General features: G+C 35.1%; 1 protein-coding gene across 1 annotated transcript; it reads left to right on the plus strand.

Moving 5' to 3' along the window:
- Window positions 1–9,787: 9,787 nt before the first annotated feature.
- LOC149572877 (glucan endo-1,3-beta-glucosidase 8-like) lies at window positions 9,788–51,339 on the plus strand. Its single transcript, XM_089813952.1, has 2 exons — window positions 9,788–10,273; window positions 49,656–51,339. The coding sequence occupies exons 1-2, from the start codon at window positions 9,936–9,938 to the stop codon at window positions 50,761–50,763; spliced, it is 1,446 nt and encodes a 481-aa protein (XP_089670078.1). The 5' UTR covers window positions 9,788–9,935; the 3' UTR covers window positions 50,764–51,339.
- The last annotated feature ends 20,750 nt before the right edge of the window (window positions 51,340–72,089 follow it).

Genomic DNA, 72,089 nt, shown 5'->3' on the forward strand with positions numbered 1-72,089 from the left:
TGTCCTATCATTAAGCCCTTTTTTATTAGAAATTTTGGAATATGTTGAATTAGGAACTTCTTGGATTGGTGGAGGAAATAAAAAAAATTGGAGTCATTCTCAAATATTTTAACAACACCTTTGTGTCCCTCATAGAAAAGCAGGAGAAATCTTCACCTTTTCATGAATTTTCCCCTAATTTACAAAATGATTTACAATATCATTTCAAAGGAAAAAGCTAATAGACTAAATCTCATCCTCAATAAGTTAATCTTACTAGAGAAAAGCAGATTCATGTCCAACAAAAACATTATGGATGGAATTATTGTTGCTCACAAAAATCCATTCTACTTGATCCAACAAAATAGGTACATGATGATTAAATTGGACAACATGAAGAAATATGGTAGGGTAGATAGGGGATTTATAATACAAGTCTTGAGGAAATTTAGACTTGATTAAGGTTGGATCAAACAGGTCAGTAACATGATTTTGGGTTACAAGGGTTCAATTTTAGTAAATGAAAACCTACAAGGATTTTGATACATCTAGGGGTATTTAACAGGTTGATCCAATATCCCCTTTCGTATTTATCCTTCTAGTAGAAGTATTGGTAGGTCCATTACTAGAAAGAGAGTTAATGGGCAGTGGAAAGGTGTGTATCACAAGGGGTTTAAATTCCACTAGACATTCTCAGTTCATGGATGACACTTGCTTCTTTAGTTGGGACACCGTGGTAGAGGCTCTAGTAATGAAAAATATTCTAGATGTATACAGTAGGGCATCTAGACAATGTGTGAATTGGAGCAAGTTAGGGGTTTTCTTTTTCAATATAGAAGCTAGCTCTCCAATCCATAGCTAGAATTTTTGGGGTACGAATTGGAAAATTTCCTAGCAAGTTCCTTGACACACATATCTTTGTAGGAATAGGTAGATATGAGGATTGGAAATAATTAATTGATGGTTATTGTTCTTGGATGGATGGTTGGAAGGGTTGATGGCTCATGCTTGTTTGTCATTTACTCATGCTCAAAACTATGATTTCAGAGATGCAAATTTTTTGAATGTCCTGCTTCAAGATTATGAGTAAGGTCATTAGAGTAATTCAACAAAGGATGCACAATTTTTTGTGTAATGGAAACCAAAGTATTAAAAAAATTGCCCTCATGGCATGGGAGATAGTTTGTCAACTAAAAGGTGGAGGAGGTGTTGGTTTGAGAGATTGGAAGTTACTCAACACAACAATGGGTGTGAAGTTGATTTGGTAGATGTACTCACAACTAGAGCAAAGGTGGGTCAAAATTTTGAGAGTGAAATATTTGGATAAAATAGAATATGAAAGGATCCTCACTATTTCCAATCCACCAAGAATTTCAATCCTTTGGAACTTCGTAATTAGCTATAGGAGTCTTAATATTGACCACATCACATGGTAGATTGGAGATGGCTCCCAGGATAATTTCTAGTGTGATTCATGGGATAATCACCAAAATTGTGATTCATGGGATAATGTCCTTTGTAGTTTCTCCAAAAAAATTTCCAAGGTCTTCTCTAGATTTCAGACCTTTTTGTTCTTCTCCAACAGTTTTCTCAATGATGATATAAGTCCTTTCTGATTATCATCATCATTTGATGTAATGGATAGCTGTGTTATCATAGAAGACTTTCCTTTCTTAGGTGTAGGCAACAGAATGTCAGCCTCATACTAGAACTCAACTTTATCAAATTATGTTGTAACATGCTTGAGATGAGGTTGGAATGTCGATTCATGCATCCCAGCCTTCCAGTTGTGCTTTATTCTTTCATCTCTTTCTTTCTCTGCTCCCCTCCTTGTTTCTTTTTTCTTTTTTCTTCTTCTTCTTCTTTTCTTCTTCTTCCTTCTTCTTCTTTTCTTCTTCTTTCTCCTTCTTCTTTTCCTCATCTTCTTTTCTCTTCCTTTCTTCTTCCTTCTTCCTTTTCTCCTCTTCCTTCTTCTTTTTATCCTTTCCATTCTTTCTTTTCTCTTCTTCCTCACTCTTTCTTTTCCCCTCTTCTTTATCTGCTTCCTCTTCTGAACTAGAGTAGCTAGTGATATTGTCACAATGCTTGTGCCATAATCCTTAAAATGAACTTCCTTATCATCAATTGTTATCTATGTAATACCCACTTGCATGGTATCAATACCTATTGTAATTCACAGTGATGATCCTGACATCACAGTGTCTTTGGCTACCTCTACTACTAATGTAGGTGCACTTTTCTCCTCTGACATATGGATTGCTATCCTAAGTCCTTGCTCTATTTAAATTCATTGGGTATAAAGGTTATGAATTTAATTATTTCTTTCTTTGTCTCCTCATTTACTTCCTCATAATTGCCACCCATCAACAAAATTGTTCCTCTTTTGTTCCTCAATAAAGGCTCAATACCCTTCATTGTCTTTTTTATATCCTCATCATTGTTAACATCACAGAGTTTCCTTATCTAACTTTCCTTATTCCTCTATCCTCTTCTACTACTCTTCTTCTTCTGTTAATTAACCTATTATACAAGTCTTGTGGTATATCTTTCTGAATATCCTCAAATCTTTTATTTTCCAAAATCATATATCTAACAATTACATTTCATCCATGTTACTATGCAAATGCTAATACTTTTGCAACTGTATAAAGTTTTTATTCTCAATAATCTGAATATTCAAAATTTCTACCTTTGGTTTCCAAGGTTTCTTACCTGAGGTTGTCTTGCCTTCAGTCACAACCTTCTCAATAGGTCTATCCTCTGATTCTTCTAATTCTTCATCTAACTCAATCATTTGAAAAGTTTTCCTTCTTTTGCCTTGTCCACTAGATAGTTGCTTGGTTCTCTTCTTGGAAGGTGACGTTGCTACCTCTTGCTTCACCTTAGTGAATCTTTCAGATTTCCTTTTGCTTGGAGAGTTATTGATTGTTCACCAATTATTTTTACCTCCGCTTCATCCTTCTTCTTTCAAACATATTGTATAACAATAGGTTGTACTTGTTCTACTATGCATGAGGTGCATTTGGTATATGTGTGGAGGGTCCTACTACAATTACTCCTACCACTTCTACAACTACCAAGGGTGTAGCTACCAAAACTTCATTTTGTCCACTTTCTCTCATTTCTATAGCAATCCCCAATGCCCCTTAATATTCCTCTCTTCTCATACCTATTTCCTTAAGAATAACATCAATCTTCTTCTCAACTTTCTTCTTTATATCTTTGTTGTAAAGTTCACTATAAACTTCTTTGACTTTCTCTTCATATGTCCCCCATCTAGGACATTCCTCATCTCTCTCTGACTCCAAGATAACCTTTGCATAGGCTTCTACTATTTCTTCATTCATCTCATAGCCCATGAGGTCTATGAACTTCACTCTAGGCTCTACTACTTCCATACATGTGACATATGTTTCAACCATTAAACATGTCATTCTTATATTTTTCTACTAGAGTATGTGGAATTCTAAATCTCCACTTCATTTTAGATTGGAAACCATTCATCATTCTTGATATGTCTATTTTTATTCTTTTCTTTGATTGTTTCCTATAATACCGAGTTATCAATCTCATAGTGCACTGATCACTAACCCATCCTCGATTTGTCATACTAGGGAATTGTCTGATCACTTAGAAGAATAGGTGTGTTACTAAGGACTCAAATCTAAACACCATATTCTTTGTCTTCTTCAATTTCTCAATATTGTCCAATAGTTGTTGCTTCACAATCTCACATATATTTACTCTTTCCTTCTTCTTTGTCATCAAGTATGTTGCATGGATAAATCCAACAAGTACTGAGTTTACTCTAGAATTGTGGTTCATTTGGTAGCCAATGATCTTATTGATAGCCTTAACATATGTTTACATTATTAGGTCAATCCTCATATTTCTTCCATCTAATTTTGTCTTTAGGGTTGTTTCAACCAACTTTTTCACATTCTTCCCATTAACTGGGTTGCTACCTTCCTTGCTCAAACCAGTGAACTTATGGATCATGTTGTTATCAATCATTATAGGGATATCTCCTACCTAGATAATTCCTTCATGAATTTTGTTTAAGATGATTCTACTCCACTCATGATTGTCAAAGTCCATGTAGAACATATGCTTAACAATGTTCAAATCATTCAGGTGTGCAAATTCTTTCTTTAGTGATAGGTCATCATTACACACTAGGTCTAGGTCTTTGTGTATATCATTGTTCCCAATACTCTCAAACTTGAAACTTGTGAAATGTTCCTAGAGGATCATCTTCTAATGACACGTGAGGGTGATTGTTGAATTTATACCTTGGCCTTTCACTCACATCACAAACTATAGGTTTCTCTATTTTACTGATTCAAAAAGCTTCAAAACACAACTATAAATTCAGAAAATACTTGAATTCCGTGTAAATAGGGCTTCTTTCAATTCACACTTGAGAATACTTCAATTCACCTTCAATTCATTGTCAGTTTTCTCTTTATTTCTTAACTCTTCACACGATCAATTGATACACATAATCTTGCTCACATGGCTTATATCTCATCAAAATGATCTCCGCATTAATTGCACAACTGCTCAATTTGTAGAAAGTTGTTTCTATTTACCAATCGACTTGTTTTTTTTCGTATAACTTTATGCGATCTCCAAACCATCTGCGCACTTAACTATAGCTTCTACACACCATCTTCCACCTCATATTAACTTCACAACTCTTAACTCAATCTCTAACTTCAGTTACTTCTCTCTGGTGCTCAATCTTTAATAAAAAGGTGCTTAATTCAAATAGGATGAATCACATACAATAGCTAACTTCAATATTTCATCAAGTGCATCAAAATAATGTTCTTCTAATACTACATGTAAACTTGATGGATCTTTTGCTTTGACAAATATCTCTTTGAATTCCTCCACATGTTCTCTCAGTTCATCTTTCTGACTGTCATTGTTGCTATCATTCCTTCTGGAATTTTTGTTATTGTTCTTTCTAAAATTTGGATTCTTGTTGATGTTACTTATGTCCATTTTGCATAATCTTTCTATATGACCAAAATTGTTACATAGTTGACATACTGGTATACTTCTTCTTTGATTAGGTCCATTCTATTTAATTGGTGCTCTACGATTTTTTGGTGATGTTTCCAAAGCTATTACACTTGTAAAAGACATTATGATTCCTTTCTCCATTAGGTATTTATTCTCCATTATATGTCCTTTCATTAGACCTCCTTCTTTTATTATCTGTAAGGTTAGCATCTCTAAACATTCTATTATTGCTATTATTACTATCAAATCGAGGTTTCTTACAATCAACTGCTTTATGACCAAAACCATGACAATTATAACAATACAAATTTGTGATAGGTTTGAATGACTTACCTGTATAGTTTCTCTTCATGTGTCCAACTTCATTACATATGAAGCGTCTACCTTTGAATTCATACCTTACCTCTTTGGGTGACTCAACTTGCTCATTTTTCTTAGGTTCATCACTTTTCTCATGTTGATTTGCTTGTTCAACTTCTTTTGGTGCATCTTTAGACAATTGACTTGATTCAATCTCATTTCGATCACTCTTCTTTGGTTTAAGATGTTCAATAACTAGATCTGGTTCCTTTCTTGCTTCAGATTTCTTTGCTGACTTTTCTCCAATAAAATATCCAAGACTAGTCTTATTATAGGAAGGTCTCTAAAAATATAGTTGCTCCTCAATTTTCTCACTACTGTAATATAAGTTTTCTAATTGTTGCTTGGTCTAGGTTAACTCTCCTTTCACAATAGTAATGTACTTCTCAAGTTCTACAAGCTCTATCTTGATGGATTCAAGTTTAGATGTCACTTTAGTAAGATGGGATCTTAGATCTGCATTTTTCAGATTTTAGATATGACTCAACTTTGGTGTCATCTTTCTTCAAACCTAATTTTAATTCAATGATCTTAAACTCATGTTTTAGAATCTCATTTTGTTTCTTCAACTTAGATGCTTCATTATTGTCTTTAGTTTGGTCATTGGGTTCCTTTTTAGATTTGAAATGACCAATCTTGTCTTTCAATTTTCCAATGTAATCTTTTGCATCTTTATATCTTTCTTTCAGGTTATCTCTTTCTTTAGTAAGAAGATCAATCTTCTGAAGAGCTTCTTCAAGATTCTTCTGCAACTATTCCATATGCATAGGGATCTTACTCAAGTTGTTAAGCCTCTCAAGAGTAATTGGGCTCTGATACCAATTCTTAAAAATATGGAATACTGAGAGGGGGGGGGGGGGGGGGGGGGTGAATCAATATTTTACAAACTTTAGCACAATACTAGATATTGTTAATTGCCTTATAACTTGCATATGACAGCAAACTAACAATGTTGAACGATAAACATAACCATGCACAAGAGAACTCATAACACCATATTTTGTTAACTATAGAAATCCTAGCCAAGGGAAAACCTCAATGGGGATGGTACCCACAAAATGATCCACTAAACAAAAGTATGCGGTTTAGGATGTTGACCCTGTTAGGAGTTTATTACATAGATATAGTGTCTTAGCCCTTGTTAGAGGACTAGACCCTATTAAAAGCCTCAACCCTATTAGGAGTTGATATATATAATTACAAAATGTATGCAAGATGAGCACACTGCCTAAACATGTAATTATACAATTTAGTTCTTTATACAAAAGAGATAGATATAAAAACCTCTTTACCATGCTAATATCTTCAACATGTAATCTTTCCTTTGCTGCTCTTCGCATACCTCTGATCATACATCAGAATTCACATCATATATAGTTCACATATGAATTCACATATCACTTACAACTTCCACATAACTTCGCATATCATCATCTTTCCTTTATACCTTTACTTTTTACAAAACTATCCAGTCAGTCATCATGCATTCACATGCTTGGTAAAAAAAAACAAAAATTCTTGATCTCTTAGGGTTAACATCTAGGATGTCATTCCTAATCAATAAAGTAATTATTTCATAAATAAAATAATTCCTTAACCCAAAATTCACACTTCTTTGTTATGCTCTATTCTATTTTATACACTACCTTTATTGGTGTTTAATTCATAACTCATTCTGTATTGTCCATACTAACTTGCACACTTACATACGTCATCCTAACACCATGTACTATTTGTACCCAACTACGCACATGCCAATAATGGCTCTATCATCTGTGCTCATCAAAATTGTCTTTGTTTTGTTGGATAATTATCTATACTAAGATAATTTTCCATGTGTAATTGTGAAATCTTCATCTATACATAGTATGTTCTTTACACAAAATATATGTTGCCATAAATTACAACTCTAATACTATTCCAACTTACCTTACTTAGCCATATTACCAACAAGAGGATGGATGAGACTTTCACCATATAGGGTGTGGTCAAAGGAGGAATAAAATTTAGACACTTTCCTTGCTAGAGCTAAAATGAAATGACAATAGAAATAAAATGGAAAGGGGTTACCCCCAAAATATCCATAGATTACCTAAGACGAGGAAATATAGGCAAAGTTTAGGCAAAACAATAGATATCACTTGAACCTATTCACAATATATCAAATACAAAAATGTGATAACAAAGACCCGAGCTTTGCAGATGCTACTGTCCCACCATGATTTTATCTCCTTCCATATTAGTCTTTAAAGACCTTAGACTTCATGTGAAATCTCAAAAAGATTATGTGCTTTTTATTTTGCAACTAGAATTTTGTTGTTGTTTGTGAGTGACATTTGGTATCTTCTCCTTCTACAACGTAGTGCCTTACAAACCTTTATTCCTGCAAAATATATATTTGACGAATACCAAAATTCTTAGACACACAAATTGTTTGCATGCCTAGTAGTTGGAGGAGGCAGATTATTTGTCTTCTAAAATTCACTCAACTGTCTTTCCTTTCCAATCATGGTATCTAGGTGAGGACAAAGCAATGTTTAGTGAGATGTGCAAAGGGGGCATCTTAAATCTACAATCTAATAATGCAAATCTAAAAATGTCTCCTATATTTTTGCTAATGTGCCAACAATAAGGATATTGACAAAAATGACAACCCCAACACATTTTGCAACATCGGTAACCCCAACACTTTGACAATCACCCATTCTTTTGCATAGAAATCGGTGAAGCCTTTGCTTTAGCCAAAGAAAATGTACCATTGACTATTTTACATAGGTAAAAACTAAAGCTCGATCATCTTTCCTTAAGAAACATTGATGATAAATCTAGCAAAAGAAAAATAAAACAATGTTACTAACCTTGAATAAGATGATTAATCAGTGTTTATGTTTTTACCCTTGACAAAAGTTTTCTACCAAAAGAAGGAACTAAAAATAAAAGCCGATAGACATTCTACTTAATATTAACAATTATTTTTGAGCTTAAATTTGACAACCATTTGCATGTCAAAATTTCAATATTTGTTATAAACATAATATATTTTACATAATAATTTCATAAATGTTACATTAAAAAAAAATTAAAAAAATGATTTGCTAAAATTATAAGAATAAATTATAAGTATTTTATAATTGATATCTATACTAATTATACAACTAAACATACACTCCTTTGTATCTATTATTCTTTTCCAACCAATTTTTAAAATTTTTGTAATCCAAAGTTCACAATGATCAAAACAAGCTATTTAAATTAATTTGTAAGCATGTATTTTAGCCTCTAACAAACTTAACGGGAACTTATTTTCCTCTCAGACAGTCAAGTACACTTTTCAAACCAACAGCTGCATGTGATTTGTACACCTGATGTCTGGAGCCTCAAATAAATAAATTGTGTTTTCTTCGTTCTATGAGCTCCAGTGGGCCCTCATGCCCACTCCACCATATTCCTGAAACGGCAAGCAAGTCCACAGTAAAGACAAGAGAATGAAAAGCTTAAATATGAAAACTGGATTCACAACGTCAAGGAAAATTAACCAGCTTTTTAGCCATCTGTTCTAAGGAGTGAAATGTCACCGTCTAACTGGTACTTTCCATCACTCTCTCTTCAGCTATACTCCATGAAATGAAGAAGGGTTTATGGCTTCACATTTCTTTCGATGGTTTTAACAAAAACTCCCCCACGTCAGGTGATTATAATTTTAGTTTTTTAAATTAATAATATGATATAAATGATTCATCCCACGTACATCTTGTGGAGCTTTATTCAAATTTTTTTCTTCCAAATATTAACAAATTACATAAAATAATAAATAATAAAAATAAATATCTACACATACCAACAAAAAGAGTTCTAGATAAAGGCTTAAACATTCAATTATAGTAAATAAGGATATTTTACAGCTCAATTGCACTACTTCCTCTAGAGACTCTTAAAACCAGAGCAAGAATAAGAAAACATGAAAAGTGGATAGTGGACGAATCAGAATAAGTTCCAATCCCACATAAACAAGGCAAGGATTGCACCCAAAAAATTCTAAAATATGGCTAAATTAATTTAAAAATGAAGGGCAACAGTAGTTAACAGCGCCGTTTAAGGTTGGTGGACGGCAAACCGAGCAGGAATCGAGGTGCATAGAGATGGGGGTAAGAGGACTGAGCAGGCCAGTGAAAGGATTTTGAAGTGAAAAAAGCAGATGGGCATATGGCTTTCCTCAGCAAATGCCTCAAAATCCATTCTTTTTGCTTTTCTTGATCGAATCTGCAGTTGAATCACTCTTTTCCTGATGCCTTCGACATTCACATCTTTAGTCTTGCTCTATGGGCATTCAGAAATCCGCCGTATTATACCTTTATTCTTAGCTTCTGCTGCTCCTAATCTATGTACTCAAATCCAGCTCACAGAAAAAAACTCCGTCTTTTTTCCTCGCGGCGATATAATAGTCCAGCAAGAGCAAGGGGCAGAGCGACATCGATCAGTTGAGTAGCAGGCACTTTGCCGGATTGTGTAGTGTGGGTGAAGTCACTCGAGGTCTCGGGTTCGAATCTCTGGCCTGGAATAGGAAGATGGAGCGGTGGGTGTGGGTTGTTATGTGGTTGTGTTTGAGCGGTGGGTGGAAATGGAGACCTGCAAAGGGATTAGGAATGAATTGGGGGACGCGGGCGACACACCCGTTGCCGCCAGACATAGTGGTGGGGCTGCTGAAGGACAATGGAATAACGAAGGTGAAGCTGTTCGATGCAGAGAAGCATGCAGTCAAGGCCCTGGCCAACACAGGGATTGAGGTCATGGTGGGCATTCCCAACGATCAGCTTCAGGTAATGGCCACCAGTTTTAAGGCTGCTGTCAACTGGGTCGAAAGCAACGTAACCGAATTCAAATTGGATGGCGGTGTCAATATCAGGCAAGTTTTCCCTTTCCCTTACTCAGCTTTCTCCACTCTTTAAATTGGATGATGGCGTCGGTTTCAGGCAAGTTTTCCCATTACTTAAATGTATTGCTTTTTTGACTTTCTCTACCCGTTAAAGTTTACACACACTTTGTGGGCTGCAATAAACGTCTAGCCAGAGATAAACCTCTTGCATAGCTCCAAGCCTACAAGCACTTTGGTTTTAGGTCCAAGTTATTCCTTTTTGGAGTCCAAGGGGCGAGCCTGTGTTCTTTTGATGGCTATCGATTTCTAAGAGATTGGCTTTTGGGTTTCATTAGCCCCTTGTGTTCGACAGGCTTTTAATTTGACTGTCGCCTTTGTCTGTGGGCCTTATTTCTGAGGCTATTTTCTCTTGAAAAATCCTGTCATGTGCATTGGGTTGTTAGACAATAGATGCTAATGTGTACGTTTTTCATATTTATCATCTTTGCATATATTATTAAGTTGAGCTTGCAACGCCGTTGTCAAGTGCGGGATCACAGAGTTCTTTAGCCTGCCATGTCTTTATAGTAACCCGCAAAATGCAGCAGTAAAATATATATGATTTTAAAGCTCTGATTTGGAAGTTGAAATTGAAGCTTGATCTTCATTGCAGACCAACTTTTGAAACTTTTTGGGAAAATTTGGAGTCAATACCTTTGCCATGGCTAGGCTTGAGGACAAGAAGTTCCCACGTCAGAGTGCATTGTGCTCTGAGAGGGAAGCCAAGAGAAGCATAATGGACTCACATTAATTATGGAATTTGCACAAAATGTTATCTAATTGAAATCAGTCCACGTGACCTATAAGTTTTTGAAGAAACAACTGACAGCCAACTGGAAATTTGTGAGTTAACACCATTTATTTGTGATATTGCTACCAGAATTTAACTGTGTAGTTTTTGAGTCAAACTCATTGACTCATGTTTCATGAGTATTGACTCGCATGAGTCCATCTCTCATGACAATAAATGGAACACTTAGCACTTATTGGATCCAGGTGATGCTCACAGAGGTGAAGCACCGGGACTTTCCAGGAGGTCACCCATCCCAGTACTACTCCACCTTGAGCGCTTACTACAGAGTTTCCTCTATGGTTAAACCCACTCTGCATGCAACCCATTTACAAAACCTTCACCAAGTGTTGTGCCTTATGAACCATTCATTTGAAAGCTCCTTAAGCTCATCAATTGATAAGTAAGAGATATCTTTCCACAGCAAGTCAAATTATGATATTGCTATCGGGATTTAATTGTGTAGTGTTGACCATTTATTTGGTCAACAGTGTCTCAAAATTTTTTCTGGCCATTTCTCTAAATGCAAACTCCAGAGCATTGATGTTGCAAATTCACTCCTATAAGGTCCGAGCTAAGCTGTGTTGTTGCCTTTGAGAAATAACCTAATTGCAAACTTCCATTTTGGAGCAACAGTTACATAAATCATGATTGATTAATGTAAATTGTAAATGGTCATTGATTTGCTTCAATTTGCTTCAAACTACATCTGGATGCAACAGTTACATAAATCATAATTGATTAAATTTTCTCTTCAACTCATCAACAACCTTGCTTTGTAATGTCTCCCATTTATAATTTGTGTAGTTTTCTGATTTCTCTAGAAAACAGACCACTGGAATAGTAACTAAAACTTGTAATACAAATGCTGATGCAATTAACAAGTTAAAAAACATCACAAAAAAGTTAAGAGCCTCAAAATTTAACTTTTATTCACACTAAGATCTAACTTAAAAATCAATATGACAACAGTAACAACATTGAACTTATTTCATTGCACGATGAGAAAAACAATGACAACACTGATATGCATCTTATATGACTGATGTAACCTTCCATAATGTTTGGAAAACATTTTTTATGATTGATATAGTCTTCTGATGATGGATACAAACACTTATATGATTGATGTAAGCTTTCTGAATGCTGGAACAACACCTTATATGAATGGAAAAATCTTCTGAATACTAGTATGGCACCTTATATGACTCATATTACCTTCCAGAATGCTGGAAAAACACCCTTTATGACTGATATAGCCTACTGATCATTGAAAGAATACCTTGTATGATTGATACAACACCGAGGGTTGTTATTGGTGGCTGGGAATGACGTAAACAAACTGTATAATGGATCTTAGGATTGGGATTTACTGATCTTACAGAAGTCAAAACAATCTAGATCCAACACTTTTTGATGCACAATAACTCCCCTAAGTTCTAACAAACTATGTAGAAACTTTAAAATACGATGAACAGTACTGTAGTGACACTATAGCAGCAAGATATAATCTAAGTTGCTTGTTCAGGTGTGAGTGTGGGTACATGTATCGGAACATAGTATAGAAGTACACCACCTTTTTTTCCAGAGCCCTCTTTGCTTGCTTAGTGGTTTGCTTATACCTGCTCTCCCTAGCAATGTCTCGTTCTCCCAAAGACACTTGCCATTTGTGGAGTTGGGTGGAAGTCGTAAAGTGTTTTTTTCGGTCCTTTGTAAGTGTCCTATTGTCCCTACAAGTTAGACGGTCAGCTTGAAGTTTATAATTTGCAATATGCTGTTATATGATTTATGATTTTTTTGTTCATATTTAAAGTTTGCCTTCTTTGTTATGCATCTAAAGTTTAAACATTCAGCACATATATTATGCCTCATGACTCATATTTTCACATTTCTTGTTTGAAATCTCAATGTCCTAACTCATATTTTAGATTTTTTAGAAAATATCAAAACTATATTAAAAATAAATTAGGCATACCACATACCCCAGTCCCCTGTTTTCAAAGACAGCTGTACCCTTACCCAAAGTACCCATGTACACCCATACCCATGCAACCTTGCTGACAACCTAACACCAAGTGAATCAAAAAATTTAAAATCTAGAATTTATGTGCTGAAGCATATTGGCGATCCCTAAATTCAACCACACTGAAAGGCTAGGAGGAGAAATCAATGATGCCAAAGGAAATATTGTCTTCAAGAAAGAAAGAACTCACATTTGTTTGAATGATTAAGTAGTTTTTTTTTGAAAATAATAATTCTTTTAATAATGTTTATAAGGAAATAATATGATATAATTTTCTCTCTTAATTATTTCCTTGAAGTTATAAACAGAGTGTCCTTTGTCACTTGCATTTTTGTACCTTGGGGTTTGACGACACTTCATTTATTTACTTATTACAGATTTTCTAATAATTAAATATATTTCACCTTTATTTTAGAACTCAAAATTTAGTATTTGATAACTTAGTTTATTTGTTTAACTAACTTCCCCCTCCAGCCACCCTGTTAACCTATGGAAAAATTTGTGCTGATTAGGCTTAGAGTCATCAACAAACTTATGTTGGAGAAAAAGACATGACATAGTTGATGTAATCCAAGTCAATTACATTCTTGGTTGCCTTGTCCTTCACATTTTTGACATGAAGGCAAATGTTGACTGGAAAAAACGAAGTCATTGAAGCACTTTCGGGTCAATTGTGTTGTATTTCTTTGTGTGAATGGCAAAAACTGCTATAGGGTTGGCACAAAAATGCATATGGCTTTGAAGATCTGGTGACTTTGCGCCATAACCATACCACCACAAATTTGATTCCTGAATTACAATGGCCATATAATATAATTGTCTTCATCTTACAGATCTAAATGATATATGAACTAGACTCTTTTGGTAAACATTTCAATCTGAGTTTGAAAGGAAAATGAGAGGAAGCAAGACAACAATTGATAACACAAGGATTTTTATCTTGGAGAATCCAAATATCAAGAGAAGTCTCTAGCAAAATTGAGTCTACCATCTTCAATGGATTATACAATCTTAGTTCTCTTGGGCTCACAACCATATTGAAATAATAATTATGAGTTCCTATGATCACTTACAACAGCTCTCTAACCAACACTCTTTCAGTTCTTGTTCTACTATAATAGTCTACGTGTTTACCTGGAACTCCTGAATCCTTCTGGTATCCATGTTAACTCCCTCTTATCTGATATGAAAATTGGCTTATAGTTCAGATTGGGTTGATAATGTTAGTTTCTTTATGGTCAGAAATGTAAGCAATCAACTGAAACAATATGTAAGAAAAAGAACACAAAGTTTATCCAGGTAAAACCCTCCTACTTGAGGGGGAAAACCCAGCCACACCAAAAAGATCACTTTATTGAATAATTATAGGAGAATTTTACAATGCGCACAAAGTGAACAACAAAATAATTACTCCTCTTAGTCTGCAGATACTTAACCATCAATACATGGCATCCTCTAATGAATAATATTGAATCCCGCCATAGATATACTTACAAAAAATACTCCTGTAATAGCAATAGATGGTACACACTGTAATAATAACAACAAACACTAGCTAATCTCAGAATGAGAACCCACGATAATCAACACTCATAACATCCCCGATAGAAACTGAATAATCATGGATGATAGACACTGAATCATTACCCACAATAGACGCGAAATACAAGGAGAATCCTTTCAAATATCACTACAATACCTTATACAAGCAACCAAATCTTGATTGGATGCATGCTGTAAAACTCAAAACACAAGCGTTGAAAACTTAATCTTGTGTTGTTGATTTAAGACATTGCTGTTCTAAAAGGCGCTGATTCCTCCACATCTTTTACTGACCGACCCTTCATTGCTTGAGAATAAAAAATAAAAATTCAAACCATTCAATGCCTAAAGCCAATGATGGGAAAGGAAAAAATAACCACTGCAATATTGTAACAAACTATTTTACCTAGGCTGGAAATAGAAAACATTTTCTAAGATTATAACTGGCTTTCATAACAGAAAGACATAAAGGTAGTTATATTCGTTACTTCATTTAGAAAGGAAACCATCAAATGAACTCATTGTACAAGAATAAGTAACAGAAGTAAAGTAACAACCTTTGTTTGGTTTAAATGAAAGGAAACTATTATAATTTCCATTACTAACTTCGACTAGTACATTGATAAGACATCATGAAGAAATACATTTATATATACATCTCAAGGAATAACATTAAATTAAGATAAGTAACGTACAAAGGATCAAGAGTCATACATGTATCAAAAAACTGTCCAGGAGTTGTGCAAGCCTTGACATTTGGTGAAGAGGAGAAGCATTGACATAGGCTTAACCTCCCAACCGTGGACCTTAACTTATGCCCACACAATCTCATACGAGAAAGGTCCTCCCTACCTTGGGGTTAGGCTTGGGACACCATGGTCTTGCCATCCGAGCATCTTGGTGTTAGAGTGTCGGCTAAGCAATAGACAAGGTAGTGGATATCCTCTATCAACCTTCCCTCTGTCAGTTAGCTCTTCGACCTCTAGTGATCAATTGCCGCAAGCATGCCACTAAGCTACCTTGGCCAAGGGTTTAGATAGGCATTATGAAAGCCCAATCACCCACTGCTTGACTTGACAACCATGAGCTGACTCGATATATGTAGTTTTAATTATTCATTTACTCTTGTTACTGCTATTCTCTTGTTCTTGCAAGAGTGCTCCTCCCCACCCATTCATGCTTAACCCTCCTGGTCTTGGGTGTATCCTGGGAGATTGTTGTGTATATAAAACATTTCTACGTATCACTTAGAATTACTTCTTCAAATCTGAGACTTATCTCAACGGCATATGTCTAACACCATTGTACAAGTCAGATTGATGCCTTTGGAAGAATATGTTAGAGCTAGCTCCATAAACAATGTATATAGTATGTATTTTAGAAATGTGTTTGCAAAAATCACCATGGTGTAAAATAGATCATGGTTGAGTGGGTCTGTAAGATTACTAGCACCCGATATACATGAAAATAAATGAGATGAACTAGTTCTTATGCTTTCTGATTCAATATACTAAGCTTCTGGTTATGGTAAGTATTACCTCATCCATGATTGAGGATGCATATTAACATTACAAACATTCAATATCATCATAGACAAACGTCTTGAAACAACCAGAAAAGACAAATATTATATGACAATAACTTGAGTACATGGTTGCATGAACTGAGAATGGTAATTGTGTTTGGAATCACGGCTTGTAATCATGAGCTTCAACACAAGAATGAGTTCTGTAATGATAGTAATGGTGTGGCTTTTCTTCTGGCTTGAGGTGTCATGATGTGTAACAAAATGATATATTATCGAAGGTATTAGCAGATGGAGGGTGAAATACTCTGCTAAATAAAACTTAGAGCCACCAACGATTAAAAAAATGTTACCTTCTTTCTATTTTTGCGACCATGGAGTAATCATCGAAATGTAACACTATATATTGTCACTATGATATTTTAACACCTATAATTGTGCCTTCATGGATAAATGTACACACACACACACATATACACATGTGTGTGCATAAATTAATATATTGATAAAAAGAATCTCATGATTTAAATTACACACGCATGTGTGTGTATACACACACACATGTATAGGTGTATGTACAATTGTAGGCGATGCCAATAGCATGATGCCAATATATATTTGATATAAATTTTGAGAAAGTATAATCTTCATGTTTTAAATTTGGCTCTTTATCGATGAGCATTTGCCACCTTCATATTGGCATTATTCCTTTTTAAATTTTAGAAGTGTGTAGGAGTTATTGGTGACCAATGGTTGTGTATGCACCATCATCCTTTTCTTGTAAGTGAATGAGTGTGCAGGTGGTCTATATTAGTGCTCCCCGCTATGCCGAAGAACGACTCTTTTTTTTCTATTGTTGATAGCTCTGAGTTTTATTTAGCACCGTATTTCATTCTCTGGCTTCTATTACCTTCAGTGATATATCATTTTGTGACACATTACAACGCCTCAAGCTGTAGGAAAGGCCACACCATTACTATCAATACAAAACTCATTCTTGTGTTGAAGCTCATGATTACAAGTCGTGGTTCCGAACGCAATTACCATTCTCATGTCGTGCAACCATACACTCAAGTTATTTTCATATGATATCTGTCTTTTTTGGTTGTTTCAAAACGTTTGTCTACGATGATATAAAATGTTTGTAATGTTAATATGCATCTTTGATCATGGATGAAGTAATACTTGCCATAACCGGAAGCTTAGTATATTGAATCAAAAAGTATAAGAACTAGTTCATCTCATTTATTTCCATGCATATCGGGTGTTGGTAATCTTATAGACCTGCTCAGCCATGATTTGTTTGACACCATTGTGGCTGTTCGCAAATACATTTCTAAAATACATACTGTATATATTGTTTATGGAGCTAGCTCTGATATATTTCTCCAAGGGCATTGATCTGACTTGTACAGTGGTATTGACCATATGCCATTGAAATAAGGCTCAGATTTGAAGAAGTAATTTTGATTGATAAGTAGAAATGTTTCATATACACAAAAATCTCCCAGGATACACCCAAGACCACAAGGAGTCAAGCATGAATGGGTGGGGAGGAGAAAGACTCTTGCAAGAACAAGTGAATGTCAGTAACAAGAGTAAATGAATAATTAGAATTGCATATTGTTGATGTCAGTTTTGTACCACTAGATAACATATAGCAATTAAATGCTTGATATAGAATACCAAACACTCAGTCCCTCTCTTGAAAAGTAAATACTCATTAAGAACATGAGAAAACTCCAAGGTTCCTTGCACTTGTGGATACTAACTCAGTTATATTAATGTGATTTGCTGGTTAATGATGTAGGAGGGCTTAGCAAATGGACAGGGATCAAATCTGATGAAAGCTTACCAGTGGCGCTACCTCCATAGATGCAATGATTCAAGGGAAAAAGACTAGATTACCATGCAAGGCTTTCTAACAAGCCGCTAGGATGCTAGTGGCCTAGTTTATGGATCCCTATCAAACATCCTCTAATAGCACCATATAACTATCCACCCATTCTTACTCTTGCTTAACAACTTTTTTGAAATGAAATCTACTTTAACAACTTCAATGGAATTTAACTCTAACTATTGGAAGTAGAAACCATGCAATATCACCAAGTGTTCTTAATCACCATGCAAGACACAACAATGACAAGAGAAGGAATTTTGGTATTATCTTAAGCATCAATTTTCTTCAACCCTTTACAAATGAGAGCAAATGGCCTTATATAGGGGCCAAAATTACAACCAACGGTAGAGACTAAGAGGCAACATCAACGATCCAGGTCAAATCCCAGAAACCCTAATTAGGGTTGCCACCCCATCGGCCAATGAGAAGACGCCACATCATCAATGGACCAATGAAAAAAAGGAAAAGTGGCAACCAATAAGAAGGCACCAAAATGGTAGCCAATCATAATCAGACACCTATCCTACCCAAGAAGAAAGGAGAATTTGCCACTTGGGCTTACATTAAATGATCCTCTAATATAATTCTACCCCTTTTCTTTCATCTTCTTAGCCAGGGCAATGAACTTGGCTAGCCTGTCATTGACTTCCTTCATGGGAGGGCAAGGCGTGTGCTTCATCTTGAGCTCAGCTGAATTCATCATGCTGCTCGTTGCTTGCAGGATCTTCTTGTGATCCTTCTCATATTCTTTCGTGTATCCGATAAAGGCACTAAGGGAGGCAAGGGTGCCTAAATGTTTCTTCTTGATGGCAACCTTCCCCAACTCATCCAATCTCGACCCAAACTCTGTCTCATTGACATTCTCCTCTTTGATATCTTCAAAATTAAGTGCAGCCCGAACATCGCTCCTCATGGTTGAAATGGAAGTGTCAACGCTTGGGCTGTGCTATGCAATCTTATTCTGTATCTCCTCAAGTATCCTTAATCTAATGATCAAGGCAACATACCAAGACTCCAATGTACTCATTCCTCCTCCATCCACCAACTTGGTTCTTTCCAAATATCTCTTCGGTAGCCCAATAAATGCTCGTAGCCTGGGAATGGCTAAGTCCTTGATTGGAAGGAAATCCTTCTACTCCCCTTCAAATGTTCTGAATTTGTCCCTAGTAACCACCAATGACCTAAATGTCGAGATAAAGGAAGGCAAGAAATTTCACCCATCTTGAATTATATCACTGATCCAATCTTTGATTTCGTGCAGTTGAGCCGATATCTCTTCTATGTTGCTCACACTGTCTTGTGGAAGGGCTACTTGATGCAATTGTTGGATAGGCTGGCAATCTCTCCTATACTTGTTTTCGGCCTCCAACTTTAGAATCCTCTCGTTTGCCTTCCTCAACCTTTCTCTAATTGAAACCATGCCTTCCTAAATATCCTCACACTCCATGCCATCCGTGATTCTTCCCAAGTTATGCTTTATTGTCTCATACTCCTGGGCTACAATCTCATCCAGTGTTTTGCTAACCTTTGGTATAGCAATCTGAACTTTTCGGTGACCCTCATCATCGCTCTTGATTATGTTTGCCACCGTTTTTGCAATTTGTTTCTATTTCACACTATTTTCCTTTTCCACTAACCCTTGAATGTCTTAAACTATTCGGATAGTCACCACCTCACCTCTTGGCATAAGCATTTGCCTTAACCATAGTGGTGCAGTGCATCTCCCCAAATTTGGATTCGGTTCGACTAGCAAAGCATCACTAACGGCCTCAGGTTCCTGGCTTACTTCCTCAATATCAATTGGCCAATCCTCTTCTTCACTAGTGACTGTCATACCATCTCCTTGTTGGTTCTCCGAGAGAGGAGAGTATTCGGTACTGTCACTGTAACTACTTGATTTCGAATCAGAGCTCACCTCTATCGAGACTCTTTGTCCACTTGTATTAACCTCTCATCTCCTAGCCTTAATTATGCTCTCCCTTAATGGTGCTGCATTCTGTTTGTTTGCTTGGAGGCTCTTGATGTTCTTTACTTTTCTCAACCTCCAAATTTCTCTTCTTGCCCTTAACTACTCTTTGTTGCTAGCTACTGCCCCCACCTTTCTATCCGACTGACTCTGCTGAACCTTCTTCCTCCGGTTTCATCATCTCATAGGTAAGGCGTGCCTTCCAACTTTGTAATTTTCTTAACTTCTCATTGTACCATGACTCAGTGTGTAGATCAACTGTCCTTGTAACTGCCTTTAAGGAAGGATCTTGATGATCATCCCATTCTATTGGGCCCAATTCTGTTCCATCCACTCTATCATAATCTTCCCTTAGCACATTTTCATCATCTTCCAATTAATCGGGAATATTAAGGCCTCTCTCTTTGATTGCCCTCATCACGCCTATTGACAATCTTGAGAAAGCTAGCTTTCTCACATGAAAGTCATCCTGTGCATTGGCCCAAAAATCTTCTATAGTAGGAATATGTTTGAATGTGTCTTTGTGAGATGCCTTGATAAGACCATTAGGATTGAATCCCTGTCTTGCTCTATACCATCCTAGATGATACCATTTTAACTCCTCCACAGTTGCAAAGGTGACAAGATTGGGGCAAGTATCATTGCCTATTCCAAATGAGAAGGTAATCTTTGTCTCACCTTTAAGTTTCATCACTTTGTCATAATGCTCAAGTTGCCTAGCCAACTCCATCAAAACTATCTTGTTGGGTGGGTACCTTGGAAGTCCCTTGGGACAAAGTATACTTCTTGCTACTCTAATATATGTGAATTTTGGAAATTGGATGAACCAACTCCTATACTTCTTAACTTTTGCTTCTGCTTTTGATGAGAGCCTCCTAGCAGGTGTCCCTTGTAATATCCTTACCATCCTCATAGCAAAGGCGTGTCATAAAACATTTTATAATCTTTGGTGTTGTGCAAATGAAGCTGTGGATAACACTCATGCGCCAAACATTGCCCTGGCCCATTGCTAATCACTCCTAAGGCTTTAAGTTCAGGATTTTTATATAGTCTCACAATCAGATAGAAAAGATAGGATCCCATGTAGAGTTGCTTTTGAATTTGTATTGTCCTTAGTTGCAACTCTAAATTTTCACTTGTAATCCTAGCCCAATCAAATCTTCTCTTTCCATTTTCAATTTCATCAATAGAATAATACATCCAATTCTCGAATTGCATACCTTGAGCCACACCCATGATCCGGCTGAGGAGCACAATAAGGTCACCATACTCTGATTTGAAATCTGACTTGGTGAGCTTTGATGACTTAGTAACTCCCTTCTTGGCTTCGTGTAACCAATTCTGCCTTAGATGAATGAAGTAAGCATCCTGATTATCCTTAAAGAACTTGGTTGTTTGATCCATCATTACCACTGCCATGCCTTTATGCTAGGGAATATTGAATACTTCTTCGACCACTTGTCCGTTGATGTTAGCCAACACTCTCTTCCCTTCATTGAGAATGATGGACTTGATCATAATATCAAACTGAGATGCACACTCCATTACTAATTCCGGACAAGGCAAGGTAGGGGGGAAGCCGCCACATGTATAATTCCGCTCTTGTAGGTCTTTTTCGCCATGGGGGATTGTCTTTCGTTCAATCTATTCTTCAACCGTACTATGTTCACCGTGCCGATATTGGTATCACTTATTTGCCTCACTTTTGAGAAGGTGGTCTTAGATATCATGTCTTCTTTGTCTTTTTTGGTATTCGTTCGCTTTAGGTTCTTTCTCGCACTAACATCCACCATCCTAAACATTTATTTCTGCCCCCTTGTTTTAAATGATATGGACTACACTTATCAATCTCCAACCTTCTTTCTATTGATGGAATCTAGCTTATTTTTGCCTTTCCAAATCCTATCTCTACACTTATCAATCTCCAAATTTCAATCCTAGGGGTGGGACTACCACTTATTTCTGCCTCTTTGTTACCTTAGGATGGACTACACTCATATCTCCCAACTTCAATTCTAGGGTGGTCTAGTTTATTTTTGCCTCTTCAAGTGTCCTATCATGAAATCTACACTTATATCTCCCAACTTCAGCTTATCAATGGAAATGATGAAGTGGTGGATGAATAGTGCAAGAAGACGATAAGGGAAACAAACCAAGCAAGAATAAGGAATAAAATCCACCTTTAAAACCAATCTTCACTTGTAAAAATGAATGAGAATCTTACCTTAAATCTACCTTCTACCAATAATCGGGCCTCTTCAAATTCAGATCTGATCTCAGAAATTTCAATCCTCCTCCAAAATGTGATGCTGTAGCAAATGAATTGTTTGCAAAAATTGGCCCTTGTCACCAAATTTTGACCTCCTTGCCAAAATCACCCAACTTGAAAGAAAATCACTGCTCTGGGGCAGAAAAGCCTGCTCGAAATCAGAATTTTGACCTCCTAACTTCGCCCACAATTGCAAAAAGATAAGACCTCAAATTGCCTTGCTTCTTCAGCAAATAAAATCACCATAGCTGGAGGAAAATTTCGATGCCCTAGGAGAAAAATCAGACCCCAAAATCGCTGCCAATCTTGCAAAAATTTGATCCTCTCCTCACAAATTTGCCCATGGGCAAAAATCGACCAACCAAGGAGGAAGAAATCATTGCCAAGGAGAAAAAATTAGATATCCAAAAATTGCTGCCAAGGACAAATTCGCTCCTTTGGAAGACAATCACTCAACCAAGCAAAGAGGAGTGGAAAGAATGACGAAATAAGAGGGGGTGAAGCCCTTTCTTATATCCTCCTGTTGATCTCTATAGTGGGCCAACCTGCGTAGAGGGAAACAAAATTTAAGTTAGACCTCCAAAAATGACGCAGTTTTAAATAAAACGTGGAAATAACTAAACCTTATAGTGAAATTGGCCCATTTAATTGCTAGCTTGATCTGGAATTGCAAAATAGAAACAAGGTGAGTCTAGGAGATGTCAAGGTTTTCATTTAAAAACCTTTTGGCAATTAGAATATCATTAAAATCGAATCTAGCAAGCCATAATCAATTTTCAATTCCAAATTACCAATTTCCTTTAACATTTCTAAAATCCTCTTTCAACCAAATTAATGATATTTTGCAATTTTAATCCAATTTCAATTTTGCAATACAATTTCAATTTTTTTAACAAAATAAATCATTTTCTTGACAATCGAAATTCAAACTTCAAATTTAATTTCACTACCAAAATTTCTTTTCACCAAAAAAATTTCAAGATCTTCCAAAATGACTAAATCTAAAATTCATTTTAAAAATGCTCAAGCTTATTCAATTATATCAAAATTTCAAAAATCCATTGAAGTCCAAAATTTGCAAATGTTTCCTGCTAGATATTATTTTAACCATCGAAAAATGTTGTTGTGGAAAATTGTTTGGCCTAAGGACAAAAATTACATGTTTTAGAAAATCAAATTTCGCACCGGGTGAAAATAAATCGAATCCCCTCCTAGCCCGAAGGCGTCCAAGGTGTAAAATTGTTAATTCAAAAAACCTCTGAACAACTCCAAATTTTGCTAAGGCAATCGAAAAATTCCAAAAATCCGTAAAAATTGCCAAGGCTTGCTTGAAAAAGGGGGTCCCCAAAATTTTGGGCCGATGGTGTGAAAACCTCACAACACATACATTGAGTCAACTCATAGTTGTCCAAAATATATATTCTGGTTATCAATTCGAGCGGTGGGTGATAGGGCTTTCATAATGTCCATCTAAATCCTTGGCCAAGGTAGGTTAATGGCAAGCTTTTTGCAATTGATCACTAGAGGTCAGAGTGCTAGCTAACAGAAGGGAGGTTGATGGAGGATATTCACTGCCTTGTTTGCTACTTAGCCGACACTCTAACACCAGGATGCTTGGGTGGCAGGACCATGGTGCTCCAAGCCTAACCCCGGGTTAGGGAGGGCCTTTCTCGTATGAGATTGTGTGGGGATAAGTTAAGGTCCGCACTTGGGAGGTTAAGCCCATGTCAATGCTTCTCCTCTTCACCATATGCACAACACCTTGATAGTTATTTGATATATGTATGACTCTTGATCCTTTGTACGTTCCTTATCTTAATTTAATGTTATTCCTTGAGATGTATCTATAAATGTGTTTCTTCATTATGTCTTATCAATGTACTGGTAGAAGTTAGTAATGAAATTTATAATAGTTTCCTTCCATTTAAACCAGATACAGGTTGTTACTTTACTTTGGTTACTTATTCTTGTAGAATGAATTCGTTTGATGGTTTCCTTTCTAAATGAAGTAACGAATATAACTACCTTTATGTCTTTCTGTTATGAAAGCCAGTTATAATCTTAGAAAATGTTTTCTATTTCCAGCCTAGGTAAATGGTATGTTACAAATATGCAAGATGATCAGGTGAGAATAGCAACCAACTATAATTAATTTCATATTAAACACATAGAATGAAGAACATCAACCAGACATTTTGATGGCTTATTCAGACAAAGATAATGATCACAGTATGCAAGCTACCTTCTGAAGCTACACATCTTCAACTGATATCACAGACATGCACATGCTCCCTGTGCAGCAATCTGGAGGTCACTTGCAGTGACTTTATATAGGTATTTTGTATTGGTACAAGTAGAGAAGGAAGATGCATTTAATGACATTGGGGGTAGTTGCTAAACATGCCATAGGTTTTTATTTTCTAGGTGTGATGTTGGTCTTGTGCAACGCAATCAGGGGGGAAATATTCTGTTGCAGTCATTATGTTGAGTGATTCATATTGTTGTTAGCAGTGTTGACAATTTGAGAGTGGTGGAAAGAATGGACAAAAAAACATGGCTGAATTTGGTTTTGTAGGTATCTCGGTGGTGATAGTGCTGAGAGTTGTTTTAGTAGAGCTAATTGAGGTATTCATTGCTGTGCATCAGCAGGGTTATCAATCCTGTGATTATGGATCAAATATATTAGAGTGGCAAGTTTTTGGTAGTTGAACAAGCTTGTGGAAAGTTAATGCCACTAAATGGTCAAGTGGCAAAGGGGGTCTAGTTACATCTGAACTTGAGATTGGAGCAAAGTAGTGGACTAGGGCTGTAAGAACAGTGGCAAGAGATGAAGAAGCTAATTCCATTTCACTAGACTAGAGGAAGATGTGACGAGAATCTCCAATATGGTAGGGAAGATAGTCTCAATAGAAAACATTATATGAGCATTAGTTGAGAATGTTGAAATGCTTTAGCATGAGGAAGGAGGTAAATTGGTAAAGACTTGATCAGAATAGAGAAATGCATCAAGCCAAGATTGATATTGAAGTTAATGAGAAAAAATGAATAGTTGGATCTTCCATATGGAGGCATATTTTTTGCTTCATTGTTGTCCCGATTGTGTAGAAATCATTTTCAAGCTTCCAGTATTAACCCCTCCACCCCTCCCCCTGCTGCCTAAATTTAGAAAAGTAGTTCCGGTTTTTTAAGTGGGAAGACGTGAAGAAACTCCTTTAGAAGTAGGTAGCAGTTTTATCACATTTGTTATCAAGAACAGTGTTATCTGATGGCACAACTTTCAGCAGCATCAAGGATAGATACATAGGAGTGTATGATTGAGTTCTAGAAGATGGCAGTATAGTTGGGTGGAGATGTCGTGGACAAAGATGTGTTTATTAAAGTATATTGGCTATGAACACAGGTTCTAATGGCTAAGCCTTGAGATTCTATGAGATAGGTACTCAGGCCCACTATGTGGAACTGAACAAGAATAATGCACCTTCATTTAAGAACAACAATAGAGATACAGGGAGCAGAAAGTAGATAAAAAACAAAGTGATCGAGACAAAAAAAGTTGATGAAACATGTTGATACAATTATCCAGAAGGACAAGGGCAAAAGCAAATCCAAATCGCAGGGTACTCACTGTGGTAAGGAAGGACACATGGTGAAATGTATGAGAGTTCAGCTAGATTCGAGGAGATCTCAATTCAAATGAATGATCTGCATTATGTGCAAGGATATGTTTATGGTGGATGAAATCCCCAAAGCAAAAGAAGAGATGGCAAAGTTTTTCTATATCAAAATCTAAATAAGTGACGAAAAGGTAGATGCTTTTTGTGATACCTTTTTTTTGTCAATTTAATTTTCTAGAATATTGTAAAAAGATAGGGCTGCTAGTGATGTATATATCCCACAACCTGATGCTTAGGGTTGGCTTAAGATGGAGTGAAAATTGTTGGAGTATTACATTAATTAGATTAGTGTAATAATTAGGAGCAGGGAAGTTATTCCCGTAGACAGTTTTTGTGTGGGAAAATAAGGCTTTATAAGCCAAATGAATGTAATGAAAAGATCATCTAATTGAAACCGATTTAATCAATGCATTTATTTTTCTGCTATGATTCTCTCAATTGGTATCAGAGCAACTTCATTTCTGTGCCTGTGATGGAGATTTGTCTCTTGTGGTGTTGGAACAGTTGGAGGAAGAAGAGCGTTGGTCATCGTCTTGCTCTAAGGAGAGTCAGAAACCAATTTAATCAATGCATTTATTTTTCTGCTACGATTCTCTCAACTGGTATCAGAGCAACTTCATTTCTGTGCCTGTGATGGAGATCTGTCTCTTGTGGTGTTGGAACAGTTGGAGGAAGAAGAGAGTTGGTCATCGTCTTGCTCTAAGGAGAGTTAGTACTCCAGTGCTAGAAGCCCCATTGGAAGAATAGTCTTCTCAAAGATTCATTGTCACGTAACCATGAAACTTTTTATCCTGGAATGGGCCACGCTGGGATGCATTAGTAGTTTTTTTAACTCTGGAAATGAATGTTGTCTATTCTTGATTTCACTGCTATCATTTCTATCTATATATGTTTTTCTGTGGAAATGGTGATATCGATGCAGTAAATGCTGATATCGTTTGTGGAAGAGGTACCGGTTTGTAAGGAGCATCTTTGTTATGCATTTTGGAAGGGATCTCGGTTTGACAACTGATGGAGCGATTGCAGTCTGTAAGAGAACAAGTTGGCAGAGGTCTATGTTGGCAGCGATTTGGTTTGTCTATTTTGCCAGTGAGTTTTGCACAACGTCACGAAAGTCTGGTTTATCTACCTTTCTAGTAAAGTGTGTGTGACAGTTGATGTGATTCCTGCTGAGACTCTGAGTTGGAAGGAGGGTGCATGCAACAGTTGGATGGAAGGTTTTAGGCATACACAACAGTTGATGAATCATGTTCGATTCCCTGTGAGAAAGAAGTTGAATTTAAAACTGTATGCCAAGTGTGGAAATGACATGTGATAACAAAGGGTCAAATCTTGATAGGTTTGAATGCAAGGATTGGGATTATCTTTTACTGTTCTGTCAACTATTTGTGGATCAGTGATCAAAGACTTTTGGTGATTATTGATTGGATTGGAATGGTGAGTGAATGGAATTCATGTCAACGGAAAGAGTTTTTGAGATTTCTCAGGCTGAGCAGTTGACTTTGTATCTCCATCTCCCCATTACATGCATTTGTTGTGAGTAAAATAGGACACACCGTTTGAGTGCTACTCCTTGCATGATATATGACTTGGTGCTTAGAACTTATTGTTGAGATTTATGAGCTTTGACAGAGTAAAGGTGCAAGCCTAGCTTTGAAGCATGTTGAAGATGCTGACTTTAATATTCTCTCTGATTAATTGAAGTTTCTTGAAAGTAGAAAAAAACGAAACTATTTTATGTTTTCCTAAGGTGCAAACTCTGACGTCCTATTGAAAGTGCAAACTCTAATGTTGTCATCTATGGATACGAGATATAATATTTTTGTGTCTTGGACTTTTGATGTGCTCATAACATCATTTATCTCTTATTGTTTCAATATGGCCTACATATGTCAAAGATATATGGACATGTCAAAGATTATATTTACTTTGTCATATGCAAGGAAGATTTGAAAAATCCACATCCTTGTATCATTGGAGAATCCAATACATAGAATGTAAAGAAAATGATAGCAGGTTAGAGGCAATGGAGGTAGGACGATACATGTCATCTTGAGCTAGCTTCTCGCTCAGAGATGATGATTGCATGAGAAGCAACTATTTGTGTCCCTATAAAGCATTGACTTGGCAGATTTGTCCTTGAAGAGAAGAGGGGGCTTGACTTATTTGTGTCCCTGAAGAGAAGAGGGGGGCTTGGCAGCATGATTGTCTTTCCAAGGAGCAAATGGGGCAAGATTTGAATATGATTTGTCAAGCACTTGAGGAGGCATTAGACACACTCATAGGAGATGTGGACTTTCAGAGGAAAGATGTCTCATGTGTTGACATATTGGGCATGATTGTTTCTCCGACAATTTAGGAGGCGTTAGACATACTCGAAGGAGATGTGTACTTTTGGAGGAAAAACGTCTTATGTGCAACACTGGAGGAGGCATTAGACACAGACAGAGGAGATGCGAAATTTCTGAGTAAATGTGTCTTATTGTGCAGTGGAGGTGGGAACACGCATATTATGAAAACAACTTTAGGATTTGCACTCAAGGGATCCATTGATTTGATTGGTTCATCGTTTCTTGAGTTAGTGAGGAGGATTGGTGAAGGCACTTCATCAAAGTCTCCAAAGGGTTTGTTTAAAACCCTTACAAGTTCCACTCTTGTTCAATTAATGTAATAAGGGGGAGAATGTTGGAGTTTAACATTAATTAGATTAGTTTAATAATTAGTTGTAGGGAAGTTAGTCCCGTAGGCAGTTTTTGTGTGGGAAAATAAGGCTTTATAAGCCTCATGAATGTAATGAAAAGATCATCCGATTGAAACCCAATTAAATCAATGCATTTTTTTGTCTGCTACGATTCTCTTAAAACTCATCGCGAGGAAACAAGTTGGATTTGAGTTTCTAATTGGATCTGAATACAAGCACAAATTGCTGATAGATGTAGTTCCATAGGAGATATGCAGTAATATTTGGCAGTCCATGTTTGTATCGTAGTTATGTTACATAAAGGAGGAGGTCTAATCAATATAGGCTGGTTACAAATGAAATTCTGTATACATTAAGTACAAATGAAATTCTATATACATTAAGCATAGTAAAGAGGAAGATTCAAACTACTATGGTGATCACCACAAAGTCCAAGTGGCAAATTTTCTTTGTTAATGTTGAGGCAATGTAGAAGAAATAACTTAGTTACCGGATTCATGCCCTAGAGGCTGGATCTGGATTCAGATCCGAATCCGGATCCGTGGCTGGATTCATCTGGATTTATTTATTTATTTTTTTGAATTTTTTTTAGTTTTTAGAATTTTGTTTTTTTCGATTATTTTCTTATAATCATTATGGATTTGATCCATAGACTCGTACTAGAATCATAGATTCATGCTATGAATTGATTTAGAATCATAGATTCATACTTTGAAATGATTTAGTTTTATAATTATGTATATTTCTCTCATTTTTTAGTATATATAATGCATATATATATATACATGAATCCTCCACAATCATAATTGGGAAAAAAATTACGAATCCACGGATCTGATTCACTTGCCCGAATCGGATTCATTTCACGAATTGATAACTAAGAGAAATAGGGCTACATGGATGGTATACTCACTAGTAGTAACAAGGTTTGATTAATTTGGTGAGTAGGTTCTATTTGTAGAAGCCAAGGGGTTGTCGCCAAAGAGAGCACTTAAATATGAGATTTAATTGTTATTTTAAAGGTGATTGTCCTTCACTTGGGGTTGTATAAAAAGTATAAGTAATGCTCAATAAGTCAAGACTAGCTCAAGATCTTGTTGTGGGAAGTAATTAGACATGATACCTTTGCATGTAGTTCTCCCAATGCATTGTGTCAAAGAAAGATGGGATCCAGTGGATGTGCGTTAAGGATTGAATAAGATTGCACAGAATTGATATCTGCTATCCAAATTGATAATCTGTTGGAACAATTCTTGTATGCCAAATGTTCTACAAAGTGGGACCTTAATTTTGGATTTCAAAAGTGTGGGTCAAAGGAAGAGGATGCGTGGAAGAGTGCTTTAAAGACACATAAGGCATTGATGAGTGACTAGTACATTGTTCGAATTGTGCAATGCACCAGGCATTTTTAAGCATCTTATGAAAGAAGTATCGAGACAATTAATTGACCTTTATAATTTATTTACATGACATATCTATGGTGAGTACACTCTATGAAGTGAATTTGTCTCATTTTGAGAAGGTATTTGAAATTTTAAGGGAACACAAATTGTTGTTGACTGATAAGAAGTGCTAGTATGCCAAAAAAAAATTGTTGTACATTGGTCATGTATTGGGTGATGAGGAGAAAAAGGGTAGATCTTTCCAAGGTTGAGGCCATTGTTAATGGCCAAAATTCACAATCATGAGTGGGACTTGGAGCTTTCTAGGCACAACACAATACCTCAACAAGTTTGTGAAGAACTCTTATGCTTTTGCCATTGAATGTAAGTCATTGGTAGAGGAAGAAAGTTCCCATTGTTACCTGAAGACCCATCTTCCACACTTAAGACATGTCTCTTTTACTGGAGACGTCTTTGAAAATTTCCCGAAGCATAGGGCTCTTTTGGCCACCCTCTCCTATTGTCTTCAAAGTCTCCTGACCAGAAATTGACATCTCCCATCAAAAAACTTAGGGCAAAACACGTTATAAGGTGAAAAAGTAAGACAAATAAAAAACATAAGCCTACATAAGATTTCATGCTGATATTTTGGATGGTACAATAATCTATGCTAAGTTATAATGCTCAAATCTACTAAAGTGTATACATTTTGAGATGGACGAAAACAGTTGTATGACTGGTTTCCTATCATTGTGGTGTTCTAAAGAGAATTTGCCTTTAGTATTTAGTGTTCTTGTATGGTTGATTTGGTATTCTTGCTTTCCATGTTCTATGTTACAATATTTTTTGGAAATTATTAAATATATTAAAAAAGTGGCATCACCCAGTATGTCTGCCTCCGATTGTGTCTCCTATCTATGAAAATTAACCATGTTGGTATCCAGACTAGTCTCTAGTGTCTCTAAGTTCCCTCATCTGCTAGTAATTATGAAAGTTTCACTAGGGCAATAAACATCAACAAGCTTTAGAGGAGTTGAAGAAGAAAATAAGTACAAAACCTGTCCTAGCTTTACCCTACTTGCAAGTAACACTTGAGGTAGAGACGAATGCTAATTGATTATGCTACAGATGTAGTGCTTTTGCAAGAAGGATGGCCAATATGTGATCACTTGGAAATGTTTAGAAGGGGTCCATTTTGAATTATGGCACCTACAATATGGAACTTATACATTGGTTTAGCAAAGAAGTGGAAACATATCTCATGTGAAAGGAGACTATAGTACACATAGATCATAAGCTCTTGCAATAATGGTAGGCACAAACAAAATTAGTATTGCAGTAGTTGAGATATTACAAATGGATGGGAATTTTGTGACAGTTTCTTCTTGTGGTCAAGTATAAGCATGATGTGATAAATACTGTTGCTGATATATTGTCAAGAATGCCTTGTTTATTTATTGCAAGTAGCTTCTTGTGCTGGAGTCATTTTCTTGTGAAGTGCATGTTGAAGATCATGTTCATGTCGCTGATTTTATATAGGTATACCGGACCATAGAAAGTGGGAAATGTGCATAGGTTGAGCTTCATCATGGTTACTACCTTCAGAGACTCGTAGACAAGGTGGGTAAACTGTTTGTGCCAAAGATTTGAAGAGTTTTCTGATGAGGAAAACACAAACATTGCATGAGGTTAGGCAATTTGGTGTGAATAAGATTTTAAGTGACCTCCAATGTTATGTTTTTGGCCATGTCTTTGGGTTGTTGCAAAATTTGTTTGTAGTTGTCGATTATATAATGTTTGTCAATTGGATTTTGGGGCTGTATCAGCCTTTGCCTATGCCTAAGAGGCCTCGAGAAAGCATCTCCATGGATTTTATTGATGGTCTATTCAGGACCAAACAAATGAATGACTATATCTTCGTGATCGTTGATCTTTTTGGTAAAATATGTGTATTACGTGCTATAGCTTGTAAAAAGATATTGATGGGTTATGATGTAGTGCGACTCTTCCTAAAATATGTGGGTACATTTCAGGCACCAAAAATTGTCATATTTAACAATGACTATAAATTTTTAAGAATGTTTTGGTGCACATTAAATGAGAGGATAGGTGTGAAGGATAAATGGTCTACCACATTCTATAATTATATAGATGGATAGACAAAAGTTGTGAACAAAATTTTGGTGCAGCTGTTATTGGGATATAGCTAGAAGCATCAAGGGTTGGGGTGAAATGTTACAAGCTAGGGTTGTTGTTGCACCAAAAGATCGACTTGTTAATGCCTGATACAACAATTAGACTTATAGAAGACACAAGAGGTAGTTAACCATGTAGCGAGCCCCGCGAGGGACATTGGCCCATTGCCAACAATTCCCCTCCCAACTTCACTCGCTGCGGCTTGCGTGAATTTGAACTTGTGACTAAGCTCTGATACCACTTGTTACATGCTAGGGTTGCCGTTGCCTGATACCACTTGACTTATAGAAGACCCAAGAGGTGGGTAAGCCATGTCACAAACCCTGCGAGGAATGCTGGCCCACTCCCAACATGAAATTTGGTGCACATGTTATGAGAGTTATTCATTCTTCATTAAGTCTTTTGCCTTTATAGTCTTTTTTATTATGTCAACAAACCCACTTGATATTTGGTGGGGATGGTCAAGTAATGTGCTGGAAAATTTAGATTAAGGTGGATAAAACTCACAACTTACGAGAGAAGTGAGATAGATACCCTATTTAGTTCATGAGGGATTGAAGTAGTCTTAGCTCAAGATAAAAGGGAATATAATCAGCACACAAATGTACAAATATCTTGTTGTTGACATGGTTTGGGTCTACTTGGGCAAGAAGAGACTACACAAGCCTTAACAGAAGATGAAGGCTCTATGTCATGGTTGGTTATGGGTGATTGAGTAGGTGGAGCAGAATGTTTTTGGGTTGGAATTGCTTGAATATGCAAATATATATTAATTAATAAATGTTGGCTGGTTGTGCTTGTTTGGATTGGAATTGCTTGAATATGCAAATATATATTAATTAATAAATGTTGGTTGGTTGTGCTTGTTTGGACTTGCCTTGCAAATTGAAGAGTCATAGGCTGGTACTTTAATGAGTTTTTCTTGTGTTTGATGATTGAGAGGAAAATGCCATCCCTTGTAAGGTGTAATGTCCCAAAATCAAGCTATGAGGCTTAACTATGCACTGCTTGCCCTTTCCAAAGTTCTTAGACTCAGCAAGGCTGACTTGACTCAGGACTTGCAAAAAACATGGCAAAGTGAAAAACCCCAAGAAATTTAGATTCTTTTAAGGATTTCAAGCTTGTTTCATGCATCCTTTATTAATAAAGCTTAAAGACACAATAAGCCAAATAGAAGCTAATATGTTCACATACATAATATACATTGACCACATAAATACAAATGCAAATGGTAGCTGAAGGAAATAGTAAACATAGTATTGTCAAATGTATAAAAATCTCATGGAATATGAAATCCATGACATCAAATGTTCCAAACATATATGAAAATAAAAACAAGTCCATGGCTTACCCTTATCCTTGCCTCAGAGGAGTTTGCATTTCTCCTACAAATGCATCTATGGAAGGCCTTGGATAATTGAACAACCATAGTTTGTGCTTGTGAGATGCTACTCTGATCAACATCAGTTGTAACTATGCCTGCGAATGATCGTGCTCTATTCTACTCCTCTTCCATGGCCACAACCTCAACCTCTCTATTTGCTTCATTAGTTCACTCAAGACCCTCATTAGTAAAGACAAGGTCAATAGATTTAGTGATGCACTTGAATTCTAGATTAATCTCCTCTAGCATGGTCAAGATAGTCATTGCCCATAATCTATCTTGTTCTAAGATGAAGGTTGTAATGAACAAATACTAGATTGTTTAGTCTCTCCATATTGTTAGGAATAAGGTGTCTCAACCTTGTATAATTCCTATTCTTATTATTATTTGTTTTGTAAAATGTATTTTTGCAAATAATATGTAAATGTGAGTGTACATGTCTAGTTGGCATGTTGATCACTTACATGTGTCGGCATCTTGAAGTATGTGAAGGAGATCATGGCTGAAATGGTTATGACGGATTCCTATGACGCGTAAGAGCTATTTAAGGAATAAGCTATGACAGGTGTAAGAGCATCTTATGACATGAGGCCTATTTGGGCACCCAAGAATGAGTGGTTGGTGTGTGTAAGAGAATATGCCAAAAATAGGTTGGTATGACGGATTCCCTTACACTTCTCTTGTGACCTTTATTTTTGGCGGATTCTATGACAAGCTGTCATTACCTATTCAAGGGATGGACGCCCCTTTCTTGGTATTGGATGTACATGTGGCATTGTGCATGTTTCTTGGTGGTTGAGCCATGAAAAACACCCAACTCCTTTGTGGGCATTTTGTTGGGTCTTAAGATGTTCATAAAAATGAGTATTGCATGTCGTAATGCAATAGTGTGTGATAGATGAAAGTTTGCAGGTACTGAGGTGTTGCTGGAGTCTTCTATTGCTGCTATTGAACTTGCATTGCAAGTGTATTGTAATCTTGTGTTGAAGATAATACATTGTGCAGGTTCTGGAGGGGTGGGGTTGTTTTACCGAAAGGTTTTTCCCCACCGGCAAATCTTTGTCTTATGTGTTTCTTTCTCTATCTATTTTCTGTATACATGGTTGGTTGCAATAATGTTGTTTACATGATATTGAATATGTAAGTGTAGAAAATTTTAAAAGGAGTTGCACCATACTTTCCTTATGAGATTAGTGTAGGAAGCTGTTTCCGCACCTGAGTTTCCTTACACATATACACTTTAATTTACCTTTTTCAAGTGAATGTGCTTGAATGTGCTCCAATTGTGCTTATAACCTAAAGTGCTGCATGGATGGTTCACTTTGTGGATGACGATTCTTTGAAGGTTTGGGATTTTAGACCCAAACATTTGCCACCATCTATTTGAAATAAGAAGAAAAAAATCAGCCTCATTTCCAACTTATAAAATCAAATGGTGCACGTAACATATATTATTACTTGGTTGCAATTTTGTGTGAGTGGCTTTGTGCATTTGACTACCGAAAAAATCCCCTTATCAAGTGCCTCTATCTCGTGCAATGTAGTTTTGATATTAGTATCACAAGTTTTGACCCACTGTACTACTGAATAGAGCCCAATAAAAACCTCCTTATTTGCCTTGAAATTAAAGCAAAAACGGTATGTTGGATTGAGGTAATAAATGGCTGCATGGATGGGCTTATGAAGATGGAGGTGTTGTATCTATCAATTATTGCCCAAATGGTAAGATACTTACTCCATCTCCTCCAATATAGATCTAATGGCCTTCTTGGCCCTATTAGTGTCCTTATATATGTAGCCCATAGGGGGCTTCTCCTGATCAACAACTTGTAGGAGAACCACTAGAGGATCAACAACTTGTAGGAGAACTACTAGAGGCTTAATAACTATCAAATATTGTGAAATAGTAACAATTAAGTGTGGATGAAAAAAGAAATTTAATAGTAACAAAATAAAATTATGCATGGAGCTTTGCACAACAGGTCCCAAGACCTGCCTCATCAAAAATGCAATCTCCTACATCCATCCTTATAGATGTCGTAGCTTAGGTTGAGTACAACTTCTCACCAACAAACACGTTCCTCAAAGCTACCTTTGACTACATCAAGGTTTTTAATGTCATAAAATTTGAGGTGAATATTTTGATACCAGGACAAGCCAACTCCTTTTACCCCATATATTGCCTCATTACACTAAGTACTAATGCATGATTGTAGACGAACTTGCAAAATGTTTTTTGCCTTATCAATAAATGATTGACGCATTCGAGCTTGTCAATATCCTCCAATACAAGATAGAGATAATGGGCCATACATGGAGACCAAAAAATATTTGACTGTCTATCCTTTAAAAGTATACTTGCAGCAACATAACTTGCTGCATTGCCCATTGCCACTTGAACTGCATTTTCTTCCCCTAGCTGACGTATGGCTTTCTCAGTAGCCTCACATAAGTATGTGGCATTTTTGACATGTGACGAAGCATCATTGGACTTGAGAAGCATGGCGGATATTGGAGATCAAGCAAAATAATGGTCAATTAATAAATTATTAATTATAAAATTCAAATATTAATCACTAAATCAAATTCAAATTATTCAATGCATCGAGGGAAGTAGAATGATCAATCACCTTTACAGAAATCAAGAAAATTCAGGAGTGCCCTGTTGCTCCTATCGGTCCCAACTGTTTGCCACGTTGATGTAACCTTTTCGCTCTAAAACAGTTGTTGGTCCCCTAAGTCAGCTTTTATGTCTTCAGACTTAAACTATTTCTAACAAAAGGGATCACTTAACATCAATAGGGGCTCTAAACCTCGCCCCACAAATGATTACAACTTTTATCATGCCTTGCCAATAAGGAGACTTGTCACAAATAAATTAAATGACTGTGTAATAAAATTATAACAATTCTCGGACAGAGCAAAGCTCAAACTATAAATTTTAAATTTAAAACAATTAAATAAATAAATTACTTGGTGGCAACAAATGGAATGTTGCAAAATTACCCAAACTTGCAAATTGCTGTTTTTTGCAGCATCACGGACCTCCCTTTTCCTCTTCTTTGTTTCCTTTGATTCCAATGTTTCTAGTTGCACATCACTATATGTCCTAAAAATTGTAGAGGTTTTAAAACTTTTCAATTCTTCAATCATGATTCTTTTCATTTCAAATTCAAAGTCAAACTTTAGAGTTCGAAGAGACAAAAATCAGCAAATCCTACATTCTTCTTAGAAAAATTTAAAAATACAATTTACAACTTTTTCTAAAAAAATTAGGGCTTGCTATTGTTCTTTCATTCAAGTTTAAAATTTGTATTTGAAAGGAAAACATTCAACTCTATAAAATCAATGGAGATTGTTTATAATAAAATACAAAAAACCCCAAAAAATCCATAAAATTTAACACTTACCTCTTTCAACAAATTTGAAATGAGATGATAGCTCTTTACAGTTGCTAGTATGGACTCTTTGATGCTCCAAATGCAAGTATTATGCTGTCCCAATACGATTTGCTGAAGATTTTTAGCTTTTCCTTCCTCTTTTTTGCGTTTCTGTAGACTTATAATTTTTTTTTCTAATATCACACTTCTCTTATATTCTCAATACAATGAAATAAAATGCTTTTTAGGGTTGCAATGAAGAACTAGAAGGAAAAAAACTTGAAACATTTTTTTTTATGTTTTTGTTTTGCACATACATGCTACCAACCAAGTTGTGTCATTGGGACTTGTCAAGTCATGTGATTTGTGACTCAGTGAGTCACAATGAGTCACAACCCAAACTCGACCGAGTTTGAGTTTGGGTTTCTAGGACTTGCCCATGGTCACACGGCTTGGGACTTGTTGAGCTGAGGCGTGTCCCTACGAATTTGGGAAATTTGGTCCTTTCCTTGGATTACCTATGACAAGAAGGACTTAAAGCATCATTGGGCAAGTCACAAGAGTCTTTGACATGTTCTCTATTCTATTTTTAAGTTGTGGGCATGCCTTTTTTATGCAACTTAAGTGACTCTTAGACTAAACACCATGGAAACTAAACTTGGACTTGGCAGGACTTGATAAATAATCTATTAAAAATCAGTTTCCAGTGAGTCTTTCCTAGAGTGTGTTCTTGGAGATCCCGAGCCCTTGTGATTCAGCTAGGTTCACTCGGCTTAGGACTCACCAGGATTTCGAGTCTTGGAACTATGCTAAATACATAACATTTCCCCCTTTTGAGTTTTATGATTGAAGAGACACATGCTTTAAGTGATTCCTATGAAACATTTATAAAAAAGGGCAAGGGGTATTGGATATTTGGGAGCCTTTTGGCTCACTTTCAAGGGTTTTACTTGGAGCATTGGATTGGGTTTGCAATGGATCTATGGCTGAGATTATATCATTCTATTGGGAGTCACTATGTTGCATATTAGGGTTCTCTTGGAGCTCATTATGTGATAATACTTTTCTTTGTTGCTGCTATGATCTTTTGGCTTGAGGCTTGGATTCCTTGAGTATACTTCGCAACTTGTCAAGAATTTTGCCTTTGTTCTCTATAGTCTTGATTAGATGCCATCCTCACTTCTTTCAATTATGTGTCAAATGTGTACATATTTTCTTTTGTTGAATGTATCATGTTGCATGGATTCATAGTGTTGTTCAACTAGGGTCCATCAAAATCATTTGGGCTACATTCCTTGAGTCCTTCTTGAGCTATACTCGATATTTGGACCAATCACTTCCAATATGACCTCTTTGAAACATGGAATTGCATGTCACTATAATATAAAAAATTAGTGTATTCCATCTTTTTGCCTCCGGCTGCTTAGCTTGGCTGTATACATTGAAATGTTATGAAATAACCTTGTGAGCCTACACAGGTAGCGGAGTTGGCTGGAGGCTGTGGGTAGTTCCCCATGGTCTCGAGTTCAACTCCTTGCCCGGAATCACCCGATGCACTTGACTTGCAGGCAGATTGGTACATCCCCAGAGGATTAGTCTCTCTTTAACTATCCCTCTCTTGAACCCCAATTTGGCAGCTAGTAAGACCAAGGTAAGGGGGGTTGAGTGCTAGGCTGGGTTGTGGGGATCAGTCTCAAAATATCGCAGATATATCTATGATAAGTCTACTTATCACAATATTTTTTGGCTCCCAAGAAGTAACGTCAACTTATTTATAGATAAGTTATCGTAGAGAAGTTTTAGAATATTTTAGAGAACTTGGTAAAATATCGGCGATATTTCTCTGTTTTATCATGATAAATAACAAACTTATTGCTCGGAGGCTTGTTATAGGCAAGGATGGCCTAGAAAATGGCAAAAACATATTTTTTTGATTGGAAAAACAGATCTGAGAGGAAAGAAAGGGCAAAGAGGAGAAAAAGGTTCAATCAAGATTGGAAAAATAGATTTCAAGTTCCCAATGTTTTCTCAAGAAGTTTTCGACTTATCTCCTCCGGTATTTTCCAATATCTTTTTTTTGTCCTCGGCTATAAGTTATCAATAATGATATTTTGAACTCCGGCAAGGATACCTCTGGCGCAATCAAAAAAACAAACAAACCTTATGAGTAACTATACTTGGTTAGATTTTTTTTTTCATTTTTTGTTTACAAAGTAAACACCATTACTCAATCGTTGGCCACACTTTTGCTTTAGTGGAATAGATAACTCATAGTGTATGAATAAGTACTTGATTAAATTCAAATAATTTTACAGCAAAAGTTAAAATCACCTATTTCTTTGATACGGAGGTGGTGTGTTGACCTAGAAAACACAAGTAAAATTTTCTTGCAGCTGAATTTGCCGGCAACTAGTTGACTAGTGGAAGGGTAGTAAAAGCATAACCAAAAATACCTCCTTTAAGCTCAACGATGAACTTTTCAAAGGAATAGTAAAAGCATAACCAAAAATACGTCCTTTAAGCCTAATGATGAACTTTTCAAAGGGATTCTCTTGTTTTTGTTTTGTTGGCATACAACCAATCCATGTCCATGTTATACCTTATAAGCAACAAGAAATAACCACAATCAGTTTTCATGTCTTAATGTTAACCTAGGAATGGGCGACACCTTTTTCCTTTTTCTTTTCTTTCCTTATTGTTGGTGACCCAAAAGTCTTCAACAATTCCTCTACTTGGGAGACTTGCTTGCTTCTTTTAAACCTGCAATGATGTTTTTAAAATATTTTTCAAAGCTTCCTCTAAAAGGTGTTGGCTGGATTTGACTGGGGCACTTGCTTTAAATTGTAGATAATTTTTTAATTACTAGTCCGATTGTTGGTTCTAAATGGATCCCACAACCTCGAGGAGTAGTTTAATCTTCCTCTGCAGATGTCTCAAAGCCTATGATGCCCTAGGAATATTTTCTAGTTCAATTATTTAAATGATATTGCCAACAGTCCACAAAATCCACAATAATATATGACCCATATAAAGCCCCAATTGGTATGGTTGGCTATTGGGAACAACCCATAATTTATTCAAAATATTAAAATTTGTAAAAAGATGAATTCTGAAGGAGGATACTTGAACCATAGCTCTGCACAAGGGTTTCTGAAAATTTGCAATGATAGAATGATTTTCGTTTCGTTAAAATATTAATGCTTTTTTTCAGCCATCCCTAAAAAGTATTTTGATTTCGTTTTGAACATTCACCCTTTTCTTTTTTAGTTATTAATTACCTTTATGGTAATCAATTGTTAGAATTAGTAATCTTTCCTTGGTTGTATTTATTTAATTTGGGATAAACCAAACTATCCATCATGTATTTTGTGCTCTAGTCCACATGTGAGGACATGTCATTTCTTGTCCTTTTGTGCATGTGTGAGGACAACACATTGTTTGTGATTCCTTTTACAAGGAAATTAGTTTATCCTCCTTAAGAGGATCTTGACACTTCGCACACACTTATTAATGGTGGCATTCATAGAAATGGTAGTTACTCATGCAACCACATACAACTCCTTTCTCATCTCTATAAAAGAGATGCCTCTCTCTCATTTTTCTACTCGTCACATTGATGTTATTGTAAATGAGCGCTCTCTCTCTCTCTCTCTCTCCATAGGCTTTGCCCTCATTCATATTATTACACAAGGGGTTTTCTTTGCTTTACCCTTTCAAAATCTCTTTGTCTCCATTTGTGTTGACCTTTGGGAAGATCTCTTTAGCTTTGAGTTTATGTTAACTTCCTTCATTTCAAACTCGCTTGGATTAATATAATATATTTCATATTTGATCAATTTTCTTTCATCAATATTCTTTTATTTGAATATTTGAAATTTACTTTTTATGATTCTTATTTGCTTATTGGCCCAATGCAATAAAATAGATTGAATGTCTTTGTCTTCAACATAGAAACTTATTTTCTTTTTGCATACATAATAAATTATTATTATTATGTTACTCCCTTGTAAATCCTTCCTCTAGCCTATGGGAATAAAGATAGGCTCTGGGTTTGGTGATTCAACAATTTTGAGAAAAGAGACATTACAATTCACACTTTAAATCACTTGGCTTCAAGCAAGTGCATGTTGGGATGCTCAAAAACCTTTACACCCTCCCAAGTGGCATCTCTAACAAGAAGATCCTTCCATCATACCAAATGCTTTGCAATTGTCTTGTTTCTTAACCTCTTTTCATTTGACATCCAAGATAGTATTGAGTACCAAGTATGTCAAAGAAGTAGGTGGTGGCCAATCTATGATTGCCTGAATCTTCCTTTGATCACTGTACCCTTTGTGCATTGATAATGTGTGCTAAGTACAAAATTTCAATCATCCCAAGTTCACACTCAAATGTTTTTGCGAATAAAGTCTACTTCTTAAGGATCCACAATATTGTATCCAAATGTTGTAAACGCTTTTCTCAAATCTGGCTATATACTAGAATGCCATCAAAGAAAACCAAAACTAACTCCCTCAACTGCCCTTTGAAGATATGATTCATATAAGATTGAGATATAGCTGGTGCACTGGTTAACTTGAAAGGCATAACCAAGTATTTGAAATGTGGGAAGTGGCATTTGAAATCTGCCTTGTGCTTGTGTTCATCCTTTATCTTGCTTTGGTGATACCAACAGCTCAAGTTAATTACTAAACATTATATTGCCCCATGTAGTTCATCAATCAACTTATTGATCTTGGGTATCAAGTGCTTGTTCTTAATGATCTTATTTAATGCATGGCAGTTTATAAACATTCTCATGGTGCCATCGTTTTTCCCACCAATACCACTAATGAAGAAAAGGGTCTAGAACTAGGATGTATGAATCCGTCTTTAACAATTCCTGAATGGCTTTCTCAATTTCCTCCTTGAAAGCTCTTGAGTGATGATATGGGGAAACAATGATAGGCTTAGAACTAATCTCAAGCTATGTGAGGTGCTTGAATCTTGGATCAGGGGGCAATTTGTCAGGTTAGGCATTGAACATTGTGCCATCCCTATCCAAAATAGTTTGTATAATCTCTTACCCTTGGGTGTGAAAGTATCTCTAACAAAATACCGTGTTAGTTGCTTTATTGCTCTCTTTCAGAAAGCCCTTTCCATCCTCTTAGCTGAAATCTCAATAGGAGCACCATAGGCCATAACATGATGTACAACCTCCTTGTTTGTCATGATAGATTTTCAACTACATGGTTTTAAAATTTTGGGATATTTCTTCAAGGGAATGAAGCCATTATACTCCTAATACCAAATTCATTTCTCGTATATCAATGACACAATTTTTATTAGACATTTTGTATGAACCAAATGTTCTAATCCTCTGACCCTCTTGGTGCATGTTATTGTATTTCACTTCCGCGACATCAAATCCTTGACATTCTTCAGTAGGTAGCCCCTCACTCCCTCTTTTTCTAACCATACTCTCATCAATAAATTTGTGGGTTGCTCCACCATCAATCAATATCGTTACCTTCTATCCCTTCAACACTGACCTTTCAACATTCTATGAAATTTGAATAGGTAGTATTGAGGTACACCGTATAGTACAATTATAATGCTACTAATAAGCATCTCCAGTTTTTGAATTTCGGCCTCTAGCACTTCCTACTATGGTACAATGTCAAGTTCCTTTGCCTCTTTGTCTTTAGAGATTACCTCCAATGTGATGAATTTGTCATTTCAAAAGACACGTACATCCTAGCTCCCAAATCTCTTTGCATGTAAAAGAAAGCTTCTTATAGAGATTGTTTTTTGAGGGCATTCTTTGTTCTAGTCACTCTATTGGGATGGTTTCCTTTTGCTGCCCAAGTGTGGAAGTCCTTGGTTGCCCATAAGTTGTTGATGTTGAGTGCCAAGTGGTGCTGATTTGTGCTATCCTATAGGCCGAGATCTGCCCATGCTAGTTGAATATCTTAGATCCAAGGCCTTCTTAATAGCCCCTTGTAAAAATGTAGGATTGAAAGCTTTGGCTAATTCTCTAAGAAGTTCAATTAAGCTTTCGATAAACAACACCACCAATTTCCTCTTTGAAATATCAGGCACTATAAGTGAAAGTCTTTGAAAATCAGCTACATGAGAATTAACTGTGTGATTAACCTGAGCTAGTTCACAAAAGTGGATTAGTGGGTCAACTTGCCATTGAACTCCACATACAAATGAATATTATTGTGCTCTGAAGTGATCAATCTGTGGTATGACCACTCATGCGCTTTACCCTCAAGATTAGCAAATTTGATGTCCTCATCCTCCATCATGGGTCTTATTGATAAGACTATGTCCAATTTTTGTATCCTGTAGTATGTGTACACTTTTATGATTTATCCATCAAAGGTCTGAACTATCAATTTTCTTCAATGCCTATTCGAGATCCTACAGGTTTGTTTGTTGTCTTCTGTTAGCTCCTTCACCACCTATGTTTTTCTTTAAGCTCATCAAATTTGTGTGTACGTGCCTTACTTTCAATAGGTACTCCTTGCAATTGGTCACTATGTCATCAGCTATGGAAGTTTGGGTCTTTGGTTCAAGAATTACCTCTTCTTTACAGATGACTTCAGGTTGGAAAGGCCTCATAGCAGAATCTGTAACTATCCTAGGTGATTGATGAATGTTTGGCTTTTGTGCAGTCTCGAAATATTGTTATTTGTATAGTTGGAAACCAACTAGGCCATCATATTCACAACTGGTTCTTGTTCCCATAGTTGGCAAACTTAACTTTACAAAACTTTGGTAGATCCAATACTTATGACTCAACAAAAACTCGGTAGACCTAAAATTTGTGACTTTGCATGGCACTCAGTAACTCAAAATTGCTTAAAAATTTCTTGGAAACACCTTTTCTGGGAAAGTTTAATGACAAAATATATCCAATGAGTCCATGAGTGATTACAAAAGACTTCTCTATTTTTAATTTCATTCATTTGAATACTAATTGAGTACAAATTCACATCATCATGCAAAATCCTGATACAATAGTTAGTTCACAATTGTTATGAATTTATTATGTTACCCCGAGTTTCTAGGACAAAGGGACATCAAAGGGGTTGACTATATAAAAATAGGGAAAATTTAATCTATATAAAGAAATTTCAACTGTAGAGTATCTTGCACCTCAATCGTCCTCTCTAGCAGAATGAAGTGACAGGCATATCTTGTCTTCATAGGTTTGCGGAATTCTTTCTTTGGAAAAGTCTTCAAGAGTGGTGTGGTGCTTGCAAAATGAACATTGGAATTTTCTAGCTTGTCCCATCACTTCCTTTACCCAGTCTGATTTCCCTATGTCCTTCAATGCATGAACACAACATGGAATCTAAAATATGTTCTTGTAAGCTCTCTACACCATCAAGCCGGCCACTTTGCACATGTCCTGAATTAGTGATCACTTGGAGAATATTTGAGGCCCCAACCTCCTCTATGACCACTCTCAAAATGTGAAATTAAAAGTTTGCATCCTTGTGTTTCCCTAGACAATCAATGACTAAAAAAAATAAGAGCCAGCTGTGCACGTGATTATGATGTTGATGAGTGGACAATGTCTATTGTTGGTCCACCCATCCATAACAATAGAAGAACCTGTTTACATCCAAGTTTGTTTCACTCCACCAAACTTGCCTTTGAATATGCTTTGCCAAGGAGGGTAGTGCATATTTTATGATCTTTGAGGGGTACAAATGAGGGACCGACATTAGATATATCATTGACCATTTTTTTTAAAGTAAAAGGGACAGGCCACATGAAATGGGATGGCTTCGGCATATAAAAGTCAGTGACGAAAGTCTCTATCATTTTCCATGTCTGCACATTGAGCATATATTAAACTGACCTTGGCTGCCCGCTATCACTAGCCTTTCTATTTCCTTTCTTGGCTTCCACACTAAGAATAGCAGTACCACTACCAACACTTGATGACAGAGGCCGATGCATAGATGGCTGTGATGGCTGATGCATTGGTATGGGTGTACCTTTACACTTGCTTTCTACCTCCATATATAATGTATAAAACTCTTAACTTCTTATCCTTCTTTATATATTTATAAAATTTAGCTCCTTTTCCGGAAACAACCATAAATGAGACCACACCTTTGTGTAGCTCCCTCTTATACCCTAGTATCTCCTGAAATTTTCTTTTCACCATCTATGAACTGAATAAGGCAAAGAAGAGGTCTTTTGGAGTTAAAAGGGCCTTGTGCATAGTCATTTAAGCTAACTGAAGGGCAATCAAATTGGTTTTGTGGATGCCGTATTTCACTCCCAACACCCTTACTTCCAACTCCAACTTCTTTCCCTTTCTGGTCATTACTACCACTGTTGCTGCTCATGTTTTATGAGTGAATTCAAGTTTTTAAAGAACTGAAATACGAAGTGAAAAAAAGACGGACATTTCATGGGCATTTCTTCTTTAAACTTTGAATTTTTTCTTTTGTAAATGAAAACCTTAAACGAAACGAAAGACTCACCTTCAATTCTCCAATTGCTCCTTCAATCCCTGGTGGTGTTGTCTCCCTTTTTAAATCTCCTTCAAACTTTCAAGCCTTTCCGCTTGTTTCTCCTATTTTGCTGTCCTTCAAAATGGGATAGTAATGGAATATTAGGGCTGTTTTACCTATTTTAGGGCAATTAGGAAGAGTAGGGGCCACTTACAAATTAAAAATTGTTTTTTAAAGTTGGACAATTTTTATAGAAAAGCACAAGGATTTGATGGGGACTGTTGGTGATCTGTAGAATAGTTAGCAGATGTTTGAGACATCCTTGGCCGTCCCCACTAAATCCTTGTGCCATTCCCTCGAACCGGAAATGCAAATTTCGAATGACAATATTCTGAGGATGGTTGGGGGATGTTTGAGACATCCTTGGCCATCCCCCACCAAATCATAGTCTCGTTCCTTCGAACTGGAAATGTCCCATGCCAAATGCAATTTTGCAAATTTGTAAATGGCTTGGAAATGTTTCCTGTAGACCCTCGTCGTTGGAGTGGTTTCCATAAACAGAACACCTGTAATTTAGGCGGGAACATGTTTCTAAGTTTCCCTATGAATTTATGATGATCACAAATTACATATTATAAATTTTACAACCTCCTCTTCCATAGTCTACCTAAAACATGCATTTTGTTACAACTCCTTGCTTGACATTGAAGGCTGCGTTTGTGGCTTTGACTTGACCAAATTAATGACGTCCTATGAGTTGTCGTCTACCTTTCTTGTGCAAAGCTGAAGGTTGTGTTTTATACTTTAATATAATAATGAGATTTGAAATTTGATATTGATAGTCTGGTGGTTCATCATTGCTAAATGATATTATGATAGTGATAAACATAATTGTCTATGTCAGGTCTATTCTCCACTTTCAGCAGAATGCCCCGATTCACTGCCCACTCCTCAGCAGGAGATGGATTCGTGGATCTCTCGTGGCACCACATCCGTTTCATAGCACAGATTTTATCGTTAGTAAAGGGCACTCACCTATAGATAGTGGGGTCGCTGGCAATATATAAACCGTGTTCGGATCGAGGTGAACGCCCTACCCTCTACTATTCTATGGCCCCCTACTATATAAAGAAAGGGCGACTCCCGAATCCTTTCATTGTAATCAAATTTCTTATATGAGAAGAGATCGCAGTAACTATTGGGGGTGTAGGAGTGGATATCCAAACGTATTTCAGGGTAGGGACTCTCATGGGAGTTTGGTGGCAGCACTTATAACATGGTTGAGGGGTAGCACCCCTCTTGGTGGTTTGAGGGCAATCCTTCCAATGGGGTTGAGGGGTAGTGCTCATGTAAAACTCTAGGTCGCACATCATTTTCACAATTCTATTGCTTAAAAGAAATTAGGTATTTGGCACATTTCTATAAAGAGTATTTACAAGTGTTATGTGAAGGATTGTGAGGAGCATTCATGCATTTATAGGCCAAACCATGAATTTTTTTTGACATTTTTCTTCATTTTTCAGTGTTTTGCATTTTTTAATGCTTTTGGCAAATTTTTGGTTGGCAAGTTAACTCACAGGTAACCCACCGTGGTGAAAAACGACTCAATGAGTACTCGCCACATTTTCCAACTATGGTTGACCTTATACAAGCCTCTCGTATTGAACATCATTTGTATTCTTGTTATTGACTTTTCAGTGTACCTTCAAGTCTTGCTATCCTGCAATAATTTTTGGTTGATCCTGATCTTTCTTTCTTTCCCTTCGGTAGAATTTCAATTCTCTATCACCTTTATGCATGAAATTGGATCAAAAAAATTCACAAGAATATTTTTCTACATAGGAAATTGGCTGTCGTATCATTGAAATATACCTCATTACAATCTGGTTTCTAGTTTTCCGCAACGTAAGTAAGAAGCCCCGCTTTTTTAATTAGAATAAATAATTCATAGTGTAACTAAATTCAAATATATTATAATGTGAATTAAAAGCACCTGTTATTGCTGATATGGAGATGGTGTGTTGGCCCAAAAATACAACTAAAATTTACTTGCAGCTGAATTGATTGGCAGTATCTGATTAGTGGGAGGATGGCAAAACTATAACCAAAAATATCTACTTTAAGCCCAATGATGCAATTTTCAATTGTATTTTTTGTTTTTGTTTTGTTGATACAGCCGATCCCCCTCCACATTGCCTTTAAAACAACAAATTGCCTCATTTCAATTTCATGTCTCCACATAAACTTGGAAATGGGCTACTTCTTTTTGTCCTTGGCTTTTCTTTGTTAATAACCGGTGGCTCAAAAAACTCCAGCAGTCAGCGATTTAGTAATTTGTTTTCCCTCCAAAAACTCCTTTTCAGGCATTGGCTGGAATTGCTAGGGGGCTTTATGTAAAACTAAAAGCTAAACAAATTTCCAAATCACACGTCCAGCAGTTCGTGCTGAATGAGTCCCATGACTCCTACCAATAATTTAAATTTCCTCTGCAGATTCTCAAGGTGTCAACAACCTGGAAAGATATTCCAGTTTAATTATTCAAACAATATTCTTAACACTTCACATGATCCCCAATAAGGTATGGTCGATGTGAAGCCCTAGTTAGTATGGTTGACTATTGGGAACTATCCATATATTATTTTTTATTTTAAAAATAAAAATAGTCTCTAGGATTCAATGGAAAATATTTATTTATTTCCCCATAGACCTGCTAGAGCCTGTTAAAAAATTGTGAATTTCACTTGCAAGCCTGATTATAACCTCTGATTGAAGACAATCACAAATACTGTAAGATTATCATCCTCCAATTTCTTGAAGACTCAAGACGGTTTTCGTCCTCAAGGAAGATTGCTGAACCAAAGCTTCCGTACAAGGGTTATGAAAATTTATAATGATATAATGATTTGCTTTTGCCCATATTTTCTTTCTTTGTCTTTTTCTAAAGCCAACCCTGAAATGTATTTAAAATTTAGTTTTTATTTTATTTTATTTTAAACATACATTCCTTTTTTAAAAATATTAATTACTTTTTAGGTAATTACTATTTCTTTTATTTAATTTGAATATTCTTTGTTTTCACTTTTTGGACACTCAATTAATTAATACTATACTATTTCCTTGCAAATCCTTCCTTCAGCCTATGGAGAATAAAGATGAGTTTTCAATTTGCCAATTCGACTCAATTTGATAAAGGAGACGTTTATCAACTCATTCAGTTTCTAAGTTAAGATGACATCTCAACTAGGTATTTATGCAAAGGATATTGGAGGTGACAAGCTATAATAAGTGCACACCATCATTCCTCTTGTATTAGCGTGCCACGCCTTCAAGTAGGGTGCCTTTGCTTGTTTCTAGTATGGTTGTGGATGACATTTCTATTTGCATAGTAAACAAACACAGAAAATCAAATAAATAATCTTTAAAAATTATAAGCACTGACTCTAAAAATGGAAGAAGAAAACAGAACACGGAATATTAAAACTCTAGAAGTTGCTAGAAACACAATAAAGTCAAAAGCAGAAATAGCAAAACAAAACTTGTGAAAAGAAGAGTTAATGCTTTTCAAATCAGGACAATAAAATTGCTGAATCAAGGATCATTCAAATGGGTCTAAATCATCTGAGACTTGATGCAATAAATCAACGGGTGAAAGGCAGAAGAGCATAATCATAAATGAGTAAAAAGATTCTGTTTTTGGCACTTTCTGTTTTCAGACTGCCTGTTCTTTGTGCTGGGAGGGTAGTTTACTCACAGGACTTCTGAGTTGCTTGAGAAGTTCTTGCCCTCAACTCACCATCTCCACCTAGCTTGCAAGTCAGCTGGTTAGTTACTTCCAGGGTTTTCTGTCTATGCTGATTTTGCTTTTCAGTAGCATGGATCATCTATTCATTGTAAAGAAATGCAGAAAGCCGTGGTAACAAAAAGTTTGGAAGCAACAAAAATCTCTAGTTTCCTTCTGTGAGGCAAAGCAATCCTTTGGTACAACACCTGAACTTTTTTGTTTTTGCGGGTCTTCCCATATTGGTTGTTTTAATCTACAGGTGTCGGAGTCATGACTATATTGCAAATTTTGCAGTGTAAGAGAGATTTTGTTGTTGATAAGAGTTATAATCTGATATATTCTTTGGGTTGACAATTGTAAGTTACTGGAACGATTGATTTATGTTTCACCATTTACAGGTATGTTGCAGTTGGAAATGAGCCTTTCTTGACGGCATATAATGGCACCTTTGTAAAATATACATTTCCAGCACTGGTAAATGTCCAGAATGCACTTAACAAGGCAGGACTAGGGAAGGAAGTGAAGGCAACTGTACCCCTTAATGCAGATGTGTATGCTGGAGATTCTCCTTCGGAGGGAGATTTTAGACCTGATGTTCGTGATTTGATGATACAGATGTGTCAGTTCCTAACTACTAATAATGCACCGATTTCAGTTAATATCTATCCATATTTAAGTCTATATACTGATGCGAATTTTCCCGTGGATTTTGCTTTCTTTGATGGTGGTCAGACTGTAGTTGATAATGGCTTGCAGTATACAAATGTGTTTGATGCAAATCTTGATACACTGGTTTGGGCCCTAAAGAAGTCAGGCTTTCCTAATCTGCCAATAATCATAGGAGAAGTTGGTTGGCCAACAGATGGGGAAAAAAGTGCCAATATCAATTATGCTCAAAGGTTTAATCAGGGTCTTCTGAAGCATTTAATGAGTGGACAAGGTACACCAATGAAGGCTGATATTAGTGAAACATATCTATTCAGTCTTATTGATGAAGATGCAAAAAGTATTGCACCTGGAAATTTTGAGAGGCATTGGGGCATTTTCCAGTATGATGGGATGCCCAAGTATACACTTGATCTCTCAGGCAAAGGACAGAACAAAGCACTGGTTCCTGCCAAGGGTGTTAAATATTTGCGCAAACAGTGGTGCATTCTCAGTCCAAATGCAAACCCGTCATCAATGGTTACATTAATCAATAGTGTCACCTATGCTTGCGCATATGCTGATTGTACTGCCTTGGGGTACGGATCATCATGTGGCGACTTGGATATTCGAGGCAATGCATCATATGCTTTTAACATGTACTATCAGGCTCAAAATCAGGAGAATACTGCTTGTGTTTTTTCTAATCTGGCTACTGTAGTTACCACAGATCCATCACAACCTTCCTGTAAATTTGAAATCCAGATAGCAGTAGGTGCAGCATACATGCCTACAAAGAGTTGCATTAACATTATTGCAGTAGTAGTTGGGGCTGTAGCTGTTCTTTTGTCATTTTTATAAATACCTGTGCAGGTTTTGGTGCACTCTTTTGTATGCAGATGCCAGCAGCATTTCCTTTTTTGCCTCTGTAACAGTGTATCATCACTCTTGCAAGGCACAAATACTTCAAATTGTCAACAGTTATATGAAATTTGAATGCCACATTTGCCATGTGGACATCGCTGGCACCTGAATTCTTGTTGGCATCTACAAAAGTCACAGCTTTTCAAATCATCGAAAGTGAATGCACCTCCAGATTTTTTTTTCTGTGGAGTTGAAATCCGTGCATGTAATTGGTGCTGATTCTTACGTTGTTTCAATTGTCCACATGTAATAAGTCACGGCGTTTATGTATTATAGCAGGGGAGATAAATATGTGAAAGGAACTGTTTCTTTTTTCAAGCATCAGTGTCCAGGCTGAAACACACAGCAGTTGTTGTCCTGTTACTTTTCCATTTGAGCTAGCAAGCAAAATGAATTAACTCATGCTACCTTTTCTTCTTGGTCCCATTATTGCTGCCTCTGTGGCAGGAATGTTTGGAAATGCAAACCTCTCCAATATTCCTATTTGAATCAATCTATGCAACATTACTCGAATCAAGTTGGTTTACATACTGCCAAACTTGCCATATAGTTATTTTGCACTTGTATTGTATGTCCTCATTTCTACACACTAATTTTGTAAGAGTTGCAGCTGGAAGGAACATGCTTTGGATTTTTTGTCTCAATGAATTCATCCTAAGTAGTAATTGATAATTATGCATAAGTTCATCTACTTTTAGGTAAAATGCAATCCATCATTCACAAATAGAAATAGAATCACTCATATTCACAGTGAATATGGTCCCTGGTTAGGTGATTGCTTTAGTATCTTAAATACACAAATATGTAAAAGGAGAATATGGGAAGATGATTCTGTAGTATTGTTTTTTGATGTCATGATTCAGCAATATCAGGTTTGTGGAACATCTAAAATTATTTTTCGCTGGCAGCCTATGACCTAATATTACTTTCCCAGTCCTTGGTCATGATATATGCTGCTCATGGCACATGCCTCCAATTAAAGATGCAGAGAAAATGCATCCTGTCCGGTTGTTACCTTGTTATATACTAAATCTCCAAACTCAATTTTAGAGCTAGGATGGTTGCTTTTAACAAGTTACCAGTTCAGATGTGGGGTCGGATGCTGGTATGTGAACCTGGTAGGTGGATGCATAAATTATTTTTCGTAGGGGTTTGGATGCGTTTGGGTGTGTGCACACAAAAAAGAGAATATACAGAATTGTAAACTAAATCATTTCTTAGTATGATACTTCATCGTTGAACCTGGCCAAATGCCAATGATAAATAGTAAATGTATTATTGAAAAATATTCAAATAAGCCAAGTAATGATATCATATAATGTCCATGTTCACAGTTTACAATTACTGAATTACAAAATGTAGTTCACGAATCATGCTTATATGTTCATCAATCATGAAAAGGAATAAAAAATGGCCTATTGGATTTTAGTGGTTGTAAGTTCTAATTCATTATCATAATTCGAACCCAAAGTGGTTCCACTAACACTAGATGCGCCATGTGGTATGCCATGAACGCCATCCACACAATCTATAGTGGCTCTAGCAAGGTCACAAATGGTTGCATCTTAGTCAGTAGACTAGGGTGCTACATACCAAAGCTTTGTTGTTGTCTGCTTGTATTGGGGATTTTTATGTAATGGAAGATGCAAATTGGAATGACTATATAGTAAGTCTTCAATTCTTTTTGCTGCCAACTTGTTACACTTCACAAAGTGTATAAATGAAAATAGACTCCAATTTCATTCGACCGCATAAGTGTTAAGGAATGTTAGATCAGAGGTAGAAGATTACCTTATAAGTAACTGCTAGACAATGATAAATCTGATTGCTTTAATTCTGATATCGATCACAGCAGAGGTATAGATGAAATGCTTTTTATGAATTCCTAATATCATTTCTTCTGCTCTTTTAATAAATATTGTCTAAGTTACCGATTCAGATGTGGATTCGGAAGCGGATTTCGGAAGTAGATACAGGATGCAGGAGGAAACGTGTGTACGCACACACACAAAAACATTTTACAAGCACACACATACACATGAAATTATATATATAATATATGCGTAGAATACTAAAATAATTATATGGGGGGTCACTCTCGTGCTTTTATAGAATGTTCTATCTTCTCAATTATGGTGTCCATGTCATTATGCACATCCCCCAAGCAAGATGTATTTGTATCAGCAAAGCGGAGCATAGTCATGATGGGCTCGGTGAAATCCAATGCATATGTCCCACGAGCTCACCAACTCTCATTCAAGACCAAATCCTCAATCCTTTGTGCTCTTTCTGAATTTGAGGCCTTCCATATGCCCCATTGATTATGGAAGACCATTTGGCCCAATGCATCTTTTACCTTGAGGAGTCATCTCAAAACATTTGTATGAGATTTAAAATGGGTCTCAACAACCTAAGCAAGTTAACAATATGTCAATTGACAATAATTTTAATTTTTAACTAAATTAAAAATTTGTGTTCAACTTAGTAATTTAAAAAAAAATCAATTTACCTTCAACAACTCCAATTTGGAGTATGTTCAAAAAATGGATTGTGACATGTGGTGCCACAAAGCTCTTACAAGACTCTTCCCATTAGAAGATATGAATGAAAAAGTGAGGGTAGAATTTAGGCTATTTGCTTCGGGGTTAAAGCATTCTCCATTTGCACTAAAGGACCAAAATAGAATGAGAGCTATGACATTGTGGTACATGTATGGTGAACCTTTCAAGAATCTTCAACCTCTTGCAATCCAGATCTTATCACAAGTAAGTTTTTAGTTTAGTTTAGTTTTAAACTTTTATGTTTACACTTGAATTCTAGAATTTAGTGTTTCACACATTCTTTAAAATTAATTTTCTCTTCATTTGTATGTTTTGTGACAACTATCTAGGTTACTAGTTTTGTTGCTGCTGAAAGGAATTGGAGTACACACTCCTTTATCCATTCATGAAGCGCAACTGGTTGGACTCCAAGAAAGTTAAGGACTTGGTCTTTGTCCAAACCAACTTGCATCTTTTTTCACGTAAAAATGGTCATTTTCTTCACCCAATCTATTTGAGTGCCAATCTTCTGCATGATCAAGTTAAAGAAGTGAACAGTGCATGTGGTCCAAAAAATATGGTCATACTGACTCTCAACCAAAGCACCCATATCCCTGCAATTTTTGGCATTGTCTGTGACCACTTGTACCACATGCTCACTATCCACCATCTCAATGGCCTTGATGAGAATTCTAGAAATGAATTCAGAATTCTTCACTTACCCCTCACAATTGACAACTTTTAAAAACATTGCCCCTTTGAGGGAAACTGCAATCACATTAATCAATGACCAGTTTCTTGTATCCTTCCAACCCTCTTGTATCTTGTATCTTGCTTGAAGGTCTTTCTCTATATGTGTCTTCTCTTGTTGCGATAGAGTCGTACACACCTTTTCATACCTTAGGCCTGTGTAGTGAGCTGGTGATTCTTTGATTGCTGCCACCATTTCCTTCCAATATGGTGATCTCACCAAGTTGCAAGGAAGCCCATTCACATAGAGGCAACGTGCAATAGCTTCATCAACACGGTCTCTTGCCTCCATTTAAAATGTGGTGTGCAATGGGCCTCTTTTGCAGTTTGAAATTTCCCATTCCTTCCTCATCCTCTATTGGCACAAGTACTTGCAAGAATGGGTGTTGGGAGGAAGCAATTGGTTCAGTGGGTGCATGCATCTTGCTCTTTGAGGATGGACCTTTATAGTAGCTTTTTTTTGATCTATTGATCAGTGCATCAACAACTTCTTGTTCTCTTACAAATGAAAGTATTTCTGTATTAGTCATCCCAGTACCATTTTTGCCTTTGCACATTCCAAATCCTTTGCCCGCAAGGCTCATAAAATGAAGCTTCACTCGAGAATATGAGCTATTCAAAGGTTTTCCTTTGTTACTTTTACAATAATTACACTTGCAATAGTATGAGCCACCTCTTGTAACCTATGATATCTGTGTTGTATGTCTCCACAAAAGAGAACCTATATCAGTCCCTTGCCCTCCTTGGCCCCCCACTGAACATTGACTAGCACTACCACTAGTATCCATTCTTGCCTAGTTTTTTGCAACCTATTCTATAAGAAAATAAATAAATTTAAATAAGGTCCTAACCACTATGAACATCATGCATACAAGTGAGAAAAAACTACTAAAATAGATACCCAAACTTGCTTCTATATATCTTTCAATTTTATTTTTGAAAAAAATTGAAAAACTTCTTCAAAAACTTAAAAAAATTCATCAAAAATTAAAAGAAATTTAAAAAAATACTCAAGAATGAGATTGATCACTTACCTTGAATGATTTAAACTCTTTTGAGAAAGCTATCTCTTGCCCTTAAATTTATCCTCTTTGAAAATGCTAAAGTTGGCTTCACAATGTAAAATCAAACTAGATACCAAATGAGATGTGGTTGTAGGTGCAAACAAAGTTCCAAAATAAGTTGTGAATGCTTCAACATTCACCTTTAGGGTCGTTTTAGGGTTTCATAGCAAAAAACAACTTTAAAAAATCAATTATAACATGTGCATATTGAGCAACTTAAGTGATATGATCTAGATCCCATCAATATAAGATTCAAGTGCTAATCAACACAATTGTTTGATATGTGACACCTTTTGGGACAATAACTAGGCATAGTCTATTAGATGTTTATCTTGATCTTAAGATAACATAGAATCATGATCTTTGACTCATTTCAGGGCTAATATAGTCTATCATGATTCTTTTCACTGTCATGAATTCTAGCATAGTATAGGACACCAAGCCCTCATAGTCTTATTATGACAATGGATCAAGAACTCAACAAAAAAACACAAGTAGAACCATGACTTCCGTCTCCTCACAAAGACAACAATAGAAGTCAATCATGATACTTTTGTTATCACATTATCCAACACATTCTGGGACAACAATTTAATGAAGTCTATGATAACATGTCAAACTATTGTTAAGGTCGTCACCTTACAATAGAGACTTAACATCTCATAAAATGAAAGATAGTCACCTTTCATAAACGATCACATGTGCATAACAATAACTCTTTAAACAACAATAAAAGATATATATATATATATATATATATATATATATATATATATATATATATATATATATATATATATATATATATATATATAACACAAAACTGAGAGATTACCTTAGGAGTTACAATTATAGTTTTGTCATACCAAGTTTTCCTCTAAGTATTCCACTTTTAACTTTGCAAGAGGTTTGGTGAGTTTCGACAGACTGCTCTTCAGTGCTGATGTATTCCACCTTGATGACACCTTTATCTACCATATCTTTGATGTAGTGGAGTGGTATTTGTATATGCTTTGATTTGTTATGGAAGATTGGATTCACTGACAGTTTGATACAACTTTGATTATCACAATATATAAATGTAGGTCTTAGAGGCTTCCCAAAAAGTCCAACTAGTAACTTCCTTAACCATACTGCTTCTCAAGCTCCCGTGGATGCAACTATGTAATCTACTCTGATGGAACTTAAGGCAACAAAAGATTGTTTCTTACTAAATCAGGATATCATTGCAGGTCTAGGACTGAAACAACATCCTATAGTGCTCTTCCAATTAGTAGAACATCCGACCCAATCAGAATCTGAATATCCATGAAGCTGTAACTCAACTTTCTCATATTTTAGACCAAGTCCAATAGTACCTCGCAAGTACCTCAAAATGTGCTTTACTACCATGAGGTGAACTTTCTTAGGTTCACACATAAACTTAGTGCATTTGTGACATAACAAATATCAGGATATGTATTCACTAAGTACAGTAATGATCCAATTATTTATCTATAATACTAAGATCAGTGGCCTCAAACTCATGTGCCTCAACTTTGAGTTTATGAAGATATGTCTCCATAGGTGTGGATAACGGTTTGGAGTCCATCATGCCAAATTTGTTCAATATGTCATTGGTATACTTCCCTTGCTTTAGGAAAATGTGTTCTTCCTTTTGTCTTACTTCTAATCCCAAGAAGTAGTGTAGAAGACCTAAATCTTTCATTTCGAATTCAAATATGAGGTCTTGCTTAATGAAGTCTATGATAACATGTCAATCTATTGTTAATGTCGTCACCTTACAATAGAGACTTAACATCTCATAAAATGAAAGATCGTCACCTTTCATAAACAATCACATGTGCACAATAGCAACTCTTTAAACAAAAATAAAAGCTATATATATCACAAAACTAAGAGATTATCTCAAGAGTTACAATTAAAGTTTTGTCATACCAAGTTTTCCTCTAAGTATTCCATTTTCAACTTTGCAAGAGGTTTGGTGAATGTGTCGACAGATTGCTTTTTAGTGCTGATGTATTCCAACTTGATGACACCTTTATCTACCATATCTCTGATGTAGTGAACTGGTCTCTCTATATGCTTTGAATTGTTATGGAAGATTGGATTCACTAAGAGTTTGATACAAATTTGATTTAACTGTAGGACTTAGAGGCTTCCCAAAAAGGCCAACTAGTAACTTCCTTAACCATATTGCTTCTCAAGCTCTCATGGATGCAGCTATGTACTCTGCTTTGGTGGAACTTAAGGCAACAAAAGATTGTTTCTTACTAAATTAGGGTATCATTGCAGATCTAAGATTGAAACAATATCCCGCAGTGCTCTTCCAATTAGTAGAACATCCAACCCACCCAGAATCTGAATATCCATGAAGTTGTAACTCAACTTTGTCATATTTTAGACCAAGTCCAATAGTACCTCGCAAGTACCTCAAAATGTGCTTTTCTACCATGAGGTGAACCTTCTTAGGTTCACACATAAACCAACTTAGTGCATTTGTGTTATAACAAATATCAGGACATGTATTCACTAAGTACATTAATGATCCAATTATCTATCTATAATATTAGGATCAATGGCCTCAGACTCATGTGCCTCAACTGTGAGTTTATGAAGATTTGTCTCCATAGGTGTGGATAATGTTTTGGAGTCCATCATGCCAAATTTGTTCAATATGTTAGTGGTATACTTCCCTTGGTTTAGGAAAATGTATTTGTCTTACTTCTAACACCAAGAAGTAGTGTAGAAGACCTAAATCTTTCATTTTGAATTCAAATATGTGGTCTTGCTTACATTTAACAATAAGATGGTCTTCCCCAGTTATCAGAAGATCATCAACATAGAGAACTAGTATTAACATATCTCCCTCTGATTTCTTGAAGTATATGTTAGGATATGCTTCATTTTTTGAGTACCCTAATTTGACAAGATAACTATCTATTCTCTCATACCATGCCCTAGGGGCTTTCTTAAGACCATATGCAACTTTTTTCAGTTTGCACACATGTGACTTCTTGTCATAAATAACAAGCCCTTTTGGTTGTTCCCAGTATACTTCTTCATTAATGACACTGTACGTGAATGTTGTCTTTACATCCATCTGATGTAGCTTCCAACCTTTGGATGCAACTATTGCAATTATGGTATTGATAGTTGTGTAACGAGCAACATGAGAAAATGTTCCATCATAATCAATTCCTTCCTTCTGTGAAAATACTCTGGACACAAACCTAGCCTTGTATTTTTCAATGCTGTTGTCAGGTGCCTATGTTATTTTGAATAACCATCTTGAAGAAACAACTGATTTATCTTTGGTTCTTGGTACAATATCCCACACATCATTTTTCAATATAGATTGATATTCCTCAATCATGGCATCCTTCCAGGCTTCAGAATTGAGGGCTTCTTCAACATTAGAAGGTTTAGAATTTGAGGACTCATTTATGCGAGTAACATAACATTAATGATTTCTAGTCTTCTTGGTTTCTCTAAGGATATCATCAGGGGCCGCATTGTTTTCTTCTATCACTCTTCTTGTCCATAAGGCCCTTTTCTTATTAAATGAGTTATCCTTAGGATTAGGTGTTGTGGATCCATTATCTCTATACAATTCTCCCTCTCAATCATAGTGTTTTCATTGTCCTCAGAAATGGGATCATCATTAGATTCTTCTATATCATTAGAAGTTTTGTATGCAATATCTTCGTCAAACTTGACATCTCTATTGATTTCAATTATCCTTGACCTTGGCACATATACTCTACAGGCTTTGGAAGAATCACCATAGCTAACAAATACACCTTTCTTTCCCGAAGGTTCTAGTTTAATTCTTTTCTCTGTAGGAATATAAATAGATATAGGACAACCAAATATTTGTAGGTGATTTAGATCAAGTTTGTTCCTTGAGAAGACTTCTTTAGGTGTTATATTTTCTAAAATTGCACGAGGGCATCTGTTTTTAATATATACAATTGTATTGGATGCCTCAACCCAAAATGTTATATGCATATTTTGGTCATGCTTCACAACCTTAGCTACTTCAATAATAGTTCTATTCTTCCTTTCTACTACTCCATTTTGTCAATGATTATATGGTACAATATACTCCTTAATCCCAATAGATATGCAAAATTATTTAAAATTCTTAGAGATATATTCTCGTCCATTATTAGACCTTAGAGTTTTGATCTTCTTGCCAGGGTGATTTTCAACTAAGGCTTTGAATTCTTTGAATTTGGATAGATCCTCATTTGACTCTTTTAGTTTAAGGAAATATATCCAGGTCTTTTAAGAATAATAATCCACAAATATGATGTAGTAAGAGTATCCTTCTAATCTAATGAAGGTACTGACATGGGTCCACATAGGTCAATATGAATGAGTTCAAGAATGCTCTTTGATTTATGTTCACTATGATGAAAAGGAGCTTTAAGGTTCTTTCCTAGTGCACATCCTTTACATATTCCTTCATGTTCAGGTTTAAGGTGAGTTGAGCCTTTTACGATTTTCTCTATAAAAGGTAAAGCTCAGAAATTTAAGTGCCCTAGGCTTCTATGCCAAAACTCATTTGTTTTGTTAGTCTCATGGTTTGGGGCTAGATTTGGGGAATTACAAAGTTTGTATAGGCTCCCTTCTCTAACTCCAATATGAATAGCTTTTTCAATGTTTGAATTTTTTGACCAGCACAACGCTTTATTTTCTTGAAAAGCAATCATATATCCTTGATCTACTAGACCTGATATAGAGATAAGGTTTCATTTGATTCCAAGAAAAAATAGGACATCTTTTAAGTGCAAGTCAACTCTGGAATTTAGATGTACTAAGAAGGTCTCAATTCCTTTCACATGATAAGTGGAGTTGCTTCCTATAGTTACTTCTCTAGTTGAATGTCCTTCAAGTGTTTCAAATTGATCTCTAAATCTAGTGATATGTCTAGAGGCTCCACTGTCCAAATCCAAGTGTTTCTATTAGTGTTCAACTCACTTGATAAGGCAAATGAAGAATAATGAGTTTTCTCCTTCTTTGACTTCGACCACATTGATCGGATTTTTCTTTCTTTCTGAACAATTCATGTGAGTATGTCCAAATTTTTCACATTTATAACATTGAACTTTGGATAGGTCTCTTCTCTTATAGTTTGTATTTTTCTTTCCTCTCTTCCTTTTGAATTTACCCTTCTTATTATTTGATTTTGCATGTAATATTTGAATCTCTTCCTCCTTATTGGAGCTGATACCTCTTGAGATTAACTATGACTCTTCTTGAGTGCAATCATTTTTGAGTTGATCAAATCTGGGTATAGAGGGATGACCGATGCATTGGATAAAAGATTCCCATGATAATGGTAATCCTCTAAGGGCTATTAGAGATAGTTCCACATCGTCTACATTATTTCCAATGGTAGAGAGTTGATCCCTTAACTCAGTTATTTTTGAGAAATATGATGAGATTATATCTCCCTTATCCATTTTGATGTTGATGAGTTGTTTTAATGTAAGCAATCTATTGACATTGTTTATTTCAAATGTATCTTGAATGGTTTTGAACACCTCATAAGTGGTAGTTAATTTTTCTATTGATGGAAGAATATGATCTTTAACTCCATCAATGATGATTTTTTTTTTTTTTTTTGTTACGCCTTTTCCATGTTTTCTTTTTTGTTTCATCTACAAGCATTTATTATTTTCTTCTATAAAATGATTCCAATTCGAGTTCTTGAAGTATTTCTATGATTTGAGTTTTCCATGAGACAAAATTAGAATCGCCTTCCACCATATCCTCAACTCTAATATTATTCACCATGATTGATATGTTCAAATTATGTTAGCGATCTTTAAGAGAATTATCAGTGTCGAATTTTAAATGCTTTCTCTACCAACTAGGCTCTGATATTATATTAAGGAATGTTAGATCAGAGGTACAAGACTATAAGTAATTTCTAGAAAATGACGGATCTGATTACATTAATTTTGATATCGATCACAACAAAGGTATATATTAAATGCTTTGTATAAATTCCTGATACCTTACTTGTCTTCTGCTCTTTCAATGAATATTACTAATGCTACTTTAGTATTTGTAGGTTGACATATATATGTGCATCTTGCTGGTAGTAACATGTATTGTGTGATGTGTTTCCAAATGATCGTATCACTTAATATATATAAATATTGAATGGTTGTGTCTCATGTAAAGACATGACTCTATGTGCCCTTTGGGCATGTAAGGTCATGTCTCTACATGAGACTACTCTTAACCATTACTTACTATCCTTAACCACATTCAGTGGTTATGAGCTTCAAAGAGTCTGATCATTATCAACATTTGATATTTCACAATACCCAATCTCAGTCAGTGGTATGGCAAAATGAAGTAGTTCATGATAACAGTAAATAACCGAATCATATTCACAGCATGATTGCTGCTTTATAACAAAGATTTGAATCAGATCCAATCAGTTTGTACAATCAATTAAGACACACATATGCACACACACATACATGTATCTGTATGAGAGCAATAATTAGATACAGGATATCCGAACGATGCTATGAATTCAACAAGAAGAACTTGCAACCTGGAGAGAAAACTAACATAATAAAAAATAGAATTGAAAGAAAATTTAAGAATGTGAAGTTTTAAATTCTACAATACAAGTGGTTAAAAAAAAACCAAAAAAACTTACTTGTGAAGGATCTTGATTGCATAAGGCTGGAGATACATAATCTTGACCACTGATGGACCATTAGGTAGTCTTTGACAACATAAGGGGTATGATTTCATCTAGAGGTAAACAAGTCAAATTCTTGCCTAACACTTGTCTCCACTTCTGGATCTTTGAAGAGTTTGATAATGTTCACTTGTACCCATTAGCAACTTTAGATCTATATATATGTGGGTACCCTGTTTGAGATGGAAAGTACATAATTACTACAGTTATGCCTAAGAGATAGGGCATATGTAAGGAGGCACAATGGTATGGCCATCTTGTTCCAACAATGAAGAATGATTGCTTCCACCCTTTTGTGAAAGGTTTTTTCAGGATTATTCTCCATTTCGTATTAACACATTCATTTTTCTCCAATATCATGTCCATGCTATCATTTTTATCCTCGAAGCATGGTGCATCTATATCAACAAACTAGAGCATAAACATGATAGGTTCAATAGATTTCAATGCATATTCCACATGAACCCACCAATCCTCATCCAAGATTAATGACATGACCTTTTGGGCCCTCCCTAAATGTGACTATTTCCATATCTGATTGGTTGCTAATAACTATTTGACCCAATGTCTCTCACACCTTCACAAGTTGTATCAAAACAATTATATTAGATGCAAACTGAGTCTCAAGAACCTAAGAACATGGTTTTTTATGGATAGGTAATCGATCGAAGCCTAGATCATTTATTATTCATTAATTATTATTATGTGTTAATTTCGAGTAGATTCAAACCCAAGACCTCCCTAATGAGAGGCTCACAATTTACCGATACATTATAGGCTCTTGCCTACAACCTAAGAACATGTTAATAGTAAATACCACATAGAAAATGTATAAATAACACACTTTTGTTTCCTTAATTATACAAAACATGACATAAATGAAACTAAATAAATAAAATTTACTTTAAACAACTCCAACTTTGAGAAAGTAATGAAAATTGTGTGTCATTTGATAGTTCCTCATAAACATCTAGATCTCCTCAACCTCTAGATACTTTTTTTCACCCACTCTATTTGGGTACCAATCGCTTGCATCACCAAATTGAGGGAGTGTATGATATCAAAAAAATGTACACATATCTTGCCTCAACCAAAGCACCCACAACCTTGTAAAATTTTTGCATTGTTTGCAAATCCTAAATCCTGGACCACATTTTCATTACCCATCATCTCTATGGAGTCAATGAGAATTCTTGAAATGAATTTTGTATCTTTAACTTCCCCTTCATAATCAAATGCCTTAAAACTATAATGCTCATTTAGGGAAAACTATAATAACATTTATTATTAGACAATTTTCGCAATCTTTTTCATCCATTAGAAACAATAAATACATTTTATTCAATCCAAGAACATTAATTGGTTTCAATTGCTTTGCAATAAAGTGGTGCACACTTTTTCATACTTATGATTTTTGAAACCATGAGGTGCACTATTTATTGCTGACATGATGTATTGTAAATATCTTAATCTCACCAAGTTGAATGGAAGACTAGTGACATAGAGGCAATGTGCAATTTTTTGTTCAAGAACTTTTCTTCCTTCCGTTTCAAACACCCTATCCAATGGACCTCTCTTACCAGTGGGGATTTCTTCTTCATCTTTGTAGGTAATAAAGGTGAGAAGGGATGTTTGGAGGTTGTTATTGTTTGGGAGGGTAATTTTATTGTTTTTTCTTTCTTTCTTGAAGTATATACAATTTGTTTTCCTTTTGCACCCAAGTTGTCAACATCTTCTTGCTCTTTTATAAATCAAGTTATTTCTACTTGATCTAGGTTTATAAAAGAATGTAGCAATTTATTGTTCTTAAAGATTTGTCTTTAATACCCTATTGAAATGTATTCAATGAAAGAAAGACAATGTGCAAATGTATTTTATTCATAAATGAAAGAAACACACTATTTTCTATTTTATGTATGTAAAAGTGAATTTTAGTTCATATTTTAAATTGTAATGAACCTGAATGAATTTTTTTTCATATATAAAAGTAATTCAACCTTTTAGTATATAAATAGAATAGTAAAAAAATGTAGAAGCCTTTGATACTCCACTAAAGTTACTAGTTTTTTACAGTTGCATATTGGGTTGTTGATTGGATAGTAAGAAGATAAATTAGTAGATTGATTGATGTGTGTGCACAACTTTTAGAATTTGTCTTTCATACAAACAACATAAAACACAATAATTTAAAGCTTAATACATGTTTTCGATGAGGAAATTCTCATGCTTGATCAGATCTAAAATAGAATGACTACGGTTTGGATGGAAGCTCATCAAGGCTAGACTATATGGGCTCACTCTTTTGATGGCTCTTGTATTAGCTTTTCGTCTTTAGCTCTCTCGGTATGAGGCTTTGCCTCTCATTTTCTTTGTTTAATCTTCTTTCTGAAAGCTCTATATTTAATTTAAAAAAAAATGTTTAAACTTTGTATAGATATAATATATATCCTTTACATAATTGAACTAGTCCAAGAAAGTCATTTAAGGTTACAATCTATTTGTAGGTAGTACAATTATTTTACTTACTTTTTCTATTCCACAAAATCTTTAATACATCTTTATAAATAAATGCATGATTAATAAACCTTTCGTTTTACAAAATTCAAGTCCAAACATGATGAGAATGTATAATTTAAAATAAAAAATAAAAATTAAAAACAACTAAAGGTTTGGTACCTCCTTCCTGGATTCAACTTTCCATGTTTTCAATTTTTCTATTATCTATTAAAATACAACTATAAGTATATTTTTTAGGAATAATACGAAAATAATATTCGTGTATCATAAGTTTTTTTTTAGTCAAGTTTATTTGTATAAATAATTATTAAAAAATGTGTAAATAATCAAAGCATTTTAAAAAGCTATTGCATATATTTCAATAATATAAAACAATAAAACTAATACATATGATAAAGCAAGTAGATATTTTTTATTAAATTTTCTTTTCAATAATTTTTAATATTAAATAGTTTGTTAAAAGAAATATATAGATATATAAGGCTATTTTCATGTTTGGTCATTTTAAGTTCTAACGTTTAAATTAATTAAATCATCTTTTCAATTCATCATTTACTCAATTTCCATTTGGAGGAATTATAATTCAATATTAAAAAAATCAACCTAGTTTGAACTTATCCATATGAATATAAATGATTATATAAACAACTCAATATCAATTTTTTATCATAAGGAAATGAATAATTAAAAATCTATCCCTACTTTTTTAGAGTAGCCACTACTTAAAATTTAAAAATAAGCATTGAAATAAAGGGGGGACACCATACTATTTTTTTTCTATATTTTATTATTTCCTATTTTTTCTCAAAAAACTTACCTACAAAATTTATTATTATTATTTTTAATTTAAACATTCTATTTTAGATGTTTGCTAAGAAATAATAAGTAGCAAATATCAAGTATCAAGGGGCCACCAACTCCACAATATTGTTCTTAAAAAAGTTGAGCAGTGGCTAGCCAAAATAAGCTTAGCAACCACATGGGGACCCACCTTTAGTAAAAGTGAATTTGGTCTTTTAGGGTCCGTTTGGTTGCTCGAATAGGAAGAGAAAATTAGAATATGTTTTATATTCATTGTTTGGTACGTCAATCAAAATTGGAAATAGGAAGACATATTCTAATTTTGCCCCTCAAATGAGCATATGTTTGTGCTAAAAAATATCTGTTATTGGACTAGGCCATTCCTATTCCCAATCTATTTAAAAAAAATTAATTAATTTTATTAAAAAAAAATTAAAACTTTTTTACACAATTTTTTAATTTTTTTTTTTTTTTTTATAAAACAATTTTTTTATTATATCTATTTGTTTAAAAATGAAATAAATTATATTTCTCATTTAACTTGAATAAAATAAAAATGAAAACAAATTAGCCTTTTTACCATTATTGAAAAATTAATCAAAAATAATAAATTAAAACTTTTTTTTAAAAAGAAATATTTTAAAAAATACTACACTTAACCTTATTCCTATTCCTTTTTTGTACAACCAAACAATGGATTAACATATTCCCAATCGAATTTCAAGTGAACCAAACAAAATTGAAATTGTCCTTTTCTATTCCCATTCCCCATTTCCATTCTCATTCCATTCTTCTATTCTAATTTTCAATTCCTATACTAGCAACCAAATGGATCCTTAAATTGTTGTCAAATGAAGAATCCAATATCTTTGTTTCCACATTTATCAATCACAAGGGTACTTGTGTAGACTTATTTCCATCACAAAAATTAGGCATTTATTCTCCATTCTTCTATCCATCTATGTGAATCTTTTGTGCACAGAGGTTCAAATCTGGAGCCATCATGCTAGGGTTTCGTTATTTTCTTTGCTATGTGTACCTTTTAAAGTATTCAAAGCTTTAATTTTTTTTCACATGTTGCAGTTAGGGTTTGAATCTGTGTTATCTGCCATTGATGATTTCTTCCATCATACTTGGTTGATGATTGCAGGCAAGGAGAAGGGCTCCATTCTTGAATCTTTAGTTTAGAAGTTTCAACCGAGGATGGCCGTAGACCTCGTAAAATTCTTTTGAATGTGAAATTAAAAGCATGTAGAGTGGCAGACAATTGAGGATTTCATTGCAACAGTGGCATGATTCTGGTGTTTATGCTGGTGTGCAAAATCTGCAAAAAATTGAACTTTGATCAGAAAACTGCTAACCCTAAGACAAGCTTGGTTTGGAAAATATCGGTCCCTATTAAATTCAATCTTCACAAGATCTTTGTTGCACATAAATGATCATCACAATGGCCTCCAAAGCCACAACTTTAAAGCTTTGCATTGTTCTTTATCCCTACATAAATTCTTGTTCTAGATTAATTATTGTTATTTATTGCAATTAATTTTATTTTTATATGTTAAGTGAACTTGAACTCAAGTGAATAATTAATTTTATTTTTAATATGTTATGTGAATTTGAACTCAAGACTTTTAAGTGAATTTGAACTCAAGACCTTCTTGAGAGGCTCACAACTTACCGTTATGTGAATTCCTAAATTTTACCTTAATTAATAATGAATGGCATTCTCCAATAAGAACTAGGGTGAAGTGTAATGCAATGTGGACAAATAAACAAACTTTCTTAACTTTTATCACGATCTTGATAGCTATTTACACTTCTAGATATTGAATTTGATAATAAACATGGCATCATCAACAACGAAATTTGATTTGAGGTTTTACATAATTTATTTTGGCAAACTCTTTCTTGTTTTTCTTTTCTCTTGATTTGGGGAATTTTGAGTGAGCATTAGTTGTAGTTCTTTCTATTTGTTTTTGGTTGAAGGTATAGGCTTCATTGTTGCAATCTCTATGTATGCATTTTTCTACTCGGACGACTTTTGGACTCATAAAATGGAGCAAATGTGCATAGTATTGTCTAATTTCCTTATTTGGTAGTAGACCATGTTTTAGGTAAGGACAAATGAATTTGTATTGAATAGTTTATAAAAAATATTAAAAAATTTGTAATGCATATTTAAAAAAAAGATTTTATTATTATTATTTATTTTAGAGATAAATTTAGTGAGTGAATGTCAAGCTCAATATCAGACTTATAGAACTATTATAAATATAAGAATGTTACTCAAATTCTTTTCTTTTGTATCACTAATTAGGATGTCATGATATTCCTCAATTGAAAGAAAATTAAAAAAATTGAAAAATTATGATTATTTAAGCTATGATATATATATTTCTAATTCTCAATTAAATTTTTTTCCATAAAATTCAATTGGAAGAAAAAAAAAATACAAAAATACAAAAACTAAATGAAAAAACATGTCACTTATATGAAAATCAATAAGAATCATTGAATAAAGTTGTCTTCAAAAGTAATTTGAGTTTGGGAAATTAGAATAACACACAAAATAATATTCATTTAACTTTTTTTAACTTTATCATTTAGTTTATAATTTCAATTTAAACTTTTATAATTTATTTTAAACTAGATTTCTTAAAATCAGTCTATGTATTGTATAATATAATATTTAATAGAATATTATTTCATTGTCTTCAAGAAAAATTCATAGTTGGTCTCCTTTACAATCTGTAATTTATAATTTATATTCTTTTGTTAAATTTTAATGTATTATTAATTTAAAAAAATTTAAGGATAAAAAAGTACATTATTAATTAAGATGTCACGATAGATATTTTCATATCAGCAAATATTATTTATTGATATTCTCAATATTATTTAATTTTTCTTTGAATATCTTATCATTGTTTTAAAGGTTTCAATAGTTACACATGATAAATATAGAGTGATGTAGAAAAATTCATAAATAATACAAAAAATAAATAAATTATATTAATAGTAATTAAAAAATTTAACCTGAAGAATGATGAAAAATGATTACACTTATATAAGAAATTATAGTATTTTTCTCTTATAATTGGATAAAATTATTAATGTTAAATATAACAATCTATTGACTACTCTTATTTAACAAGAATTATAACTTGTGTGAATTTTTCCATACTATATCATAATAAGTCTAGATGGTACTAAAATGTTATAACAAACTTGGTTCATAATGAATTCAAAATTATTGAATTATCTAGAATTTTTTAAATATCACATCTCAAATAATATTTTATTTTATATTTTCAATTTCATGTCGTTTCTATAATTTGCGTACATAAACAAGTGCCATGGCTAGTAATAATTGATTTGTTGATTTTTTTGAATTTTGGTTTTATATTTATAATCTTTTTGATATTAATATTTATTTTCACTTCACCTATATCAAATTAAGTATAGAGACAATATACATGCGTTTAATTTCATTGGAAATGGTGTGAAACCATAATATAAATGGTGTCAAATCATAATATAAATGGTTGATTCAAATGTAAACTTGGATGACAAAACATGGATGTATAGTATGGTTCTTTTGATATACAATGTGAAAACATGGAAAAGGGAAGACAACCAAAAGTGGGAATCAACCTATTTAGTAGTAATGGAATGTAGTAATTATATAGTTTTAAAAGACTAGTAAACAGTTTGGTGTCTTCAAACATATTTCCATCTAATCAAATACAAACTTTGGAAATGGTGTCAAATTATCCTTATATCTCTTATGTTGGAAGAGAGTAAGGGCAATGAACTCATTAAAATAAACATTGATACAAGATATTATAGTGAACTTTTTAAAAATTAAATAATCGAGAGAACAAAAAAGAGGTACAATATTTCTAGCTGATTATAGTGAACTTTAGCTTTTCCATTTATCCACATATGCATTTGACCCAACCTGACATTGTTTGTGTCATTATATTATTCGATGGATGTATGGCAAGAATATTTAGTTTAACTCATACATTACAAGTCTATCGGATTGGGATAATGCCCATACTTTGTTTTGAGAATGGTGGCTAAGATATCTATGTAACTAAATACACTAATTTCCTACCATAAACCAAAAGTCATATCTTTATTAGAGGACCAATGGATATTGGTTAGCTTCTACATACCCCAAGGATGTGTCCCTGGCGAAAAACCCCAGGTTTTTGAGACGGGGATGCCTTTGGGACAAGGGGATGAGTATGGGACATCCCCCCACCATCTCCAAATTTCCATGAAAACTAGGGGACATTTTCAGTATGCGGGGACTCCTAGGAAAAAACAAGGGGATGACTAGGCATCTCCAATATAGAAAGGGGATGTCCAAATGTCCCCCTACCATATCAAGGATTACCGACTGTCCCCTATTTGTTTCTTGCAAAAAAAAAGGTCAACAAAAAAATTTAAAAAATGCCTCCTATTTGGTCACCCAAGTAGGGCCCATCCCTCCAAATACCCTAGAAGGTTAAAAGAAACCACATTTTGATTGTTTTGTCATTTGCTTGGTTTTTGCTAGTGAAGTTGGAGTCTCTTGTAGCTTGCTAGGGTTTTTATTTTGCAAGAAGAGGAGGTGATTTTTTTTGCTTTCAAGAGCTTGAGCAAGGGTTTGAGCTTCCACTTTGTGTACCAAGTAAGTTTGCAACTCTTTATGCTTCCATTTTCCATTTTAAAAATAGATGTGCATCTTGACAAGTCTGTTTTTTTATAAAAAAATTAATTCTTTCAACTAATATTTCCATTGCATATTTAAATATCAAAACAAAGCACAATGAGTGACAATGAAAGTACTAGTAGTAGTGGTGATGAGGAAGAAAATGTGGTTGGAGGTGAAGTTTCTAGTAGTGGGACTAGGAAAATAGCTGATCCTAAATTTGATTTCTTTAAATGCCCTTCCACTATCATGATTTTTTTTGCAAAGGGTCCTTTCAATAGGAAAAAAGCCTCTTCTCTAATGTGTCACACCTAGGCCAAAAGATAAAATGAATTCAAAAGGGACTAGGGTGCGAGATTTCCATGATTGTCTTGATGATTTTAGGGGCAACTATACAAGGGTGAAGTCACACTTTTTATGTGTTGCATGCCATGGAGTCAAAGCTTGTCCTAACTTGACTGATGACTAGAGATTAGAATGCCAAAGATTGCACTTAGAGGCTGAAATGGAGGGACAAAATTTGATAGTGACATCACCATCTATTCCATCATAATCATCTAAGCATATGTCATCTGCCATTGGTATTAGTGGAAGCCCTACCAAGTCTAGAGGGAAGAGAAAGATGAGTACTGGTGAGAAGGGCTCGATGGGAAATATGTTTAATGCACAGGCAAAGGAAAATTGTGAGGCATCCATTGGTAGATTCTTTGTTGCTATTGGTATCCCATATCATGCAACCCATTCCACTTATTTTAGAAAAATGGTGAAAGATATATTATATGAATCCATCATTTGTACCCCTTGGTGAGCATAAGATACAAACTACCATCCTAGATGAAGAGTATTCAAGGGTTTCTTTGTTGGTTGAGGATATGAAACACACTTGGGTTAGGACATGTTTCTCTATTGTGATGGATGGGTGGACCGATGTACCACTCATCAATATCATTGTCACAAATGTTGTTGGCTCTTATTTTTGAAAGCCATATATTTCTCAAGAAAGAAGAAGGATGCAGAATTCTAGTTAACAATTTTGAAACATGCCATAGAGGAGGCTGGTTCGGCTAGTGTAGTGCAAGTTATCACAAATTGTGCACATAAATCAACTAGTTTGATGATAAAGGGTTCATATAGGTACATATTTTGAACCTATAAAGGGTTCATATAGGCACATATTTTGAACCCCTTGTTGTGTTCATGCCTTGAACAATGAATTGAAGGACATAAGGAAGATTAAATGGGTGAAACATGTGGTGTTAGAAGCTAGAGAAGTGTAAATGTTTATATGAAACCACCACACTTCACTTGCTCTATTCAGGTCCTACTCTAAGAAGGAATTCCTCAAACCAACGGAGACAAGGTATGTCAATTTTAATCATAGTTTACTTTTAATTTTCTTTAAGTTTATTTATATTTATAATTGTTACAAACTTACATGTGATTTTTTTAGTCATTAATGATTAACTTTATTTTAATTTATAATTGTCTCTATAGGTATTGCCCATATTTCATCTTGATAGAGATGATGATTAAGGTGTATGAGACCCTTCATTTGATGGTGGTGAATCTAGAGTGGGGATGATGGTCCAATTCTAAGTCATTTGAAGGAAAAGTAGTGAAGAAAAGGATCCTTGATGAGAGTTGGTGGTCCACAATGAGGTAAGTTACTGATTTTTAAATTCAATGTTTGTCTTTTGCTTGGTGATTTTCATACTAACAGTCTTAACAATTTTAAAATTCTAGTTACGATTTTAATTTTTGTTTGCATCTTGTAGATAGATTTTCTCTATCATAAAATCCATTGTAGATGTCATTAGATATGTTGATATTGACGCTCTTAGTTTGGGAGAGATATATGATACTATTGACATCATGTTGGGGAAGATGAAGATAATTGTTGCAGAAAAGGATCCTACATTGAGGTTTTATGAGGAGCATATTAGGCCTATTTTGATGCGAAGGTAGAACATGATGAATACCCCACTTTATATAACAATTTTTTCTCTAAATCCCAAACGGTATGCACAATTTGGAGGAAGGGGCTTCCCATGTGATGATCCCAAGGTATTGGATGGCTTCACAAGAGCCATTGATAACATGTATTCAACTCAAGAGGCCTCTACTCTTCATGCACACTTCCTTGACTTCACCAACCT

The sequence above is a fragment of the Cupressus sempervirens genome, chromosome 2 (genome assembly GCF_028749045.1).
Source record: "Cupressus sempervirens isolate cs-2001-9-10 chromosome 2, ASM2874904v1, whole genome shotgun sequence".
Lineage (NCBI taxonomy): Eukaryota > Viridiplantae > Streptophyta > Pinopsida > Cupressales > Cupressaceae > Cupressus > Cupressus sempervirens.

Bases quoted from the DNA above. Each gene is read 5' to 3' on its own strand.
- LOC149572877 (XM_089813952.1), top strand. From the start codon at position 9,936: ATGGAGCGGTGGGTGTGGGTTGTTATGTGGTTGTGTTTGAGCGGTGGG. The intron at 10,274-49,655 runs GCAAGTTTTCCC...CACCATTTACAG, and splicing joins GATGGCGGTGTCAATATCAG to GTATGTTGCAGTTGGAAATG.